Source organism: Nicotiana tabacum, chromosome 3 (assembly GCF_000715075.1).
Source record: "Nicotiana tabacum cultivar K326 chromosome 3, ASM71507v2, whole genome shotgun sequence".
Classification (NCBI taxonomy): Eukaryota; Viridiplantae; Streptophyta; class Magnoliopsida; order Solanales; family Solanaceae; genus Nicotiana; species Nicotiana tabacum.
Genome location: NC_134082.1, coordinates 203,893,114 through 203,964,783, shown reverse-complemented (window position 1 = coordinate 203,964,783; position 71,670 = coordinate 203,893,114). Strand labels below are relative to the sequence as shown.

Genomic DNA, 71,670 nt, shown 5'->3' with positions numbered 1-71,670 from the left:
TGAATGTGATGACCTCCTGCTCACGTATCTAAGTGTATGCACCTGCTTCCACCCATTTAGAAAAGTAATCAGTTAAAACCAAAAGGAAGCGTACCTTACCTCGTCCTGCTAGGAGGGGGCCGACTATGTCCATTCCGCACTTTATGGATGTCTATGGCGAAGTGACGGAGTGAAGGAGTTCCCCTGCTTGATGTATCATACGTGCGTACTTTTAGCATTATTCACATCTCCTGACATAGTCCGCGACTTCTTTTTCATGGTGGGCCAGTAGTATCTGGCTTGGATGATGCATCAGACGAGGGCGCGGTTTCCCATGTGGGCGCCGCAGTGCCTTTCGTGTACTTCTTCTAGTACTCGCCTTGTTTTATTTGGCCCAAGACATTTGGCTAGGGGGCCGCCGAACGTTCTTTTGTAGAGATCACCATTTACGAGGCTGTATCGGGCTGCTTGTACTCAGAGTTTTTTGGCTTCTTTTTTATCTTGCGAGAGCGTTCCCTCGTGCAAATATGCTACGAGGCAGTTACGCCAGTCCCAAGTTAAGTTTATAGAATATACCTCGACGTGATCTATTTCAGAATGGAGGAGGGTGACCACGTTTTCCTTGTTGATATTTTTGGTAGTTTGGCGAGGACATCTGCTTCGATATTCCGCGCCATGGGTATTTGGTCGAGGAGGCATTCATCGAATTCTGGCAGTAGTTTATGAATTTTCGACTGGTACTTTTGTAGTCTCTGTTCTTTGATTTGGAAAGTCCTGGTGACTTGGTTCACCACGAGTTGAGAGTCGCAATGGAGGACGAGTCGTCGGGCGCCATATTTGAGGGCTATCTTCAAACCTGCGATCACAGCCTCATACTCGACCTCGTTGTTAGTCATCTCAGGGCATTGTATGGACTGGCGAATTACTTTGCCTATAGGGACTTTGAAGATGAATCCCAGTCCTGATCCCGAGGTATTGGAGGCATTGTCGGTGTAGAGGACCCAGAGGTCGTTGTATGTGAAAACGCGTAGCGCTTCCTGTTCTACCTCGGGCAATATTTCTGTGCTGAAATCAGCGATGAAGTCGGCGAGCACCTGCGACTTAATAGCAGTTCGCGGTTGGTAGTTATGTCGTGATCAATTAGTTCTATGGCCTACTTGGCCAGTATACCCGATAGTTCGGGTTTGTGTAGGATACCTCTCAGGGGGAGGTTGTCACCACCTTTATGGGGTGACATTGAAAGTACGGTCTAAGCTTTCGTGAAGCTACGACCAATGCCAGAGCTAGTTTTTCAATATGAGGGTACCTTGTTTCGACATCGATTAAGGTTTTGCTGATATAGTAAATCGGAGATTGCATACCTTTATTTTCACGTACCAAGACTGCGCTTACCGCAACTTTGGAAATTGCTAGATACACAAGTAGACATTCACCCGGGTCCACTTTGACGAGTAGTGGTGGCGAAGATAGATATGCTTTCAATTTTCTCAGGGCGTCGATGCATTCTTTATTCCATTGCAGCCCATGGTCTTTTCTTAGCACATTGAAGAACTTGTAACATCTATCCGAGGATCGTGAAATGAACCTTGATAGGGCGGCTATTCGCCCTGTTAATTTTTGCACCTGCTTTTTGTTGGTCAGTATCTCCGGTATTGCATCAATGGCCCTGATCTGATCTGGATTGACCTCGATGCCCCTTTGTGAGACTAGGAAATCGAGGAACTTTCCTGAAGTTACACCGAAGGCGCATTTTTCGGGATTCAATTTCATCTTGTACTGCCTTAATATCTCGAAGGCTTCCTTTAGATGGCCAATGTGATCCTCTTTCTTTGTCGACTTTACCAGCATGTCGTCGATGTAAACCTCCATGGTCTTACCGAGCTGTTCTTTGAAAATTTTGGTGACTAACCTCTGATACGTGGCCCCTGCATTCTTAGCCCGAACAGTATCACTTTATAGCAGTACGTTCCTTGGTGAGTGATGAAAATTGTTTTTTCTTGATCTTCTTCAGTCATTAGAATTTGGATATAATCGGAGTAGGCGTCCAAGAAGCTCAACAGTTCATGCCTCGTTGTTGCATCGATAAGTTGGTCGATGTGAGGTAATGGAAAGGAGTCCTTTGGGCATGCTTTGTTTAGATAAGTGAAATCGACACACATCCGCCATTTTCTGTTCTTCTTTTTGACCATAACCATATTGGCGACCCACTGGGGGTATCTTTATTCTATGACGGAACCGTTGGCGAGTAGTTTATCGACCTCCTCGCTGACCGCCTCATTGATTTACGACATTGAACTTTCTCCCCATTTGCCTTACAAGCAAGTAAAGCGTATCGACATTCAGCTTGTGTGTGGCGATATCCCTCGGGATTCCTGGCATATCTGAGTGGTAAAAGGCAAACAAATCGGCGTTGTTAGTTAAGAACTCACGATACTTACCTGGCTCCGAGAGGTTATGTCCAATATAAGCCTTTTTTGTGCTATCAATGTTATTTAATTGGACGGGATCAAGATCTTCTACGGTGGCTTGGCAAGCTTCTACGATATCCGGGTCTTTGATGGCCTCTACTTGTATGTTAGGTTTGGTTCCCGACATGGTTGATTGTTATCCCTCCGCACTTGCCCCTTTTAGTTATTTGGTGTGTGTGCAATCTTGGGCAATCCGGTAGCATTCTTGGGCGGTGCGTGGCTCGCCTCGGATGCTGAATATCCCCTATGGGATAAGAAATTTGATTACTTGATAGAAACTTGACGGGATGTCTCGCATGGCGTGTATCCATGGTCGTCCTATGATGGCATTATAGGTTGTTTCCTGGTTCATGACATGGAATGTCGTTTCTAGGGTAACCCCTCCTGCCAGGACAGATAGCACTATTTCTCCAGATGTCCGCTCTACTGCATTATTAAAACCCGTTAGTGTTATGCAATGCGGTATTATTTTATCCTCGAACCTCATTTGCATGAGAACTTGTGGGTGAACAATACACGCACCACTTCCGTCATCCACCATTACTCTTTTTACATCTGTATCTACGATGCGTAAAGTTATAACCAAAGCATCATAGTGAGGGAAAGACAAATCGTCGGTATCTGACTTATCGAAGATGATACTATCTTCGAGGTCGTCATACTGTTCGTGGACGACGGTTCGTTTGAGTTTATTTGTGGTGGTGAGTTTCACATGGTTGATTACCGTATCGTCGTTGCCGCCAATGATCATTTGTATGGTACGAGCTAGTAATGGTGGCTTTGGAGGTCCTTGAGGTTGATCGCGCCCTCGAGCGAAGTTGGCTCGTCCTTTGTCGCTCAGCAATTCTTTCAGATATCTCTGGTTTAAGATCCTTACTACTTCTTGCCTCAGACCTATGCAGTCATCGGTCTTGTGTCCTCTTTCCTGGTGGAACTCACACAGGACATTTGACCTCCTTGTGTTTGGGTTCGACTTCATCTTTTGTGGCCACTGCACCTTCGTGCCGAACTTCTCCAGTGCGTACACTATTTCTGAGGGGGAAACACAAAAGTTATGAGCAGATAGTAGTGGAGGCATACCTCTTTTATTTCTGGAGGGTGCGGTATGTCGTGGCGCGACATCTGCATGTCGTGGAGGTGGAGGATTGGATGTTCGGATATAAGGCTGGTGTCTTTCTCGATTGAAATGTAGTAGTTTTTCCCTTCGCCCGTCATGGTGGCGATCTCTCCTTGTCTCGGTCTTGACTGATGTTAATTGGTGAAGCGGGCCATTTAGGTCATCCTCGTCTTCCCTCACTTCGGCGCAATTAGCATTGTGGATCTCTTCCCACGTGGTAGGGGGTACTTCATGAGTCTACTGAGTAGCTTTTTGGTTGCTTTTAACCCATTTCTGTTTAGCCCGTTTTGAAAGGATGCTATTGTCATCCCTTCTGACACGTTTGGTAGGCTCATCTTTACTCTGTTGAATCGGGCTAGGAAATATCGAAGTCCCTCGCATGTCGTTTGCCTGACGGCGAAGATATCATTAACCCTAGCTTCTGCCTTTTTTGCTCTCGTGTGCGCGGTGACGAACTTGTCTGCCATCTCTTCGAACGTGGATATCGACCATGCTGGTAGTTGGGAATACCATGTCAGCGCTCCCCTTGTCAGAGTTTTGCCGAACTTTTTCAGCAATACAGATGGCACATGTTCCTTTGATAAATCGTTACCCTTTACTGCGGTAACGTAATGGATTTGGTGGTCTTCCGGGTCCGTGGTGCCATCATATATTTTCAAATATGGCGGCATTTTGAAGGTCTTTGGAATAGAATGGGGAGCTGCCCCTTCGCTATATGGTTGTTCGACGAATCGGCCCACATCGCATTTTGGTAGTAGCTTCGGAGTGCCTGGTATTTTATCGACCCCTTCCAGGTGTTCCTTCATCTGGTCGCGGAGTGTTTTGTTCTCATTTTCCATCTCTTCTATTTTCTTTAAGATGGCCATAAGTGCATCGTCACCTGCATCAGTAACAGTGCGGGTGTTACCTGTTTGTGTAGCGCTTGGCTCATCGGCAGCAGTTGCGGTTTCTGTGGGTAGCGTGTCTTCGACACCTCCCTGAATGGGTTTCTCGAGCATGTTGCTCAAGGTACTCGTTAACCATTCTTCTAGTAGCCTTTTGACAATTGGTGGTGCTTCTCCTGTTGAGAATGTTGAGGTTCCTTTCTCGCGCAAGATCGTTAGATCCCCGTGCGGAGGAGGTGAGATCTCACCCTCAGGTGTAGCGCTTAGTGTTGCATTTTCATTGTCTTCTCCACTAGCCTCGTTGAGGGAATTCAGGAAGTTATTTGTGACACCCTCTACTGCTTTTAGCCTCGCTTCTCCCTTTCCCGCCATCGTTGGATTTTATGGAGCTGTTATTTCTTTCAAGAATCTAGATGAATACTACGATTTCAGCTATAGAAATCCCCACACACGGCGCCAAATTGTTTGACTCAAAAGATATTAAAACCTTTTTGAACAAATCAATCAAAGATGAGGGAGTAAATCTTAGCTGAATATAATAATCTCTAGAAAGAACAATAGATAAAGAGAAGATGGTCACTAAGTTTCTTTTCATTCAAGAATAGTAATCTCTCCAAAAGTCTGGATCCCTTGTTAGAGGGTTATTGTCTCCCTTTTATACTAAGAGAGGAACTCTTCTAAATTGTAAAAGACAAAATACAAGGAATATTCGACGTAATATTCCTAATGTCCCCTAATGTGCTTATGCTATTACAAGGGTCGTACAGTCTCTTCTTGGCCTTAAGGTCGTCTCCATCGGACATCGACTCAAGGAGACTCTGTCGTTTGTCGTACTCGTCGTTGGTCGTGATCGGTCAAATTTGGACCCATACAGCACTAAAATTAATTTAAGAAATACAAACATTTTACATCAAATCAAACATAACACATGGATATTTTGGTCAATAAAACGTGAATACAAGAGATTCTTCTGAAAGGTGGGCTCTAATGGCGACATTAGGAAAAAAATAAAAAGAAGAAAATTGGAATGTGCCATTCAACCCAACCACCAGCTAGTAACTGTAAATGAGTTGATCTTGGATTATAGCCTCAATAATTAGCCGTACAATGAAAAGAAAAGGCTTGCCTACTAGCTGTTCGAAGAAACAGCTAAATGAATGCTGAAACGAATAGACGGACGATATGGTAGTTGATAAAATCGCTTTAAACAGAAAGAATCATGTTTAGTACTACCACGGGAAGATGGTTTATTACTTTATTGCGCTTTCATTGTTTTCAGTAAATGCTGACATCTGAACAGAGACCTGGAATCAACAGCGTCAGTTTTGCCGGCCAGAACCTAGTTGCCTGCCTCCTCCCTTTGCACTTCAGTCTTTATTTCTTTGATTTAGGGACGCGTTGCTTTCAGTTTTGCTGCTAGATTTATTTAGTCTTTAGATTTTAGTAACTAACATCAGTAGTACTTAGTATATTGACCTAAAGACATAATACTAGTACTAGACTAATTAAGCAAGTTTAGATCAAGGGCAGAGAGAAAAAGCAAGAATAAATTAAGTAAAATGAGATGTAAAGAGCCGTGCTGAGAAAAGAAGAAAAGCTTTTGAGGTGTGTTGGTTAGAACAGGGAAAAGGTGCTTTTTTGAGGTCACACGAGCTAGTTAGTGGGAAAAAGCAGGAGCGTATACTTGGATTAGCAAATTCCTACTTTAAAACGTTACGTCTCTCTCCCTAAAAAAGCAATTTCTTCACATTTCAATTTAAATTAATGAGACCTTCTCGCAACTAAAATTGTTATCGATTTGTTCATATATTCCTTAGCATTTACTCCTAATATTTACGGGAGATAGCAATATGATAGATTTTGTACTTATTTTAGATGATTTATTGTCAGAAGAACGAAATTTTTTGTAGGTTATCGAATACAATAAAATAGAATGAAATGATATCAACGAACTGCAAGCACAATATAAATTTAAAGGAGTTATATGCAAATACTTATATGCAGTTAAATATTAAGGCAAAATTATATGTCACTTAATTATGTATGATTAAATATATGTACGAATGACAAATGTATAACTTCCACGCCCATGATCATCCTTAAATCCAACTGCCTCCCTTGAAATCCTACACACGTTCCGTTTTATTTCTCCTTTTCTGTTTTCCTTTGCCCTTGATGGAAACTTTTGGTACATAAGAGGAAAATATTAGTAAGAAATGTGGTTGTTAAACCGAGGTTATTTTAGTAATAAAAATCAAAATCATGGCCATCTTCATATCCATTCCACGCTTTTGATCAGCTTTACAAACAAAAACAGTTCTAAGCAAATAAAGCAATAGTGGAACTGGTAACCATCTTCTTCTCGCTCAACTCTCAACTGCTTTGCGCAAGCATCAGATACTTGTACGTAAACGCATTCCTTATTGTACGTATTCCTGTATTAATCATTTGCATGTGAACATCAATCAATCAGAAATGGGTTTATGTTTCTCACGGAATTCCACCGGGAAGAAGCGGCCAACGTCCAGGCGTTTAACGAATCAATCGGCGGCTGCTGCCGTTAGTGGCGGCGCCGTCAACGGAAGCAACAGGTGGTCTAGGAATCGATCGACGAAGAGAGACGATTCCCTTATTCAGGAACGAGCTCTCGCCGCCGCGATTCTGTTTCAGCAGCAGCTGCAAAACGGCGGAGGCGGAGGCGGCGCTGTTCCTTTTGATCGTTCGACTTCGCTTCGGTATCCGAATTCGAACTCCAAGAAGAATCAACCGCTGCCGCGTAGCTCTAGCTCTAGGGCGCGGTCACTTACTGATCCTCTTCTTCAGCCTCACCAGCTTGTTAGTAACCAGGTGTGTATATGCTTTTTCATATGTTTGCCCACTTTTTACTTTCCACTTCTGGCATTTGCTTGATTTCCTTTTCTTTGTTCGCTTTTACTATTCCTTTTTCGATCGGCGATTAAATCGTAGCTTTTGAGCGGTTGCTGTATTCCATTATAGATTAGATTCAGTGCACCTTGCGATAAAAAAATTGCTATATTCGACTAATATATTCAGGATTTTTTATTGTGCTATTCAGAATTGCCCTTATAGGTAATTGAACTGAAGTACACTGTGAAATTTAAGTATGAAGGGGATTCACCGAAAAATAAAAAACTAACATTGATTTGAATCAACACTAACTTACAATTACCTAAATTAGATGTTGCATCATGTAACTCGAGAATTTTACTCTGCTTGAAAGTACAAACTATATTAATATTCAGAAGAAAATGGAGTTCACACCCTTGAGGTGGGTGCAAACCTTGGAGAACTAAGCCTCATTTGGGCAGAATTACACAGAATTACCTGATGCCTATGTTGGTGTGATGTAGCTGAGTACCCAGTGGAATAGTCAAGAACGACATTGTTTAAGTTATTGTTTAGAAGAAAAGAAAAAAACCTATTTGGTATATTAAGTTTTTAAAAGGAAAAAAAAACAGCACAACCAAGTGATGCTAATGTGATTTGATTGTTAAACCTCATAGATTGTTATTACCTGCAATCTGAAACATAAATGAAAGAATTGAGCCACTTTCTAGGTTTAGATTAGACTTGTTCAAGAACATATTTTCACTTGTAGTGGTTCGATCCCTTTAAAGTCATTAAAACTTCAATAAAGTAGTAGTTCCTGATAACTCATCAAGAAAGTGTAAACGATAGACAACCTCATTTTTGAATTTAGCTTCTTTCTATTTTCTTGTTTGTGTGTTATCATACATACAGCAGTTGGGTTATTGTTGCTATAGGAAAATTAAAAAGACAACCTTTCTGCTATTTATTCCAAAGGAAAAAAATTCTTGTTGCTTGCTACTATGGTGTCATGATGTTAGTTTGTGTTTGTCTATATTCAGTCTTCTGGATGTCTATCTTTGCAGGAATTAAAAGTCGATGATTTAGAGACAAACCATTTTGTCCTTGTTCATGGTGGTGGATTTGGGGCCTGGTGTTGGTATAAAACCATTGCACTCTTAGAAGAAGCTGGATTTAAAGTTACTGCAGTTGATTTAACTGGTTCAGGCATTCATTCCTTTGACACAAATAGCATTGCAAGTCTGTCACAATATGTGCAGCCACTCACTGATTTCCTTGAAAAGCTTGCTGATGGAGAGAAGGTTAGTTCTGCACCATTTCTAGCTATCGAATTCTGACACCCATTATTATATCTTGCATTCGTTTGGAAACTCAGAGCTTCAAAGAAAAATGATCTGCTTCCTAATTCGGGGCCACTTCTGGAGATTTACTGGTAAAAGCGTTTATAAGGACTTAGCATACTTGAAAGCATTATATCTATACACTTTTATGCTTTGCCAAGTTTTCTGTTCCAAAATTCTTGTGCCCGAATGCAAATTCATGCGCTTCTCCATTGTTTGTTGTCATTGAAGGAAGATCTTGCTCATTCTTGCTGTAATAGACGTTGTTCACTAACTGCAACCTTCTCCCATCCCTCCTCCTCAAATGAAGACCTACAAAAGGATAAACAGTCACATCTCTGATAAGCAAAACCTCAAGCTGTTTCAACACAATTCGTCTGAAAGTCGAGACAAGTGACCCAAAGAGTTGCATCTAAATCAGAAAACATAGGAACAAGACGGAAAAGGTCATATCAGCAGTTGTTATATGAACTAGCTGTATATATAAATCAAAAGGTCTTACCCCCTCCCCCCTTCCTAGCCAAGCCCTTGTTGCAGTAGGTAGGTGAAGATAAAAAATTGATGATAAAATGAAGGAAAAGTTTTCTAGTTTTACGTTAGACTAATCTATTTTCTTACGCTGATTGAACGTGTTAATTAGTCATAGAATGGGGCTTGGATATATTGCTTCGTGATATTGAAGATATGCATACTGAGATTTGTGAAATCTCCAAATCCCACCTAATCACAGAGGAAAATCCTTATCCCCCTTCTTAGTAACTATGTTTGCTCAGCCATTGTTTATTAAAAATTGGAATCATATCTTTAACAATGTAGGTGATTTTGGTGGGACATGATTTTGGCGGTGCATGTATATCTTTTGCAATGGAGCTCTATTCCTTTAAAGTTTCGAAAGCTGTCTTCATTGCTGCTGCAATGCTCACTAGTGGACAGAGTGCCCTTGATATTTTCTCACAAAAGGTAAAAGTTGATTATTTTGATTAACTTCTTTCAATTGGTTCATTAAGTAAATCTACCTTGTGTACCCAATTGGACCATTGTTCTAGTAAGTTTACTTGTCTCCCTTGATTGAACACATAGTTTGATTATTTAGGAAACCCACACTTTATCCCTTATCTTAGCTTTTATGCGTGGATCATCTGTGCTAGACTTTTAAAGTAGTTTTTCTTGTGGATATTTAGGGCATGTACCTTAACATGGGGGCTATAACAATTAAACTACATGATAAGAATATTGATCTCTCTGAAACTGTAGACACCAAGTTAGCTGGGTCTTTGAGTTCTTGCTCTTTAGTCAATCTCATATTTTCATGGTTTACCATGTTCATGAACGAAGACATGGATTCCTAGATATACACATGAAAAATTTAAACTTCACTTTTGAAACTTAGGGATCTCATTGATCTGCATTTTTTCTGTGACATGCTTCAAGGATCTACTGTTCATCAGGATAACCCACAGAATGTGTGCTCTATGTTTTTGGTGAAGGAGTGAAACTTTATGCTCATCTATATAAGTTTCTCCATGCACTAGCTATAGCTTTGAGGAAAAAGTTGTGAACTCTTTGGTTTCGAGAACAGTGAGTAAATTCCCCCAAAGTCCTCTTTGGTAAGAGGGAGGGGGGTGGGGGTGATATTGAGAAGGTGACTCACCTTGCGCGCCAGTCCCTCTCAAAACAGAGGATGTCGAGTTGAGGATAAGTTGACCTGACAAAATGCCCGAAACTTCATTTTCTATTCTAATTCTAGAATGAAGTGAATTAAGTAGAATCGATAGAATCTCTTGCCCCTTTCCCCCCCTTTCCTTCTACGTATTGAATAACATGATCAATGGCATAATATTATTGAAGGATTACAGATTTCACATCCATAGGTACCTTGAACTGTTGAGATTGAAGATTTTTGGCTGCTTGTTTGACTAATAGAGTTTTAAGTATACCTGTTATTAACAAAAGCTCATACTCATTGCAGACAGATTCAAATGACCTAACGAGACAGTCTCAAATATTTATCTATGCCAATGGGAACGACAAACCACCGACCGCTATTGATTTGGACAAGTCACTCCTGAGGGACTTGTTATTCAACCATAGTCCTGCTAAGGTATGTTGTCTATGAGTTATAGATGGTGAAGCGTTTTTACGTTCATAAAATGGCAAAACCTACCGTTTCCTGCAAATTTTAAAAATTGGACTCTTCTATGCAATACTTTTACTTTCTATCCATGTACCGAGCTCTAAAAGATAACTTTTGAAATCTTTGTAATTTCCATTACTGGTCAAGACCACTATAATTGGGAGTTGTGACAAGGGTTTGGGAGTAAAGCTATCAATATGAATTAGTAACATATCGCTCTTTGGGAAAATGTCAATGACCCTGAAAAGTTAAATATATGGGCACCGGGGAGTGGTATATGTGATTCAACATTCGGAGGTTTGCTAATCCTCTGTCTGACAAAGTAAACATTGCCTGAGAGCAGAGTATAATTGGGCGTCTTATCTAATTTGTAATTCAGTGGCACCTATATCTTGGTATGAATTGATCAGTGGATGCCTAAACCTGTGATTTGAATTTGCAGAGGATCAGTTTTACTCAAGGAAGTGAAATGGAAATTATAACTTTTCCATTTTTGATAACTGAAAAATCTCCGAGGACCAGCTAGCACATAGTTCAAAACGTTGTGGATAATGGGCCCGCCTCTCTACCCTTTTCCACTTAAATATTAGGCTTTGTCCACTGCAATGTTTGAACTTGTGATATGTGCTTAATCCATGCATTGTGCATTGTGCTCTTACCACTGAACTAGAGCCCTGGAGGCAAAACTTGAACGTTTGCCAGAGTTGAACCCAGGCATGGAAATCCTTTTTTTTCCCTTTCTGAGAATGGTTAGATAAAAGCATTTTTTTTTTCTCTCTGTTGTCTTAACTTAGCAAATCAATCTGTGTACTACATGTATACCTGTGCGGGCTTTGGCATTAGTAGATATTCCAAGCTTTCTTTTCTTACCATTTACATTTTGTACAGGATGTTGCATTAGCTTCCGTCTCAATGAGGTCAATTCCCTTTTCCCCAGTTTTGGAGAAGCTTTGTCTGTCTGACTCAAAGTATGGTTCCGTCAGGCGGTTTTATATAGAAACAGCAGAAGATAATGCGATACCAATAGCCTTACAGCAAAGCATGATTAGTAATAATCCTCCAGAACGAGTTTTTCATCTTAAGGGTGCTGATCACTCGCCTTTTTTCTCCAAGCCTCAAGCCCTACATAGATTGTTGGTAGAAATCTCAAGGATTCAATCGACTTGAAGTTGGTTTGCTGAATTTGTGCTAAGCATTCCTGAAGTTGCACTGAGGTACCCAATTCATTGCTGGGTAGCTGCTCGTGTACATATGCTGTTTATCCAATTACATTTTCTTTGGTAATTTATCCAAATACATTGATTGATTAAAAGTACTTGTGATGGTAAGAATTTCCTTATGGAAGTGACACTTAGGAATAGGATGTTTTTAATATTTGAAATTAAGATGATAAGGGAAATAAACTTATTTTTTAACTCTTAAGTGGTGTTTCACCAGTAAAGCTAAGTTATGCCTGGGTATCATATTTAATCATGTGATGCTGGAGCATTTTCAAATCAAAACTGCTTTGTGATTTGACCTTTATAGGTTTGTTTTAATATTTGCCATTATTTGTTACGCGGACAAGTGTAATATTAGCTTGCTGACTTTTACATATACAGCTTTTACGGAGAGGAAAACCAAGTTTCACTGTATTTTATGTTCTAAGCTGCACTCGGAGGGCGTGAAACAAGCATGAAACTGCAGCTGATATTAATAGTATTGCGCAGTGCTGATGCTAATCAGTGCTCTTTTATTGAGAATTATTGTTTCTTAACAAATGATCCAAATCGTTTTAGATATCTCAATATTGGGGTTCATTAATGTTTATTTGTAGAATAGACGAAAGAAATTAAAAAGAAAACAGTTGTTTTATCCTTGCCAACACATCTTGTTTTCTTCAATTTTTGAAAACGAAAAGAGACAAACTGTGAGTGTATAAAACAAATTCTTCTCTAGTAATTCTAAAAATCTTCTAGAAATCAAATCCAAATGTACTTCCCAAGAGGGAAACCAAATAAATGAAGAATTACTACTATGTCCGTTAAATTTGGCGGTTTTATATATACAATTACAAAATAAAGAAACGGGAAAGACTCAACAATTGGGGCAACCAAAAGTGAAGATGTAGCAGCTCATCCAACGGACCGACACCGACACCCATTATCCATGTGACTGTAAGTAGCTGTTTCCCTAATTTCATATCTGTCTCGAATTTATTTTATATCCATCGAAGGCCCGGGCAGTAGCCAGTTGCGACAAAAAGCAATTAAAAGAAACTGCCAACATGTGTTGTTTCAGTACAGTACTATTTTTCCATACATTTACAAGCACCGAATCAGCAATTACTACTTCTGTATTCGTTACAGCTCATAAATAGGTCCTTTTTCTTCTGCTTATGGAAAAAAGAATGTCTCCAAACTTTAAGTAATTAGAACATGAGAATAACATAATATAGTCCTAAATAGCTTGAAGCATTAAGCTTTTATCAGTCTGAGACTTTGGTGCCAACCGACAAAATTTATGGTAAATGAATTCTTAAGCCCAACAGATTTTGATAAGACGTTTTAGTGTCTTACTTTGCAAAAATGAATACCCCCGCAGGTAGTTTACTACAACAACAGCACAATGGGATCCCACAACGAGGGTAATGTGTACGCAGACATTACTCCTACTCTGAAGAATAGAAAGGCTATTTTTGAAAGACCCTCAGCTCGAAAGAAAGAATAGGAACAAGTAAATAACAACAACAAAGTCAGGAAAAAGATATCAACAATGTAAGGACCAGAGAAAAAATAAATGGAAGAAAGCAGTAGCAATAGCAAAAGTAATAGCCACAAGCAGTAACACGACATGGTACTAGAAAATCGATGTGAAAGATAGTACTAAAACAACCTTAGAATGGAAGATAATGTACTAGTCAGCTAGCCATAATAAACCTGGAACAAATCAGAAAAATACACGACGACCTATTATCCTTCAACCCTAATCTTCGACATTCATACTCTCCTATCAAGTGTCATGTCCTCGGTAAGCTGAACTCGCGCCATGTCCTGCCTGATCACCTCTCCTCAGTACTTCTTAGGTCGTCCTATACCACTTATCCTACCGGCTAGTGTCAGCCGTTCACAATCACACCTCCTCATTAGGGCATCTAGGCTTCTCCTTCTCACATGCCCGAACCATCTAAGCCTCGCTTCACGCATCTAATCTTCCATAGGGGCCACACCCACTTTCTACCGAATATTTTCATTCCTTATCTCGGCCAACCTAATATGCCCGCACATCCGCAACATACTCATTTTGGCTACGTTCACCTTCTGGATATGAAAGTTCTTGATTGGCCAGCATTCTACCTCATACAGCATAGCTGGTCTAACCACCGCCTTGTAAAACTAACCCTTAAGTTTTGGTGGCATATTCTTGTCATACCGGACACAAGATGCTAGCCTTCATTTCATCTACCCCGCCTATATACGGTGTGTGACATCCTCGTCAATCTCCCTGTCCCCTGGGATAACTGACTCGAGATACTTGAAATTTCCTCTCTTAGGGATGACTTGTGAATCAAGTCTCGCGTCTATATCTGCTCCCCCTGACACTACGCTGAACTTGCACTCTAGGTACTCCATCTTTGTCCTGCTTATCTTGAAACCCTTAGACTCTAAGGTATGTCTCCAAACCTCCAACTTCTCGTTGACACTGCCTCACGTCTCATCAATCAATATTATGTCGTCAGTGAATAACATACATCATAGCACATCCCCTTAAATATGACTCATTACTGTATCCATCGCCAAAGTAAATAAGAACGGGCTGAGCGCAGATCTTTAGTGTACCCCCATCTCAACCGGAAAATGTTCCAAGTCTCCTCTCATTGTCATCACCCGATTCTTAGCTCTATCATACATGTCCTTAATCACTCTAATGTTTGTTATAGGAACACCTCTAGTCTACAAACATCTCCAAATGACCTCCCTAGGGACATTGTCGTACGCTTTCTCTAGGTCAATAAACACCATAGGCAAATTTTTCTTCTTATCGATGTACTGTTTATTTGAAGTACAAAATTACCGTTTCGAATTTCAATGATTTTCGATTAATGATTGGTCTAATTGACATTTACTCTCATAATTGTGTGACTAAAAATACTTCAAACTTTAATTATCTTTAACATGGTTAATGGTGTTTATTTAAAAATAGAGAAAAAGTCGCGACCTGATAAGAATGGACATTGAGCCTAACTTAACTTCAAAAGTTAGCTCAAGAGGTAAAGATTGCACAAGTCATATGAAGGCTCCAAGGAACTTATTCATCTCTAATAGTTGATGTATGTATTCGCTATTAAGGGGAGGTGCCATGATGTATTCACACATGTTCATTTGAGCTTGAATAGTTGATGCGATTCCTTACACGTTTGGTCTACTCACTACCTTTTCTATACTCTCTCTGTTTCAATTTATGTGAACCTATTTAACTGGATACACAGTTTAAGAAATGAATTTGTGGTCCTAAACAAGTCAAAAAGGGGTCAGAGTATTTGTGTGGTTATAAAAGCTTCTCATTAAGGATAGAATTGGAAGTTTAAGTTAAATTGTTTTCAAATTTAGAAAGCGGTCATTCTTTTTGGAACGGACCAAAAAGAAAATCGATTCACATAAATTGGATCGGAGAGAGTAGTAAACTCAATATAACTTATACCAGCATAATTTATACCGGTATAAATCGTATTCCAACCAAACGACCTCTAAGACCATCTCCAAGGCTGCACCATTTCTTGCACCAAATCCAAATTTGGTGCAAGAAATGGTGTTTTTTTGCTCCAATGCAATACTAAATCTTGCACCATTATAGAGCATGAATAGTGTTGCACCAAATTTGGTGCAACACTATTCATCACTCCAAATTTGGTTTATTATTATTTTATTCAATCTTTTTATTTTTTGGACTTTTAATTTATCATATATTGTGTATATAATTAATTTTTATATTAAGATCTTTATAATTTTAATTTTATATCCTATTTTTTGATATATTAATTTTTGTATATATTATATTTATATAAAATTATAAGTTAATTTTATTATTATTATAATTGTATAAAAAGAAATATAACCATTATTTAAAAATAAAAAATGCAAATGTAAGATATCTAATGTTGCTAAAATTGAAAAGTGAAAACTAAAATTTAAAAAAGAAAATTAACAATACATAAAATAAAAATACATTATAATTAAGTACATAAAAGGAGGATACATTAAAATTGAAATTACATTAAAAACATAAAACATAAGTTTAGTAATCCCCTATGTCATTTCGAGATGCACCAAAATTACCAAAATACTGAAAGAACGGGGTAAAAGATTGTTGTAGTTGTGATTGTTGAAATTGTTGACTTCTTTTATCGATTATTCGTTTTTGTTCTTGTCGCAAAAATTCACAAAAATTTGGATTGTCAATGGAACTCAAGTTCGTCAATAATTATCTTTTATCAATGATTTCACTTTTAGTTGATTTATCATTTAAAATAATTTTGTAATAAATGATTATATAAGTGGTGAATGTGAATTATATATAATGAATATGGAAAAAAGAAAAAAGATAGTATTAGTTTGAAGAAAATAAAAAATGAAAAGTAAATAGAAGATAATAATATAATATAGAAGAGAGAGAAGATTTGGTGTAAAAAATAGTGTAATGGTTGGAGTAAATTGGGTGTTACACCATTTTGGTTTGAAATTTGGTGTTAGGGTTGGAGATAGCCTTAGAGCCTGGTTGGCCAAGTTTATGGGAAGCCAAAAGTACTTCTTCTTCTTTTTTTGTCAAAAAAGTACTTTTCAGAAAATGTGGGGTGTTTACCAAGACGGAAAAGTAATTTTGAGGCAACAGCAAAAGCAGTTTTTCTGTTTTTAGGGAAAAACTATAAATTCTAGCTTATTCCAAGAAGCAGAAACGGAAGCAAAAAATTAATTTATCCAAGACAAAAATAACCTTACAATAAATTGATATTTTCTAAATTATTCCTCACTAATTTAACATTGTCCTTTTCCTTTTCCTTTTTATTTCTACCTTACATTTTATTTTTATTTCAATCATATTTTTATTCTCTTCCTAAGAATAGATTTTTAATTTATATTAAATAATATATTTTGATATATTTAAATTATCATGTAAACAATAAGTAATACTAGAAACTCAATGTTATTACTTTGGAATAATTATATTTTATACTGATTATAGTTTTTAATTTATATTTTTACTTTATGTTTTATATTTTAATTAATTATTTTATAAAAAAATATTTAAATTTATTTTTTTAAAATAATACTAATTGAAAATTGAATTTTTATTGTCCTTTTTCATAATTTGATACTTAAAAGTAATTTTTTAAAAAATTGGTCGAATACAATGAGCTTGCAAAAAGCACTACTCAAATGAATTGGCCAAACACAAACTGCTATTTTTGCATAAAAGCATTTTTTTAAAAAGCAGTTTTTGACAGCTTCGCCAAACGGGCTTTTAATTTATTCTTTCATTTTTGACTACGGTTAAAATTACTTTCAAGTTAGAGATTTAATAGACGTCAAGTGAAAAAATGAGATATTTTCCTAACCGTAATATTACATACAAAATCTAAAGAATAATAGAGTTGTTCAAAATATTACAGAAGGAAATTTGACCCTTTTTTCTAAAAAATATACCTCCCATTCATTTTGGAACCAGAGGGTCTCTTTTTTTTAATTTTTAATTTTCTCATTGAACAAGCAGGCCTCTTCTTTCAACCCTTTCGCCAAAAGAAATATATACACACAGCAAAACAAAATGTGGATATTATCGTCGGTAGGCCTAATGGAACGTGGTAGCCGCTCCTTTTTGTCCGTTTCTTTCAAATTTCATAATTTTCTTTTGAGAAATTTACACATTTAGTCCCTCAAAAATATCAATAAATTTTAATTTTTACCTTCTGATGCCTATCAAAATTTAACCTTCAATTAATTGAAAATAAATTTTTTATCCTTCTCCTTGTAAATCTTCACAAATTTAAATAATGATATATCATTATATTTTTTGACTACCAATGATTATGTAAATGTTAAGTTTTTAGTTTTTACTGTTGTAATTTTTAAAAATGGTCAAAATATAAAATATTTTCTATACAAAGGGACCAAAACACTCCTTAATAAACGTTAAGTTAAATATCTTTAGTCGTATATCATGAGGACAAAAAGTAATAATTTATCAATAATTAAAGGGCCAAAAGTGTTATTATCCCTTTTATTTTTAAACATTCAAACTCACAAACTAAAAACCCTTTATTTATACGAAGCTTTCTCCCAACCGGTTCCTCTCTCCGTCTCTCGCTTCTGTAACTGATTCGGCATTGATAACAAAGGTATGATTTCCATCTTAGAATTGTTAAAATTTACTCAGAAATGTCAATCATCTCGAATTGCTCTTCCCATTCTCTAATAATCTTATAGCATTTCCTCTTTTTTTTTGTATCATTGAAATGTTTTATCTCCGTGGCAGGATAATTGTAGTTGCTGTATGTGTGGATCGTGTTAATAGATATTAACTTTCATTTTATCTGTCCAATCTGAATTTTCCTTTATTAATTTTATTTTAGTTCTAATCCTACTGTTGTTCTCTTAAAAATGCCATTGTGGGTTGTGTTCTAGATCTTGTGCTCTTTTTATGGGAAAATGGTTAGCTTAAGAAAATTGGAATTTTGATTTTAAAAAATTATCTGTTTATCTAAATTTGACATATAGACCCTGTTTCCAGAGGCTGATTTTTCCTTTGATCTGATGAATCTATAAGTATTTTGGGTTGAATGATTTCCAATTTCTTTTCTCAATGGATCTTTGCCTTGAATTTTTGCTGGTGAAGCAAATTCTGTTTTACTTTCATATTCGACAAGTTCTATGGATCATAACTTGTTTGATCTATGTACAGTTGATCTTCTCAGAGAGAGAGAGAGAATATTTTGATCAATTTCCATCTTAAATAACTTTCTTAAAAACATATATTTGATGATTATGCAGTACTTGGGGTTTTTTGTTGAGAAATCAGTCGATTAAAGATGGGTCGCGGAGTAAGTGCTGGAGGTGGCCAGAGTTCTTTGGGATACCTGTTTGGAAGTGGAGAGCCTGGTAACAATTCTCAACCTACTCGCAGCCAGGAAAAAGCTCCAACTAATGAACCTGCCTCAAAGCCAGCTGCTGTTTCACCACCTGTGGATAACACCAAGAATGTTCCAGCAGGCATTCAGAGTAGCACAAACAACTACTTTCGTGCTGATGGCCAGAACTGCGGCAACTTTCTAACAGTATGTTAGCCATCAACTTCTTATAATTCCTGGTGCCATTTTTCTTTAACTTTGAGTGCTCTTTACAGTGTCTTAACTTGTATCTGTGTTAAATTGTACGACTATTTCATCTAAAATTTTAAGCTGTTTTGAGAGTATATGAAATTATTTTTTGAGAATTGAACCTAGGACCTTTGCCTGCTTTGATATCACATTGAATAGTGTGATTATCTCATTTAAAAGCTTAAACTGTTAAAAGAGTCCCTTTCATTTATCTTCAACAATCTGCTATGCTATGCTATCCAGACGGTTTTTCTTATTTGAACCCATTCAACTATAATTGGTGCATGTATACGCATACTTTTTCTTTCTTTTTGACCGGTCTCTTCAACACTTTGTATACTGTAAGATGTTATAAGATGTGGCTAACTGGTTCGATAGGCATGACCAGTCTGCATATTTAGGCTTTGATTTCCTTGTCTATCCGATGAAATGAATGTTATAAATATCAGCACCTTCTAGGCTTGCTTGAAGATTTAAGTGTTATCAATCTTTGTATTGCAGGAAAGGCGTTCAACCAAGGTCCAAGCAGCACCTGGTGGTGGATCTTCCCTAGGGTACTTATTTGGTGGTGGCAGTGCTGATGGCAGCAAATGATGCCATTTAACATCAACATTTGGTTTCAATAGTTTGCTCCAAGTTATGGTCGAACTAGAAATGAATTTCATTTACTGCAAATCTGGAACTTTTTTCACAATTGTAATAGTGTTTAATTGAAACAGGAGTCAAACGGCTATGCAAGTGCTGAATGCATTCCATTATTTCTATATTGTTGGAGTAAAAACATCTCCTCTTTAGTTTAATCTGTTGAATGTGATAGTTAGTGGATTAAACAAAATGGTTATCCGTCCATATTATCCACTTAAAAAATAGATAACCAATGAGTTTAACTTACATTTGAAAAGACTCAAATTTAGGGTATGGGAAAGTAGGAATTCTCCCAAAAATGATCATATTCAAGAAGCTATAGAATCTACCGGTTAACTCATTTTTGTCCGTATTAAATATTTGGGTCGGATAATTTATCCGGTTTTGCATTACCCGTTTTCACCTATATCCGACCCGACGAGCCCGTTTGCCACCCCTATTGATAATGATAATCGAATATGGAGGAGTTCTGTTAGATTAAGTTGAACATGCCCCGCCGTATGTAAACAGCAGTAAGGAACCTATGATGAATATCAACACATTCGTCTGCCGTTTCATGAGGAAATTGATCTCCTTAATTGCTGAGATCCAGAATTATCACTCAATATAGTGAAAAAACATGTTATTGTTATCAGCAGCATGTACCTTTCAAAATTGTTCTTCTAGTACACCGTATATCACCAAACTAAACTTTTGCAGTAGAAGTCCTCTTGACTGAAATTTTTTACTGAATTCAGCAGAGAACATAACCTGTAGCGGCATAACTAACCAAATTTGAACCGACTAACCAGCAACCACAACATTTACATTCATTTTCATAAAGGTAGCAAAATTACTACTAGTGTTTTGGGCAAACACCCGGTTTTTCCTACTTTTCTTTGATGAGACCAAGGACTATGAAAACTGTACAAGACAGTTTCATAAACCACAAATGAAATTAAAAACTGACAGTTCAAGTAGCAAACAATGTTGAGATCTAACTGCAACATTCTGCTGCTGTCATTTGACGACTTTGAAATTGAACAAACGGTAAATTGAAAGCAGCTGATGCATCAAAACGATACACCTGCAGTTCTGATGATTTAACAAATGTTTAACAAGCTCACAGGGCACTCTTAAAAAGAGGTGGAAGCACCAAGATGATATGGTGTTTGGTTAGTTTCCTTTATCTCCAAAAAGTTGTTAAATTTCAATACATTACAGCACATAAACATTGTTGTTGGCTTTTAACATGCAGAATCATCAGCAAAATATTAGCCATTGCAATTTTCTCCACTGTCTAACACCTCTTCACCCAACTCCCTGTTGGAGTGGAAGTGATAACCCATATACATCGGGAAGGCAACTCTATGGTTGACAGTCTGGCAAAGTATGGAAGCTCCAAGCAACCAACAACAACGGAGGGAGATAACACTATGTTTTGGGAAACACCTCCGGACTTTATTTTACATGTTTTTAATAAAGACAAATTGGGAAAAATCGGTCTATCCCTATGTTATGTACAGTAACTAAACCTTCTATGCTTTTACTATAAAGTCTCTCCTTTCATTAGCAAAACAAAAACAAAACAAAAAAAGAGCCCCAACACCAAGAGCTATGAACCATCAAGCAAACCTTTTGCAAATTTCAAATTAGCTTTCACGGGAAACATTTCCTTCATACCAATAGCACCAAACAAGAAGGGGAAAAACCAAAAATATAGCTTTGGGCATGCTTCTCTGTTTATCAAAAAATCCCCTGGAACTCAAGTAGGAAAGCTAAGTAGGCAAGTACCCCATGAATCAAGCAGAAGGTTACATCCTCCTTCTCTCCTCAAATTAAAGAAAATGTGCAAAACATGTTGCAAATAATCATATATAATTCCTAGTTCCCAGTTAATAATCGACTAGCTGTTCACTAGCACAATAACACAATGCCGTATCACAAAAGCAAAACTGGAACCACAAGAAAAATGAGGTAAACTAAATTTGATTTCAGCTTATAATTAAGTAGCAAACATCACAGTAAAACTTTGTGCACACCTTCGCACAGGAATCATAGTTATAACAACTTCAAATTTAAAGAACTAATTCTGAAAATTAAAGCTAAAGAGTAAACGCTAACAGAACTCCGCAGCTCATGGCCCAGAGATAATGAGGGAAAAAAGAGATGGATCCTTAGAATCCGAGCTTGGTGCGGCGCCAGTGCCTGCGCTTGGCGTTGTAACGGATGGTGTTGTCAGTGCGCATGCGGATCCAGTAAGGAATAGGCCTGTTCTGCCTCTGCTTCTTCGCCAGCTTCTTCTTTATCATGAATGTCTTGTGCGAAGGCTGAAATTGCAACAAACACATAAATCAAACAATCGTCACCGTAAACGAAGGGCAAAGGGAAACAAAGCAGCGGCGTACCATTTTCGGTTCTGCTCAACGCGGGATGATGGGACTGAGTCGGGAGCGGCGGATACAGAAACCCTAAGCACAAATTTATTTATACGTTCGTCGGTTACCTTGTTTCGTTTTACAAAGCATAATCACAATTAAGTATAGTTAAAAGTATTTCAATAACAAGAAGAAAAACAAAAAAAGGTGTTTCACAGTTATTTGTGAAATTAACATTTCAGGTCATCCATAAACTATACTTAAGTTACACTGTGATTACAAATTTATTAGATCAAACAAAGTTGTACAAAAGCACAACTTTATTTATTATTAGTCATTAAGTTAATATGTTAAAATTAGTTTATTGAATATTTTATAAATTTAGTTCATGGGTTTTAGGAAGTAATTTAATTTTTAAAATACATCAATCAAGTTATCCCAGTTGAGTCGGGCTAGTCTTGTCCAATCTTTAATTAAATAAAGGGAGTGGGGTTATTCGACACTTTGCCCAGCCTATAAGCTATAAATTCTTTAATTTCTTCTCAAGTCAATTGGTTGTTGATTTTATATAATATTCGTCATGTTAAATGCTTTATGTTCTTGAATTTATATTTTAATTAAAAAAAATTAGGACATGCTTCTCCGAACTCATTTCTCCCAATTTATACCTTAGGAAAAAATCCCTAACCATAAAATTCAACAACAAAGGGTGCTATTGAAGCTTCAAAAGAAAAATAAACATCAATTCATTCTTTAATTTATGTAAGGGAAAGTCGAAGAAGTCAAATGATGCATTGAATTGGCATGCATATGATTCTTTGAAGTTATGAATTGAGGAAAATAGTCTAAGACGAGTTCAGTTCATCCTATCGTTTTCTTTAGAGCCCGTTTGGTCTATTAGGATTTTTTCAACTTTTTTTCGATTTTTTTTTTTACTTTTTTTGGAAATTAGTGCTTGGCCAAAAAAATTTCAAATTTCATTTTAAGAAAAATTTGGGATAATACATAATCACCCCATTGGGATTTTACCAAAGTGCCAGTTGCACCCCTTAAAAATACGGTTGTCCTATGACCCCCCTAAATTTGTCAGAAATGTAATAAGTAACACCTTTTAAAGTCAATCCCAGTTTCAAAAAAGATGGGTAGAACACGCATCAATCTTTACTTGCCACATGTAGAATAAATTAATTTATTTATTTTTCATTTATCCTTTCTATTTATCTTTCCTTCTTATTCTTTTCATTATCTTTCTTTTCTTTTCGATTTCACTTTCTTTCTTCAATATTTTTATCCATGTAACCCACTTATTCTTTTTGCTCCTAGATCGATGCAGACTCACCGAAAATTGTTGACCGGCGAGAATGGAGACTAGCACCAGATTATTAGTGATGCTTGAATCTAAAATGAAGGGAATCATGAAGACAAAAGACTTTCACCTCACCTCTCCACCCCCTCCCCCTCCCCCCCCCCCAAAAAATTAGAGCTCTCCAACAATGGCAGAAGCCATTGAAGCCCGAGACTAAGACTCTTAAACTTCTCTCATCTTTGCCAAACAAGATTCAAACTTTTCTGGCAAGTTGAAATTCTAACCTGGTAGTGCAAAAACTGAAATCGCCTTCTTCTTTTTTTGTCATTTTGTGAAATTTTTGATCAGTTCATAAATTTTTCATACTTTATTGAAGAACAGAACCCCCATGATAATTTAATGGATGATGAAGATATAAGAAAGAAGAAGAAGATGCAATGAAGAAGAAAGCATAAAAGTCTTCGGAGTTTACAAAGAAAGCTTAGGGATTATGTCTGAAGACTTTTGATTATGTGACGTGTCAGCATCTTAGCCTTTGATATTAAATTCCTAATATCTAATATTGAACGTTGGATTGAAAGGAGAAGGCAAATCTGAGCCATTCATTTAATACAGCTAATGAAAGAATATTAGAAGTTTCTACACGTGAATAAGCACATGCATATATTGTAAAGAATAATTGTTTGATAATTTGTTATACAATTAGCCAATAGGAGATAGTACAAGTGTATAGAAATATTTTATTTATATTTTTTGTATCTATAACATAGACTTGTATATAAGGAACAAATTACTGTGAATGAAACAACAAGAGAAAATTTTCACAAATCTCAGTCTTTCTTTCATAGTATCAGAGCGGATTTAGCTCGATCCATTCACAAATTTTCTCAAATCTCTGTCAACTTTCCCAAATCAGCTCTATCTTCATCTGTACGTCAAATCATGCATGGTACAGAAGCTGCAACTGATATTATTGTCTCTGGATCAACAAGTAGTGGAGTAACCAATGATTCCAATCACCCTATTCACTTACACTATTCTGATACTCCAGGGATGGCTTTGGTAAGCTCACCATTTGATGGAAGAGGATTTCTAGGATGAAAATATATGTCCTCATTGCAATCTCAGCCAAGAATAAACTTGGTTTTATCAATGGATCTTATGTTGAACCAGCAATGGATGACAAGGATTATCCATTGTGGAGTAGATGCAATGACATGGTCACCTCCTGGTTGCTGAACTCTTTGACAAAAGAGATAGGTGACAATGTCACTTTACTCAAGAACAACTAAGGACCTTTGGAGCAGCCTAGAACATATATTTGGTCAGTCAAGTGGAGCCAAGTTGTACCATATGCAGAAGGAAATTTCAAAGACAATCCAAGAAAACAACAACATATCAGGTTATTTCACCACTCTTAAGAGACTATGGGATGAGTTGGACTCCCTTAATTCACACTTAGGGTGCACTTGTGCATGTAACTGTGATGGTAAAAAGAAGATGGCTAAATTCATGGAAGATCGAAGGGGTCATTTAATTCATAATGGGGCTGAATAGTGCTTATGTACAAGCAAGGGGAAACATACTCGTGCTTTGTCCTACCTCTAGCATGGATCAAACTTACTCATTGTTGCTACAAGATGAGAGCCAAAGGGAGATCTACATGAGCCCACAGTATTCTACTAATGGGGCTTCTTTCATGGTATGCACATAGAACAAGTTTTCACAAAAAAAAATAACCAAGCACAAAAAGGGTGGAATCCTCAATAAAAGTCAGCTAACACACAGTATAAATCCAATCCAAGGAAGTTCAAATTCAATCCTAATGTTAGTTGCGGTCATTGCTAAAAAATAAGACATGTAAGGGCTGATTGCTATAGACTTATAGGATTCCCTAATGAATCTCAGTTTAACAAGAGCGGAAACTTTCAAGAAACAATAAAAGTAAATGTTACAATAGCATATCAGCAGGGTGATGAAAACAATGGAGGACATTCAAACAATCTGACACAGTTTTTCAGTAAAGAACAGGTTTCTGAAGTAGTAAACTTAATCAAACAGGTGCAAGTTGGAAGTATAGGAAGTGCAAACTCATAGATTAGTGCCAATGTTGTTGCTGGTATTATTCTTAAATATTCAAGGACATGTCTTGTTGTTTTTAATACTAAAACCTGGATTATTGATTCGGGTGCCTCAGAACATGTGTTTTGATTCCAAATCTTTCCTAACTTTGTCACCTTTGCATGTGCCTCTACATATAAGTTTGCCTAACTCTTTTTAGCTCTTTGTCACACACATAGGACAGGTTTGCATTTAGCCTGATATAGTTTTATAAAGGGTGCTATATGTTTCATTTTTTAAGTATAACTTGTTATCTGTTCATAAGTTATGCACTCAATTCAAATGCTTCATCAATCTTACTTCTAGTCAATGTTTATTGCAGGTCCTTTTAATGAGGAGGGGACAAGTTTGTGGTGAAGTAAGAGATGAATTATATCTACTCCAGCCTAGAAGTTTTGAGTCTAGAATTCAATTCAGGCAAAATGTAATTTCCATTCCAAAAGGAAATGATTCCAGTCTAGTACCTAGTAAAGCTTCTCGTTTATTTCCAGTCTTTGCTAATGCTCTTTCAGATGTAATTCAATGACATGTCGGGTTGGGGCATTTGCCTTTTTCAGTAATGAAGAAATTCAATTTTGTTCATTTTCCTTCAAATTTTAATGATATGTGTAAAATTTGTGCTAAGTCAAGGCAAACTAGGCTCCCTTTTCCCATTAGCCAAATCAGGACAACATCTCCATTTGATCTCATTCATATAGATACTTGAGGACCTTTTAGGACTACTACATACAATAGTTACAATTACTTCTTGACCATAGTTGATAATTTTAGTAGGGCCACTTGGACCTTTTTACTAAGTACCAAAAGTAATGCCTTTCTAGTCCTGAAGTCTTTTCTCTACATGGTAGAGAGGCAATTCAACAAGAAAACAAGAAGAGTAAGATTAGACAATGCTTGGGAATTGGGAAAGGGAACACAAAAATCTAAATTCTTTCAAGAACAAGGGATTATTCATGAAACATCTTGTGTAGCTATACCTCAACAGAATAAGATAGTTGAGAAGAAACATAGACACCTTCTGGAAATTGCAATAGGATTACTATTTCAGTCCAATATTCCTCTTCAATATTGGGGAGAATATGTTTTAACTGCAATATTTTTAATCAACAAGTTCCCTTCCAAATTGTTGAAAGGGAAGACACCTTATGCAATTTTGTTTGGGAAGGAACTTGCATATGAGGTTCTAACAAGTTTTGAGTGTTTATGCTATGTATCAACTCTATCTTAAAACAGAGGAAAGTTTGAGCCAAGAGCTAAGTCTTGTATCTTCTTAGGCTATGCACAAGGTCAAAAGGGATACAAAGTAATGGACAAATATACAAAAATAGTATTTGTTTCCAAGGACATCAAATTCCATGAAGATTTCTTCCCTTTTTATTCACCACATTCCAACACCTACTTTACTTCTTATTCTAATTCCACTAACCATACTCACGTACCAGCTATGCCACCAACCTATACCCCATCTTCAGTTCCTAGTACTGACTCTCCTTCACACAATCTACTACTAGATTCGTCACCACATTCTTCTATTTCAGACATAGCTTCTATACCTGTTTCTAGCCCTATCTCACTCAGAGTTCCACGCTCTTCACTTCATCCTGAAACTAACCTTACACCAATCTTAGAAGAGTCCTACACTCCTTCCTATTTACCTGTTCAACCAATATCCAAAAATGTGATTCCTACACCTCCACCACCTATCAGGAAATCTGACAGAATTTCTCAAAGACCTACTTATTTGAAGGATTATGTGTGCAATGCTATTATTCTTTCTGATCTCACTGGTTCTTGTTTCACACGGCCTACTGCACCTAATGTTTTCTTTTTTAGGGCTCTTTCTGCTACAAAACAACATCTTGTTCACTCACTTTCTACCATATTTGAACCTAACAACTATGCCCAAGCTTCCATACACCCAGGATGGAAAGCAGCTATGTAAGCATATATTGCAGCTTTACAATTAAACCACACTTTGGATGTGGTAGATTTACATATAGGGAAGAAAGCTTTACCCTGTAAATGGGTGTACAAGGTCAAGCACTTCTCAAATGGGACTGTGGAAAGATTGAAAGTTAGACTAGTAGTCAGGGGGCACATTCAAAAGGAAGGAATTGACTATTTTGAAACCTTTTCACCAGTGGTCAAAATGACAACTATAAGATGTCTTTTGACTGTCACTGTGAAGAAAGGTTGGGGAGTGTCACAACTTGATGTGAATAATGCATTCCTCCATGGGGAATTGCAGGAAGAGGTTTATATGAAATTCCCTGCGGGTGTTCTTCAGCCTAAACCAAATCAAGTATGTCTACTGAAGAAATCTCTTTATGGGTTAAAACAGGCACCCAGACAGTGGTATGCCAGACTTGTAGGTGCTTTGAGCTTTAAAGGCTATTCTACTTCACTCAATGATTATTCTCTTTTCTACAAAGAGAATGAAGGTCTTGTTTCTATCCTAGCAGTATATGTAGATGATATCCTACTCACAGGAGATGATGCAACAGAGATTGAACATATTACTGATTTTCTCAATTCAGAATTTAAGGTGAAACACTTAGGGGATATTCACTATTTCCTAGGCATAAAAATACTCGTAGAAAAATAGGGGTTCATTGTCAACAAAAGGAAATTTACCTTTGAGTTACTGCAGGAGTTCCATTGTTCATGAGCTCGGATTACTTCACCACTTGATCCTTCCACTAAGCTTCAGGCAGATTTGGGGCCACCATTGGATGACCCAAGTCTTTATCGCCATTTAGTTGGTAAGCTTAACTATCTGACGAACACCATACCCGACCTCTCCTTTGTTGTTTTGTCTTTGAGCCAATACATGCAAAAACCTTGTCTTTCTCATCTCTCTGCTGCTCAACGTGTGTTAAGATATCTTCGCACAGTTCCCTCACAAGGAATTCTATTATCTTCACACCCTTCTTTTGATTTGATGGCCTTTTGCGATGCTGATTGGGCAGCCTGTCACGATTCTAGACGATCAGTAAATGAGTTCTTCATTACCCTCGGGGGTGACTCTATTTCCTGGAAGTCCAAGAAACAGGCCTCCATTTCTTTGTCATCTGCCGAAGCCGAATATCATTCAATGCGTCGAGTAACTGCATAATTCACTTAGCTTGTTTGCCTTTTGGGAGATCTCACAATCCAACCTACTTTACCCGTGCCTATTTACTCTAATAGCCAAGCCGCGATTCATATAGCTCAAAACCTCGTCTTTCATGAACGCACCAAACATGTGGAACTGGACTGCCAATTTGTTCGTCAACAATTTCTCTCTGGCTTGATATCTCTTTCTTTTGTTCCATCGGATTCTCAGCTTGCCGATTTATTTACCAAACCCTTATCTGGGGGTTCTCATCGGAGTATTTTGTGCAAGATAGGGTTCCATTCTCTCCCTTTCACCTTGAGAGGGGGGGGAGGGGGATGTTGAAGAACAGAACCCCCATGATAATTTAATGGATGATGAAGATACAAGAAAGAAGAAAAAGAGAGAAGAAGAAGATGCAGTGAAGAAGAAAGCATAAAAGTCTTCGGAGTTTACAAAGAAAGCTTTGGGCTTATTTTTGAAGACTTTTGATTATGTGACGTGTTAGCATCTTAGCCTTTGATATTAAATTCCTAAGATCTAATATTGAATGTTTGATTTAAAGGAGAAGGAAAATCTGAGCCATTCATTTAATACAGTCGATGAAGGAATATTAGAAGCTTCTACACGTGAATAAGCACATGTACATATTGTAAAGAATAATTGCTTGATAGTTAGTTATACATTTAGCCAATATGAGATAGTACAAGTGTATAGGAATATTTTATTTATATTCTTTGTATCTATAACATAGACTTGTATATAAGGAACAAATTACTGTGAATGAAACAACAAGAGAAAATTTTCACAAATCTCAGTATTTCTTTCATACCCAAAGAGTAATTTTGATGGAAAATATTAGTGCAAAACTGCAAATGTGTTAGACATTACTGAGAGTGTTGATGAATTCAAACTCATTAAAGATAAAGATTGATTAATTGACTGATTTTATCTTTGACAAATAAGCATGTTCATGGTGATAATGAAGGAATATATGGTGTTGGTAAAGAAAACTTATGATAATGGATATGCTGGTTGTAATTATGGTGGTGTGGCAGTGGAAAAGTGTCGGTGAGAGATGCGGCTATGGAGAAGACAAGAAATAGAAAGAAAAAAATGTTATGTAAAAGAAAAGAGGGCCCACAAATTCTTACATAACTTAAAAAGTGAAAAATAATTAATATTTAATAAAAGAAGCTAATAAAAATGAATGTTTAATATTTATTTTTGTCTCTCGATTGATTTACACTCTCTACACCACATGGGCTTAAAAGGTGTTACTTATTACACTTCTAACAAATTCAGGGGGATTGGACATCCGTATTTTTAAGGGGCGCAACTGACACTTTGGTACAATTATAATGGAAAAATTATGTATTATCCTAGAAAAATTTCGGAATTCTTCGAAAATTTAAAAAACTCCAAAAGCTGCTTTTCAAAATTTTCACTTAGATCAATCACAAAACTTCAAAAACAATCCAAAATTATATTCATGTCTGAACACAACCCTAATTTTTAAATACCATTTTTACTTGAAAAAAAAATACTATTTTTTTGTTTGGAATTTTAGAATTGTTATGTCCAAACGCCTACTTAGTTTAACTGGCTCATCTACCTCTAACGATCAATTCTATCAAAGATAATGCTATGTTCATACTCTAATAGTGATTGTAATAATAGAAATCAAAAGTGCTCAATTTTAGTAAAAATAAGGGGCTAAAACTGCACAAATGTATGTTTTAAGGACCATTTTAGACTAACCCAAACCATATGGGGTTATTTTTGTCATTGTGTCATCTAATTGGCAACTCTCGAACTTTATCCCTATCGAGCTAGGGTTTTTCTCCTCCTGACCAAGAGAGGTCTCTGCTGCGCTGCTTGCTGCACTCTCTCTCTCTTGGAAAATTTGCAACAAAGAAAAATGACGACGGTGGTCCCTACTTCAGAGGAAGATCCCGTGCTCTCCGTCGTCCGGTTTACGGCGGAGATGTCATGGTCTGACGCCGGCGCCGATGTAATCTCTGCCCCTTGCTTTTAACCTTCTATTTATTCTATTAAATGTATTTATTTTCTCAAGAGTTTGATGTCTTCGCGGAAATGGTGTTCGACCTCTACTTTTATTAGATGGAATCGTTTTTTGTGGTTTTGTCAATCCTCTGCATTATTTTAGATATGGAATAAAATTGTGCTGAATTGATATAGAGGATTCATATAGCCGACCAGGAGTTGTTTGGGAATGAGGTGGCAATTTATTTATTATTCTCCCAATCCCTAGCTATATGTAGTGGACATCGAGGGCTCATAGGAAATTTAATCTAGGAGTTTATATATGGATGTACAATTTGATTATCCTGCCGGGAGGTAGTAGATGGAATAGTCCAGGTGCGCACAAGAAGTCTTAAAAGAAGCATGGATATAAAATTTGCTTGTCCCTATCGGCATATCCCAAACTCAATTGACCAATCATATATGGAATGGTTATAGTGGATTCATAAGAAAGCATATATGTATAGTTTCTGGTTAGGATGCATAATAACCACTTTTGGCTTTTTAAAAAGAAAAAAAAAAGCTGGAATCTGATTGATCTATTGTTGTATTGTGACATCCCTTCTCATTTGCGCAGCAGTTTTTTGCTTCTGCTATTCTCTCCAATATCACATGCTTATCAGGAGTTTACATTCATATTTTCCTCCCTTCTCATTAGAGTTACTGGAAAGGGGATCATTAGTCTGGTAAATATAGTTGGAAGACTCAATAACAAATTCAGCTCCCAGGAATTTGGTCTAGTGGTAAAAGTGCCGCACGTGATGTGTGGGTTAAGCGCATGTCACGAGTTTGAACCTTGTTGTAGACAAAATGCATGGTATTTAAGTGGAGAAGGGTACAGGATTAACCACCGGTTTCGAATCGTATGCCACTAGCCCTCGGGGATTTTACTGTTATAAAAAAAGACTCAATAACAAGTCAAGAGGCACATCTGGGACTTGGAAGAACTCTGAGTGAAAAGACATATAGTCTCTTGCTGACATATGCTGACCAACAAATAAGAAAAGGGAAAATTTGATAAATATAAAAGAAAAGAACCCCTCGAAGTCCATCCGAAATCACAGTATCATCATATAAAGCTTTCTATGGCAACACCCCAAGCTGACGCCAAATGCAGAGTCATGGTTCAATAAATTCCATAGAGTTCTATACAAACTGATTGGTGAAAGATTATTTTGATTGGACCTTTCTGGTTGTTGTACAAGTTTTAATTGGGTGATCCATTTATAGATTGCAGAGCCTCAAGTTAATAGATTGTGTGTCGAGGCCCAGGAATGCATTATTGAAGGAAGGTGGTTGGATTTGGCTTCGTTGATGCTCACTTCCGCAGATTTAATATTTTCTAAAGCTTCTGAAAAAGGTAAAACTGCATTTGTGCCTCATTCTATTCAACTGTTGTTAAATGATATGTCCTGGACCTTTCTGAACTCAGGGGCTTTGATTGTCTGACATTTTAGCCTGCTGTTGTCAATTGTCATCTTATGTTTTCCTCCTTGTTTTCTCTTTTCCCCCTTTTTTGCTTCGGTTGTTACCTAATATGCATTAATTGGCTTCTGCTTCAGATCTTGAGTGCATTTTCACTATCATTTGCAACCTTGTCAAGAAGCCTGAGAGCTTGGACCAAGTACATGAGATGGCAGACCTCATATCTACTAAAATCATTCAGCAACCAAATGATAAACCCGCTTTGCGCTTGAAAATGTAGCTCACTTTGTGATAATCACTTTCATCTGAATTTTTTCTGTTGTCTAATAACATTTTTCTCTCTTTTCAGCTTGTTCAATCTCTATAACCTGTTGGAGAATCCATACAGCCGTTTCTTTGTTTACTTGAAGTCCCTCAATTTGGCCATTCATGGAAAGGTCACTGAACATATTTTGCCATCGGTAAAAAAGATGGATAACTTCTTGAAGGAATGGAATCTTGGAGTCAAAGATCAGAGAGAGCTCTTCCTTGCAATCTCCAACGTTTTGAAGGAAAACAAGGGGTAAGAGGGGAAAGACTTCTGATTTTGAACCATTTATGCTGATGATGATGCCTTTTTCTCATTCTCGTGCACATTTGCAGCTCTACAAAAGATTCTTTCATGTTTCTAACAAAGTATCTGGAAACCTTTTCGGCTGAAGATGCTTATACGATGAATGAGGCTAAGGAAGAAGCTGCCCGCGCAATTATCGATTTTGTCAGGTCACCTGATATGTTCAAGGTATTTCAATAGTGAAGTGAACTCTGACAACAAATTACTGAAATGCACAATAGTTTTGTGACTTGCTCTTAAATTGCATAAACAGCACACATAGACTTATCCAAAAAATAAAAACACAAAAGGACAGCAGCCAACAGTATTCCATGCAATTATATTCTGTGGTCTTAGTAGTCTTACCATTCCACATGTCACGGTTGACCAGAGTGCTTGACAGTATTAGCAGAATGCATGGTTAGTATGTTACAGTGTTAAATGTTTTGGCTATTGTGGATTACAACAACAACAACAATGACCCAGTAATTGTGGATTAGTTGATTTGAATTTGCTATTTCCTGGCTGCTGTGAGTGGAATTGAAGCTTATAGAGAAAAATTTAGATACTGGTATTGTAGAGTAGACCACTATATGATCAGATCGAAGACCTATCAGAAAAGAAACAATGAAGGATTGTGCCTTATGTATACTTGTTTTCCATAGTTGAACTTTGTCTTTTCTTTGGCAGTGTGACTTGCTGGATATGCCTGCTATATCCCAGTTGGAGAAAGATGCTAGATATGCTCCAGTATATCAGCTTCTGAAGATCTTTCTCACTCAGAGGCTGGACGCTTACTTGGATTTCGAGGCTGCAAATTCAGCATTATTAAAAAGCTATGGTAATTTACTTGTCATTATGCTACTTTGAACTTTGGGCTATTGTATGAATCAAGCCTTTAATTTGGAGTGGGCTATGCGGCCTGAGACTTCTGCCTAATGATGTAGGACTAGTCCATGAAGACTGTATATCAAAAATGAGGTTAATGTCGTTGGTAGATCTTGGCTTGAATGGATCTAGTCAAATTCCTTATTCTATCATCAAGGACGCATTGCGGGTATATTTCTCGTCTTATTTTGTTTGTTGATGTTTCTACGCTGCATTTAGCTCATTTGGTCTTTTGCTCTTTTCAGATTGACGACACTGAGGTAGAATCTTGGGTTGTTAAGGCAATTACAGCTAAGTTACTTGACTGCAAGATTGACCAGATGAATCAAGTAGTAATAGTGAGGTGTGCTTTCTGTAGTCAGCCTCCCTTTACTGTCTCTTCTGCTTCAGCTTGAAAATTCTGTTAACCATTTTCCTGTGATTCGTTGTGTGTGACAATTGTTCCTTTGTTGTGTCATTGTGCAGCCGATGTACAGAGCGTGTATTTGGGTTGTATCAGTGGCAAGAGCTCCGCACAAAGCTTACTACTTGGAGGGTAAATAAGATATTCTTTCCCAAACTAACACGAATAACAATCTGGTTTGTACAAGCTTTTATTGGTGTTACACCCCCACCCGCCTTCTCAAATACCTCCGAGGCTTGGTCTTACCTTACTTCTGCCCCAAAACACAAATTAGTACAACATATTGCTTCCACACTAACGCTTCATCTATTTAGATGTTCATTTTCATTCTTATTTGTAATGGATCATATGCTGTGTATGGTTTGAATCTTTTCAACTCTTTGCAGGGTAACATTGCGGGTGTTATCAGCACGATTCAAACCAACAAGATAACAGAAGATAGCGCACAACAAATGCAAGGATTAGCGATCCGCTGAATTTAGCTATTATTTTTTGTCATCTTTTTTGTTCGGGGCAAAGATATGCTTAGAAGAAGCACTTTTATTTTGTCTGTCAAGGTTTAAGAGCTGTAGTTCTATGTGATGATTGTTTTCATTTTGTACTATCAAGCTGATTCCAGTATTTGGAAATAGTTAACTTCATCCTATAGTTTCACTTGTTAGGATATTCTCATAAGCAGAAGGAACTTCTTCTAGGGTCTATGTTGCCATTCCCTGGCTGCAAAACTGTTATCAAGGTTCGCTATGGCATGTTTGCAAAACTGCTACTCTATTCGACTCGTTTTTCTGATTTTATTTGTTTCAGTCTTTGCATATGCCCTTGATGACAAAGGTTAGATTCAGAGGGAAAAAAAACCACAATAAATTGAAGTAGGAAATAGTATGTCACAAAGTCGTTGAGTCTAAAAGAAGAAAGAATAGGTAGGAACATTCATTTATTACCCCTGCGTCAATAGCGGTGGGGAATTCACTGTAGCAGGTTGCATCTACATTATTTAATATACTAACACCTAATAGAGAAATGTGAGTACTTCATATCAAATCTTGTAAACAGATTGAATTAATTCAGTTGTTTGTTTTACTTTCAACTTCCAAGCAATAGTCAATTACTGTCACTAATAGACCGAGTTAATTGCGTAACTTCTCTCTTCTTGAATCAACTACTTGTGGTACATTTTGTGCTATATACAGTGGTTTTACTATGGTTTTTATTTTGTCAATGTGTCTCTTAAGTAGTAGATGCTTGCTTTTTAGCAAACTAACGGTGATGCATCTCATTCGAATGTTTATGCGCCCCATTTCAAGTGTCTATTTTGCTATATACTATGTTATACCCTTGATGCCAAAAGATTGGATTCAGAGAGGAAAATGCAAGATACAAAGTTTATGTCAAAAAGAGTATAAGACGTGTTTAAGTAATTATACATGTTTTTAATTCATGAATGAGTAATAGTTCTAATAATTAAGGAGTAAATTACTCATTTTTTTCAATTAGTTGTCAAGTGTCGTAGGCGTAGCAGTTGTGATTGGGCATAAATTTCATCACCTTTCGGAGTGAGTCCCCCGAATCCGTCATCATTATCCTGCAAGTTCAATTGTGAAACTGAATTAACCGACACACAATTATAATTTTTTTTTTAATTTTTATATTGCATATAAACTAGTAAATGAGTCAAAAACATTGAGTTTAGTTAAACTTGGAGTAATTAATACCCACTCTAGATCCAAATCTAACTGTCTATACTTTTAATTAGATTAGACAGCACCCTAGGTAGGTGAGGGTGACCACTGAGCTGGTGGATGCTGAGGTTTTCACTATTGAAGTAGGACATATATAGGAGATATTAGCAAAGAAAGACCTCTAGTCAACTTTAGAAGAAAAAGGGTATCCATTCATTTCTTATCCCAGCGTCAATAGCAGTAGGAAAATTAATTGTAGGCAGTTTGAATGATCTATTACTCCTATTTAAGTAAACACAAAAGAGAGAAGAAGTTACTTAAGTTATATAGTATAGTATATCATCAATTATTGAAACCATCGGAGAGAGATGGGAAGAGAAGCGACGCTACTTGTGGTGCTAACGCTATTCCTCTTATTCCTGCAAAAAATTGCGGGTGGTGGCCAATTAGAATGCAATGGGACGAGCATAGGCGATTGCCTTGTAGATGGCGATGAATTCCTAATGGAATCAGAAACAAGCACTATGCTTCTAGCTAACGGAAAAGATCCACTAGCCTTTAAAGGCCTTCAGAAACCACAGATATGTGATGCAAAGATTATCGGTAATTGCATCGGAGCGCAGCTGAATGGTATACAGCGACCCTGCACCTTTGATAATCGCTGCAAACATATGCCAAACCCTAAGTAATGTCAGCTAGCTGTGAAATGATGGACAAGTTTCCAAGGGAATCAAATTGATGTTTCGCTCGTTATATAGATCGAGTTTAATTTGTTATGGTTTATCTTCTTGAACCAATCAACTACTTATTGTACATTTCGTGCTAAGTGTATTTGTTTATCTTCCTCTCCAGACCTCACAATGTGGAATAATACTGGTATAGTTGTTTACTGTGGTATTCTGTTGTGTCAATGTCTCTAAGTACTAATCGCACGCTTGATTTTACCTAAATTGAGATGCTGTTGTATCATGTACTATTATTTTTTGTTGAACATCTTGTATCAACAACTTCTTCATGTTTTTTTTTTAATATTTTTTGGGTGTGCTTTCTTAGTAAAACGTTTTAGGGGATGATTGGTAGGAGAAAGGATCAGTGCACAAGGTAGAATAGAATCTTTCTTGTGATATTGCTCCATTCTATTCATCGAAATTTCAAAAAAAAATTATACATTAATTAGCAAGAAGAAATATGACTATGCTTATTATAATTTAGAACCGCTGGAAATCAATTGTAGACGAGATACAATCAACACTCTCACGACTCGTTGGAAAACTTTTTAATCCTCATAGAAATCATCATAAACAACATAGTTACATAGCAGAATCTCTCTCTTGCACATGGTTTCTATTTTGTTATTCTGGTATAAGCAAAAGCTTAAAGAAGACTAAGCTAAGAATTAAGCAATTATGACTCACTGTGGAGTATATGTCTACGTTAAATCATTTGAGTGTGAAGCATTATGTCATTAATCATTAAAGGTGTTTGTTGTTGTGTAATACCTTGATTTTCACTGAAATATCTTATCATTTGATCCAATCTAACTTACGTGTATGGAGAAACTAGAAAGGACCTTCTCCTGGGAGAAACAAAACTGGAAAAAAATTATCCGCACTCTGTATTTGCACCAAGCCCCATGATTAAGTAATATATATTCTCTAAGGGTCGTTTGGCATGAGGTATAAGAAGTTATAGGAGTGGTATAGAAATTTAATATCACTTTAATATTTTGTTTGGTTAGCAAACTGTAATGAATCCATATTTACTGAAGAAGATAGAGATTGATTCCAAGGACAAACAATATTGGATACAAGGAAAAGGAACTAAAAAGGAAAACAAGAATGGAGGGAGGTTCCAGAGTGCTCCAACAAGAGCTAAATCAAATTAAAGAAAAGACTCAGTATTTCCATACTCTACTCCGTACACCCTCCTGCTATATATAAGCCTTGTATTCTCTTCAGCTCACCAGTCTTGTCTCAACCTGGATCCCACATCACACATTGGGTTTTGCTCAATTCAACAGTTGGCCCGAATATCTTAGCTTCTAACCCAATAACACAATCAGTAATGGGCCTATTCATAACACAAACTAGGTATAAGTTATCCCGGTATTAATTTTAACACCGGGATAACTTATACCTTATAGAGGGTGGGGTAATTAGCACCTGTATAACTTATACATTCTTCTTAGAAATTATGCAATTGTCATTCTTAATACAACATACCAAACAGTGAATAAACAACAATCCCAGCATAACTTATACCGGCATAACTTACTAATTTTTAACGCCGGTAATAAATTTAGTAATTTAGCGTAATTCCTAGTTTGCAGAAAAGTATGTTGTAACCCCTGTACAACCAAATGTCTAAAAGAGAAACGTTTTGGGGTTAAATAATCGAACTATGCATGAAATTTGAATTTGCCAATTAAACCACTTAGACCAAATTAACTAACTAATTACATGTAAAAGATATTTACTTTATATCATCTGACATCTAACTACATCACCAAAAAAGAAAAAGCAAAAAATAAAAATCAGAGAAAGAAGAGTCAAGATTATACACCTAGCTATTACAATCTAAAAGTGCAACTTGAGTATAGGCCAAACTAATTTTTGGTCCAAGACATGCATCATTAATGCGCGATACTTTTTATCCATGTTTTCTGAAAGAATAGACCACCACGATGATTAAAAGCCAAAAAAAGAAAATGAGAGATAAATTAGTTAATGTTATGAATAGTTTGTAAATTGGATACTACATTGGATGCTCATGTTGTGAATAACTTAAAGATTAAATCTCCTACTTTATGTCCATCATCTTTGCTTTTTATGCCTATAAAAGGCTATGTAATTACAATGGAAAGACACACACAATTGAAGAAGAAATCTCTTCCTTCTCTCTATCTCCATTTCTTGTTCATGTTTTACTAAATTACTTTTATTTTCTTGTTCCATATTGTTACTTTGAGTTATATTTCATAACACGTTATCAACACGAAGTCTTTAACCTTAAGGTTGAATTCCACTTCTGGTAAGGTATATCTGGATGATCTATTGTCATAATATAAACTCGAGCATCTTGTTCATGAATATAGTATAGTTAAATTTTCGTGAACTAATAATAGGTGGCATGCGTTAGACTACATAATTTACAAAATTACAATTATACTTTATTATGTATGCTTATGGTTTTACCTTATAATACAATTTAGTATGCCTAGTATAATGATTATACATTAGTTTACTGTCACATATAATTAATATAATAATAATAATAATAATAATAATAATAATAATAATATTCGTAACTATTTTATTTTGATAAGATAAAATATTAGTATAAGAGGTATGTACTACACCAATTTTTTCATTAATGATAGTTCTTATCAAATTAACGTGTTCAATCATTTCTATATGGAAATATATGTCTTTATTTGCTACATCTCTTATCGGACAACGATAATATTCCAAGTAAGCCGCATTCTATCATTTCTACTCCATCTTGTGGTATGAAAATTCGGTACAATTTTTTTTCTTTAACTAACTTTGGAGCTTAGTTCCATTAGAAACAGTGAAATAATTTATACTTTGGTACAATTCTCATGGCCTTTTAGTGGACAGATATATGTTTGATCGGAATAGTTATTAAACTAATCAATTCTTTTCTTGTTATTGTTTACTGCCTTCATTGAATTGTTCATCTAATTATATGAACTAATGACTTTAAAAGCAAAGTAACATGATTTTGCTTGTACTTGGCAATAGTGATATCATTATGTTTTATAGCTAGCTAGCCTATTAGAATATGTAAACTGTCTAGCAAAATATTATTACTTTCTTATTAACTTTCTGAAAACTGAATTGTGATATATAATAAAGTAACAATACTAGTTATGTAGCATGTCAAATCACTTAACCAAATTATTACTGGAATTGCTTGATAAAGACCTTAGTGCAATAAGGTATTCATATTAACTAGTATTGTTCCTACATGTATTTAGTACATTTTAAGTCATGCGAATTAAGTCATATAATTTAATAATGTATACCATGCACTAACTAGACATACGGTTTAGACATATTTTGGTATTATCTAATTTACGATTTTTGTCAAATTATTATGATATTTTTATATCATATTTATGTACCACTTAATTCATTTTATTCAAATTAGCGGACGTGATATTTGCTTTGGGTTATTGAGATATCGATGTCCAATTTTTAATCAATACCTCAATAATTAGTTATTTAGTGTAGAATAAATATTTTTATAGTGTTAGTTCATATGAACTTACAAATATGATATCACTAGAGCACTAATTGGTTTTATGCATGTAATCATTATAAATTGGCATTATTTTTAAAGCTTGGGGTAAAACATGGATTTGAATCCTGATAGAGTTTCAAGTCATTATGGTCAAACATGTCTTTACATGGGTAATACATTGGATTCGAGTCCCAATGCATCATATTGATGGTATAATAATGACTAAAGAAAAATAATATATTTTTCATTAAAGGCATGAAGATTGTCCCACTTGATTTGCTTCATTCTTGAAGTGAATGTGGTAGCAGTACATAATAAGTTTAAATGAAGACATGTGGTTGAACAATGAACATGGACGTTCCAAAGATCAAAATAATAAAAATCATCACTATGATTTTAAAGGAAAACAATAAGGGTTCTCAAAATAGTCCTTCAAAATGTGAAGGCAATGTTTACCATAAAATTGGTATGAAAATAATAAAGCACGTCGCTGATTATGATCCATTCCTTGAAGAGAATGTAACTTGTGATAAGCATTGAGAATGCAAACTCATTCCTAAAGTTGAATGTGACAATATGTGATAAAAGCAATGAATAAAGACATGCAATTCATGATTATATGAATACCACACAACTCACCTCTAAGGGAGGTTTGAATGAAATAAAGAGAATAAATATTATTGTGTGGTTACATAAATATGTCATTGGTCGCGTACATGTGATACGCCAAATATTATTTTGCCATGCCTTATAAAAGTTATTAAAGTCAAAATTAAAGCAATAAATGATTTTGCTTATGATGATTTTGACCATGACAATTTATTATAATATAAGTTTCTCCGTGAAGGAGACATTTACCATATGAATGGTTTGATAAAAGATCGTGTAGTACAAAAGTTGTTGAGAGCTCCGGATGAATAAAATTATTCATGACATTGATATTGTAAAGTCTCAGAAGAAACTTTTTGAGTTTCAAATGTACAAGTCAAAGTGATTATCATATTGAGACAATAAATGAAAGAAAAATTGAATATATTCATATTTCTATAATCATATCGGGTAAATATGAAAGGTTACCCAGTTTTATTTCTATTTGTACTACACAAATATAAGCATGATGCTTGAATCATATGCCACAAGTAAACTAGAGGTTTACTAAAATAAATATTAGTTGGCATAACCGGTTGACCATCCCGGTTCAATTATGATGCGAAAAAAATTAATTGAGAATTACATTGGCATATATTGAAGAATAGAAGATTCTTCAAGAATTCTCTTATGCTGCTTATTCTCATGATATATCAGTTAAGGTAGGGATTGCATCCTTTGATTTTTGGAATAAATAAAAGGTGATAAATATATGTGCCCAGTCACCTGCCATGTGGACCATTTACTATTATATGATTTTAATAGATGCATCTATTATATGGTCACATGTGCATTTGTTATCAACTTGCAGTTTGGCTTTTGCAAGATTTCTTGCTCAAATTATTAGAGCACAATTCCAGAATATAAATTATGATAATTTATCTTAATAATACTGGTTTAAATCCAAGTTGGTTTAGCAGAAATTGTATGCCTTCAGTTATAGCTAAATCATTGGTTATGAGAACAAAACTCTAAAAAAAAAAAACGAAATTTTGTATGAGATGTATTATTTAATATACAGCAGCACTTGTACGCATCTAGCCAAGTTATGAAAAATCTTCCTATCACAATCGGTTTAGGGTCAGGAACCAAATAATTACTATATAGAAATATGGATGTGTTATATGATTTAATTATTCCACCACAATGCACAAATATGTGTTCCCAAAGAAGGTTGGGAAATGTGTTGGTGATCCCAACATTAGGGGGAGAAAATGAGCAGCTGAGAAAGTGATCCGTGAAATGAATTATTATGAATACATATAGATCCTCGTACAAGAAAATATGAACTTGAAGTTCAAGTGATAATTTAGTTACAAATTATTGCCAGACGCATTTGCTGACCCAAAGCTAAATGTCATATTTCAGCTGCTAATGCTCCAAATAGAATAAAGTCCATGAGGGACAGAGTCTATGCCACACATAAAGCGTAACAGACCAATCGGTTCCAAAGATAAAACTCCTTGAAGAAGGAGAGGGGCAAATATTCAAAATGGTCATAAAAAGGAGGCAAATGCTCTAGAAGAGCACCGCGACATAATATTTCATAAGACCTCATGGGAGAGGCTCAGGTACCTGAAATAATGAGATAAAGAGATCTCAATAAGTTATGTCTTTATTAGGTAATAATTGAACCAATATAAAATGATCGTCGACGATATTGTTAACATAATGTAGCGCTCAATATTATTAATATTGACGAGGATCTTGAGCTCAAATCTGTCATGAAATTTGGACAGATAAATTATTGGCCAAATGAAAAATACGCAATGAAAGTTGACTTCACTTAAAAAATATAAAATTGGACGGAGTCCCAACACCTGAAAGTATAAATCCAGTGGAGGTAAATGTATTCTTGTGCGAAAAAGGTCAAGTCGATAGACATAAAGATGACTTGTGTCACAAGAATATTTGTAAATATCCTGACATTGATTATATAGAGACATGTTCTCTTGTGGTGGATGTAGTCATTTAAGATTTTAATCTGGCAATACATGAAAAACTTGATATGCGTATAATGGAAATCATTGAAGGATTTAAATTGTTCAGAAGCATATAAAAGTTTTCGAGAAACTTGTTCAATAAAGCTTCAAAAATCTTTATACATATTGAAACAATCAGGTCGTATGTGGTACAATCGCCTGAGTGAATACCTGTTGAAAGAAGGGTACGAGAATGATCCAATTTGTCCTTGTGTCTTTATAAAAATATCTGGATCTGAATTTGTTATAATCGTCGTATATGTTGATGATTTAAATATCATTGGAACTCCTGGGGAGATTTCAAAAACAGTTGACTGTTTGAAGAAAGAATTTGAAATGAAAGATCTTGGAAAGACAAAATTTTGTCTTGGTCTACAAATTGAGTATATGAAAGATGGAATATTTGTCCATAAATCAAGATATACCGAAAAGTTTTAAAGCGATTCTATATGGATAAAGCACATCCATTGAGTACCCCGATGGTTGTGAGATCACTTGATATAAAGAAAGATCCATTCTGACCTCATGAAAATGACGAAGAGCTTCTTGGTGCCGAAGTACCATATCTTAGTGCAATTGGGGCATTAATGTATCTTGCCAATAATTCCTGACCAGATATAACTTTCTCAGTAAGCTTATTGGCAAGATTTTGTTCTTCGCCAACACAAAGACACTAGAATGGTATTAAAAATATATTCAGATACCTCCAAGGGACCATTGATATGAGTTTATTTTATTCAAATGAATCCAAGCCATCATTGATTGGTTATGCAGATGCAGGATGTTTTTCTAATCCACACAAAGGTCGATCTCAGACAAACTATTTATTTACAAATGGAGGTACAACCATATCATGGCGTTCAACAAAACAAACTATGGTTGCTACTTCTTCAAATCATGCAGAGATAATAGCCATTCACGAAGCAAGTCAAGAATGCGTTTGGTTGAGATCGATAACTCAACACATTCAGCAAATATGTGGTCTTTCTTCGAAAGAGAATATTCCAACAATATTGCATGAAGACAATGCTGCATGCATAGCTCAATTGAAAGGAGGATATATCAAAGGAGATAGAACAAAACACATTTCACCGAATTTTTTTCCACTCATGATCTTCAGAAGAATGGTGAAATAGATGTACAACAAGTTCGTTCAAGTGATAATTTGACTGATCTGTTCACTAAGGCATTACCAACCTCAATATTTGAAAAGCTGATATATAAGATTGGAATGCATCGTCTTCGAGACATTAAGTGATTTTTCATCAGGGGGAGTAACTACACACTGCACTCTTTCCTTAACCAAAGTTTTGTCCCACTGGGTTTTCCTGGTAAGGTTTTTAATGAGGCAGCAAGCAATGCATATTATAAATAACTATGTACATCCCAATATTTTTTTTGTAAGTTCTTAATGAGGCACATTATCTTACATGGACATCCAAGTGGGAGTGTTATGAATAGTTTGTACATTGGATACTACATTGGATGCCCATGTTGTGAATAACTTAAAGATTAAATATCCTACTTTATGTCCATCATTTTTACTTTTTATGCCTATAAAAGGCTATGTAATTGCAATGGAAAGACACACACAATTGAAGAAGAAATCTCTTCCTTCTCTGTATCTCCATTTCTTGTTCATATTTTACTAAATTACTTTTATTTTTTTGTTCCATATTGTTACTTTGAATTATATTTCATAACAGTTAACGAATACTTTAAACTTCTCTTAATATGATAAATAGAAAGGGGTTTAATTAATAGTAGAGACAATAGCCCAATACCATATCAATACAATTTAAAGCTACTTTCTTTTTGTACATAACTAGTAGCACTATAATAAAGTAAATAAAACGACCAATGACTAAGGCGTCGGTCTCGCTCAACGTCGGCTTTCAACCATAGAAAATTAGAAATTAAACAGAAATAACTTAAGAGTCAACACACAAGTCTTGGCCATTGCTCTCTAGTCTCTCTAACTGTTCGACTCTGAACATATAATATCTCTATACACAAACACAAAAATTCAATTCATAACACCACCATGGCAACCACCATTTCTTTCGTTTCCTTTCTGCTATTATTAAGTTTCGTGGCTGCTACTGTTTCTGTTACATCATCACAGTACAATGCCACAGTCCATTTCTTGCTCAACTGTGGCGCATCATCAGACGCCACAGACGAAGATGACCGTCTATGGAATACTGATATCCACTTCACAAATCTCTTACCTTCCAACTTTACAACCATATCCACACCGGCCATAGCTTCTGAACAAGGCTCTGTCACTACAGTCCCTTATATGAATGCTCGTATTTTCAAATCTCAATTCACCTACACTTTCCCTGTTTCCCCTGGCACCAAATTCCTTCGTCTCTATTTTCACCCAGCCGATTACTCTGGCGGCCGCTTCAATAAATCTGAATCCTTTTTCTCTGTTACTGCTAATCATGTCACTCTCTTGAGTAACTTCAGCGCTTTCCTCACTGTCTCTGCTAGTGCTGATGAGTCAAATAAAGCAATTCGAAAAGAATACGTCGTCAATGTTGATGAAAGTCAGAGACTAAATATTACTTTTTCTCCTTCACCAAACTCTTATGCTTTTGTTAATGGGATTGAGATTGTTTCCATACCAACTGATCTTTACATACGCGGAGACGAATATGGCATCAAATTGGTACAGGGGCAGAATAATTTTTATTACATCAATAGTAGCACTGCTCTTGAAACTTTGTACAGACTGAACGTGGGAGGCAATTTGGTTTCCAGCAAAGAGGATACAGGGATGTATCGCGAATGGGCTGCAGATCAGAATTTTGTTGTTGCACTTGGTTTTCAAACTCCACATTTAGATGTCCCCATTACTTACACTTCTCAAACCCCGGCTTATACTGCGCCAACAATAGTTTACACAACCTCTAGGACAATGGCCAATTACAGCCAACGCCTGGATTGGACATTCCCATTAGATTCTGGGTTCTACTATCTGTTCAGGCTCCATTTTTGTGAGTTTCAGCTGGAAATTAAGGATGCGAATTATCGGGTTTTTGATATATCCATTGGAAACCAAACGGCAGAGGAATTGGCTGATGTAATACAATGGAGCGGCGGCTGGAGAATCCCGGTTTACAGAGACTACGTGGTGTATGTGAGAGACACAGATGGCCGGCGAAGCAAGGAAGATGAAGTGCTTGAATTGCGCCCTAACATGGAAACAAAAGCTGTGTATGCTAATGCTATCTTAAATGGCTTAGAAATTTTCAAATTGAATGACACACATGGAAATCTGGCCGTGCCAAATCCTGAATCGCACTTACAAGTTCCGATTAATTCACCACCAATCAACAAAGATAAAAAATCATCGCATACCGTTATTTATGTCATTGCAGGTGTGATTAGCGCATTAGCTGTTCTCTCAATTCTGGGGTTTTTTATTTTCCGTCGACGGAAAAGTGGGAAAGATTCCGGTGGAAGCGTTACAAAGACATCGTGGATGTCAATTAAGTCGGAGTCAACTCAAAAGACCGGCCGCTCAGGCTCATCAACGCTACCGTCCGATTTGTGCAGACACTTTTTATTAGATGAGATTAAAGCCGCAACAGGCAATTTTGATGACAATTTTGTGATTGGCTATGGAGGTTTTGGTAATGTGTATAAAGGGTGCATAGACAATGGTACAACCATTGTTGCAGTCAAGAGACTGAATCCTTCGTCAAAGCAAGGAGCTCGCGAGTTCCAAACAGAGATTGAGATGCTATCGAAGCTAAGGCATTTGCATCTGGTGTCCTTGATTGGTTATTGTGATGATAACTATGAGATGATCTTGGTTTATGATTACATGACTCATGGAACCCTACGCGATCACTTGTACAGATCTAATAATGTTCCTCTTCCATGGAAGAAACGCCTTGAGATTTGTATTGGCGCAGCAAAAGGATTGTGTTATCTCCATACAGGTATATGGTTAATTTCAACTATCGTCACTAAACTTTACAATGATAAAAGTCTATTATTTTTCATGTTGAAGTAATTTAATCCACTTTAAGCTTAAAGTTGCCATGATGATTGGTAGGTTTTGTGGTTTATAGCGGGTAAAATTAGTGACTTTATTGTTATACTATTTGATAAAGTATAGTTGTTATGATTCTGAAATTAATTTAATAGGTACAAAGCACACCATCATTCACCGAGATGTCAAGTCGACTAACATTTTATTGGACGATAAATGGGTCGCTAAGGTGTCAGATTTTGGATTGTCCAAAGTTGGTCCGCTTGGTGGGACAGATATTACTCACGTTAGCACGGCGGTGAAAGGAAGTTTTGGGTACTTAGACCCTGAATACTACAAGCGACAACAATTGACAGAAAAATCAGATGTGTATTCCTTTGGAGTGGTACTATTTGAAGTGTTGTGCGCTAGGCCAGCAATAATTCAAAACTTGCCAAAAGGCCAAGTGAATTTGGCTGATTGGGCTTGTAGGTGCTGTAGAAAAGGGAATCTTGATCAGATAATTGATCCTTGTTTGGAAGGACAAATTGCACCAGAGTGTTTAAGCAAGTTTGCAGAAGTAGCATCTAGTTGTTTGAAGGATCAAGGGGTCCAAAGGCCACCAATGAGTGATGTTGTGTGGACTTTAGAATTTGCATTACAACTTCAAGAAGCTGCAGATAATAGAGGTCACACAGTGGAAGGGTACAGCTACCCGGCTAGCCCTTCTCTCCCCATGATTTTGAATGATCAAACCAATATATCGACAGATGAAAGTGAGGCTTTTTCAGGTTCAGGTGAAGTTGGAGGCAAGTGGACAAGCAGTGGTAGCTCCATGACCAGTAGTGACAAATTGAAGAGTGGCACTATTTTCTCTGAGATTCGAAATCCATTAGGCAGATGAAATTGTTATGGGTAGCACGATAAGTTACATATTAGCGCGCTCTTCTGGAAAATGACGGGGTTTTCCGCTTCAAGTTAGTTTCCAACTCGAAAAGTAGTGCTACATCCATGACATGTTGTTATAGTGATAAATTGAATAGCGTGCGACACCATTTTCTCTGAGATCCTGAATCCATCTGGTCAATGAGATTGTTACAAACTGATGAATTAAATATTAGATCTTCTCTTTTTTCTTTTTCCTTTGTTGAGTAAATTTCCTTATAATATCAATGAATTGTAGCGAATATTTTGGAATTATATAGCTATTATAAAGTTTTACTATTTTTTCTTGGGTAGAATAAAGTTCCATTAATTATTGGATAAACGACTAATGTCGAGTTAATAAGGTTAGGTGGTTTGAGAATTTATTCTAAAGTATATGTCTGGCATACTGCCATACGGAGAAGACTTTTAAGCAGAAGAAAATAAATCATATCAAGAAAAGGAAACAACATAAAATGAATAGGAACAAGAAAAGGTTGCTATATCATGTTCATGGCCCAGTAATAAATGAGTGACTTCTACTTTTCTTCTTCGTTTTGTTTGTTTGTCTTAGACCCAATAAACATGGCACTATAGGGGTGGAAGTAGTAATTACGGGTAATTAATTTTTTTCCCTACCTGAAATTTATGACTCTTAATTATTTGATGTGTCGTTACACGTATTTAAATATGAACATGTAGGGCTCCGCAACTTTTTTCACAAAATTATCAAAAGAAAAAGTTAATGTCTTACAACTCATTAAGTGTTGAAAAGTCTGATCAAAATATGAGTAACAAAGAATCATCCAAATTCTGAAGAAAAATCACCCAATATATGCCTTTCATTTCACGTGTATGTGAAATATGTCTATATCTGGCCGATGGCTCCACTGGAATTATTGAACGGAAAATAACAGACTATGAAAATGAAAGGCAACTTAGTACTGTTAGGAAGTAAAAATCAAGTGTCATACGGAAGCTAACAAAGCAAACCTTGAACGACGATAAATCATACAACAAAGGAGAAATATAACAAAAGAGACACAAACATTTAACGTGGTTCCGTCAACTGACCTACGTCCACCACTGAAATGAGCAATCCACTATATAAAAAGAGAGTACAAAATATCGAGAGAACAACCTTACGAAGAGGCAAACACAAGTGACACACTAACACTTGTCCCGTAAAGTTCTCCCTCTAAACAAGACTCTCAAGCCCCCTATGGCTACATTGTGGATGCTACTGAATGAGAAGCACGAATCTTCAATTTATAGAACTCCAAACCTTTTCCTACAAGAAAAAGGACTAGCCAAGTATATGAGAATTATAATTTCCTTCTACAAAAAGAAAAACCTAATTAAGTTAATTATATTGTCATTTCCTTCAACAAATAGAAAAACCAAATAGGGTAAGAAAATTATGTCAAACGCCTAATACGTGTTAAGACAAGTCGTTTCCATGGCCTACAAGAAAAGATAGACTATCCAATTAACAAGTTTTCCTCGCCTTTTTTTTCCATGTCTTTTTCTTGGGTTTATGGTCCCCATTTTTAATTCATAACTTTGCATCTTTCTTCATCATTCGTTGACTAGTTCAACTCTTGGATCATTAATTAATATCTCAATCCTTCAATGAGTTAAACCATTTATTTGAGGACGTAGATGAAAAGCATATCACCAACAACTAAGAGTTGCCAGTTGCCACAGTAATTAACTTCATGACATCTCCCTCAAGTCCTCCTCAAAAACACTTCATATATTGTATTCTACTTACTGCACTTAATCTGCTACTTGATAGTTGGCAACTTAAATAGCTCTAAATGCATTGAATGATTTGAGTAATGGAACAAAAGCAACTGAGCCTCGCAGTGGTAGAATCTAATGAACCCGGCATATTATCAATTTCCCTTGCTATAAGCTACCTACCTTTTGTGAGAATGTTAGTTTATAGACATCGAGATAGAGTTCTTAAATATGTCATGATATTTTTATGGCTATAAGAGCATGTCATTAATATGTTATTTTTGTTGAGATAAATCAAAAAAAAAAAAAATAGTGTTATCATACGTGGATTCGTATAAAATGTAAGAGTGGAAGTAGTAGACATTAGACGAGACGAGGAACATGAGTTGTCGCCTTCTTGCTAATAGATTTTAGGCCCTTTTGTGACTCGTTAGTCCGTGGGCAACATTCAAAAACTAGCCCAAAACAGTAAATAAGGTTATAGATCAGCCCAACAGGTTGTTTCGACAGTCCAGTTAGTAGATCTTCTTAGTAAAAATGGTACTGAGTGTCCACTTTAGGGGAAAGTGCACAAACATCCATTCTTAAGGCTGCTATTTAGGGATTAACCAATATTTATTTTGTCCTGAAAATTTGCATTAAAAATCTTAGTTTCAGAGTAATTCAGGATTGTGTCTTGAAAATTTAAAATTCAAGACATATTTGCTAATTCCTAAGTAGAAGCCCTTTAGAATTTCAGACATATATTGAAAAACAATCACAAATTCAAATGTAGACTCTTAACTAAAATATGGAAAAACTTCAGCACATAATGCCAGAGTTCAAGCTTCTCCAAGTAATCAACTCCGGCATATATAACGTGTTGGAGATTTTATCTTTAAAACCCAACATATAGAACCAAACTTGGTTATGTTCGACAAGAGAAGGTTGCTCAAGTGGTAAGCATTCTCCATCGCTAATTGTGAGATTGCGGGTTCGAGTCACCAAGAAAGCAAAGTGGATAGCTCCTGGGAGGCATAAAAAAAGGTTTATAAAAGAAAATTGATTGTGTTCTATTCTCTTTCCTTCCGTTTGTTTGGTGAAGATTTGGCGAGAAATATGTTTCTGAATATTCACTCACTATAATATTCTAATGATAATTAGAGTGAAGTGATAATTAAAAAGATGTGATGCTTTATAATTAAAGAAAAAGAAATTAAGCAACAAGAATATTCTGTGTAAACTGGCTATTTGCTACTTTTACCTTCTTTTTTGTTCTCCATCAAGAAATTTAGCGGGTGTTGATTTTTAATTTAGGCCATACTCAGACATAACAGGAGTATTCCCTCGTTGTAAATATCAAATTGAATGGAAATGCAAAGTATAAACTACTTACTGAACCTGCTAAGTGGTACACTTAATTCCTACTTCTCTCCATTTCATAGATATTCATTTTTTCTGGTTGAATTAGTGTCCAACATATATATATGGTAATAGTAGTGAGCAATGATACTTTGCATTCACTGATCGACTTTATTTTTTCTTGATTTATGATAGTCAGAAGTATTCGAACAGAAACATATTTCGCCAATCTTACCACAATCTCTGCACTAGTTAGTTTTTTGGCTCACTCTTACCCCTCACACTAACAGACCTCCAACTTGGACTGAAATAACTTAAAAATAATATACTTGATAATATTAAAGAAATTTTACACCATCAATTCAATTGAACTGATTACAACAAGTTATTAAGATATTTCTTCTTAACAAAACTTAAACAATAAAGTAAATAAAACGACCAATGACTAAGGAAATAGTCTCGGAACGGCAGCTTTCAACCAAATGGAAAATTAGAAATAACTCAAGTGAATTGAGAGTCAACAATCAAGTCTTGGCAATTGTGCAGTATAATTGTTGATTGTCAAAGAAGTCATAAAAATGCCATGGTAGCCAAATACAGAAATTTTACTAGCAACACCATGGTAGCCATTGCTTTGCTTTCCTTTGTCCTATTACATCTCACGACAGTCACTATGGCTCTCAGGCCACAGTACAATGCCACAGTCCATTTCTTGCTCAACTGTGGCGCATCATCAGACGCTATAGACGAAGACCGTCTATGGAGTACTGATGCCAACTATCCAGATTCCTTACCTTCAGATTTTTCAAGCATATCTACAACAGCCAACGCTTCTGGACAGGTCACTAGAGTCTATTATATGAGTGCCCGTATTTTCCAATCTCAATTCACCTACAATTTCATTGTTTCCCCTGGCACTAAATTCCTCCGTCTCTATTTTTATCCGACCGACTACTCTGGATTCAATAAATCTGAATCCTTTTTCTCTGTTACTGCTAATCATGTCACTCTCTTGAGTAACTTCAGCGCTTTCCTCACTGTCTCTGCTAGTGATGATGATGAGTCTAGTAAAGCAATTCGAAAAGAATACGTCATCCATGTTGATGAAAGTCAAATACTCAATATAACTTTTTCTCCTTCACCAAACTCTTATGCTTTTGTTAACGGGATTGAGATTGTTTCCATGCCAACTGATCTTTATATCCGCGGAGACGAATATGGCATCAAATTGGTACAGGGGCGGAATAATTTTTATTACATCAATAACAGCACTGCTCTTGAAACTTTATACAGGCTGAACGTCGGAGGCAATCTGGTTAGTAGCACAGAGGATACGGGGATGTATCGTGAATGGGCTGCAGATCAGAATTTTGTTGTTGGACTTGGTTTTAGAACTCTACATTTAGATGTCCCCATCACTTACACTTCTCAAACCCCCGCTTATACTACGCCAACCGTAGTTTACACAACCTCTAGGACAATGGCCAATTACAGCCAACGCCTGGATTGGACATTCCCATTAGATTCTGGGTTCTACTATCTGTTCAGGCTCCATTTTTGTGAGTTTCAGCTGGAAATTAAGGATGCGAATTATCGGGTTTTTGATATATCCATTGGAAACCAAACGGCAGAGGAATTGGCTGATGTAATACAATGGAGCGGCGGCAGGAGAATCCCGGTTTACAGAGACTATGTGGTGTATGTGAGAGACACAGATGGCCGGCGAAGCAAGGAAGATGTGTTGCTTGAATTGCGCCCTAACATGGAAACAAAAGCTGTGTATGCTAATGCAATCTTAAATGGCTTAGAAATTTTCAAATTGAATGACACAATTGGAAATTTGGCCGTGCCAAATCCTGAATCACTCTTACAAGTTCCGATCAATTCACCACCAATCAACAAAAAGAAAAAATCATCGCATATCATCGTTGCTATCATCCCAGGTGTGATTGGCGGAATTTTTGTTTTCTCAATTCTGGGTCTCTTAATTTTACGGCGATGGAATGGGGGAAAAGAATCTGCTACAAGTGTTCCCAAGTCATCAAAGTGCACGCAAATGACTGGCGGCTCAGGCTTATCATCCGATCTGTGCCGACACTTTTTACTAAAAGAGATAAAAAATGCAACAGACAATTTTGATGACAACTTTGTGATTGGCTATGGAGGCTTTGGTAATGTTTATAAAGGATTCCTCGATAATGGTACAACCATAGTTGCAGTGAAGAGATTGAATCCTTCATCAAGGCAAGGGGTTCGCGAGTTCCAGGCAGAGATTGAGATGCTATCATCGAAGCTAAGGCACCGACATCTGGTGTCCTTAATTGGTTATTGTGATGATAACAATGAGATGATATTGGTTTATGATTACATGGCTCATGGAACCCTCCGTGATCACTTGTACAATACAGATAATATTCCTCTTCCATGGAAGAAACGCCTTGACATTTGCATTGGTGCAGCAAAAGGATTGTATTACCTCCATTCGGGTAAGTTGTTAAATCCAGATGAGTCAAAATAGGTTACATTTGCAAAACAGGTCATGATACAGCCCGTTCAATATCTGTTGGCTTGGCTCAGAACAGGTCAATGTCAGTTCGCACAACATGACTCAATCTCCGTTTTTGTTTTGTTTTCTTAAAATATGAAAGCTAATTTATTTTTCTTAAATTATTAGATTATTTTTCCAAATTTACATAATCGTAATTCTAGATCTCCAAATTGGGTTTTGTATGTTTGAGTTGCATTTTGACCTGTTGTGTTTCACTAATTGATATGTTTTAATCCATTAGTTTGATGAGTCATTTCGAATTTACCTAATTAATTGGGTCAAATCATAACCCAATACATTTACACTTGAGTGGATTACTTGAAAAATGAGTTGATTTTGCTGCTACAGGTACCAAAAACATGATCATCCACCGTGATGTCAAGTCAACTAACATCTTATTGGACGATAAATGGTTGGCCAAGGTATCAGATTTTGGATTGTCCAAAGTAGGTCCACTTGGTGGGACAGATATTACTCACATTAGCACGGCTGTGAAAGGAAGTTTTGGGTACGTAGACCCTGAATACTACAAGCGACAACAATTGACAGAAAAATCAGACGTGTATTCTTTTGGGGTAGTTCTGTTTGAAGTGTTGTGTGCTAGGCCAGCAATAATTCCTAACTTGCCAAAAGGCCAAGTGAATTTGGCAGAGTGGGCTTGCAGGGGCTGTAGAAAAAGGAATCTTGAACAAATCATTGATCCTAACTTGCAAGGTCAAATTGCCCCAGAATGTTTAAGCAAGTTTGCAGAATTGGCATACCGTTGCTTGAGGGATCAAGGGGTCCAAAGGCCATCAATGGATGATGTTGTAAGGACTCTAGAATTTGCATTACAACTTCAAGAGGCTGCAGATAATAGAGGTCACGAGTTAGAAGGATACATATACGCGCCTAGCTCGTCTTTTTGCCTGATTACTAATGGTGATGCCAATATGTCGAGCGATGAAGATGAGGTTTTTTCAGGTTCCGGTGAAGTTGAAAGAAAGTTGGCAAGCAGTGGTACATCTGTGTCAAAAAGAATGAAGAACGTCGCCATTTTCTCTGAGATCGTGAATCCCTTGGGCCGATGAGATTGTTAAGATCGGTATGCTAAAGTTTCATGTATGAGTTTTTTTTTTTTTTTTTCCAGGTTTTGGTGATCAAGTTTAAGGTCCTATTCGAAAAGTAATAGTGCTACCATGACCAATTGTAGGATCAAGCTAAGGTCATATACACAAGTTTGATAAGATACATATTGTCAGCCTTTTCCTCTCTTCTTCTTTCCCTTTGTCGAGTTAATTTCCTTAGAATAACGATGAATTGTAGTGAATATTTGAAAGTATATAGCTATAATAAAGTTTCATTAAATTTTTTTCTTATTTGATTAATCGTTATGGTAGACACATATGAAATGTAGGGATCTACAACTTTTTCAAAAAATTAAGAGAGAAAGTTGATGTCGTAAAAAGAATTTAAGATTAATGTTTATATTCTGTGGAGGTACATGCCTCTTTTGTTTAATAATTTGCAAACTTTTCTTTCTTCTCAAGGGATAGCTTGCGGAGGCAAATTTAAGATTAATGTTTATGAGTTAGTACAATAAAAAATAGCACAAGCTAGTCAATTTTCGGATTGGTAATTAAAAAATAGTCAGCATTTGTAAAGTCATTAAAAAATAATCATTATTTTGCTGAAACATGAAAAGTTCCAACATAATAATATGCTGGATTATGGAGCTCCTGCACATAAACTTCCAGCATATTATGTTGGAACTCCAGCACACGAAATGTTCCGGCGTAATTTACTGAACATTGAAGCTTCTGCGTATGAATTTCCAGCATATTATGTTGGAACTCTAGTACATCATGAAATTCCATCACATTATGCTAGAATCTCATATGTTAAATTTCGAACTCCAACATATTATGCTAAATTGTTTTCCGAATTTTTAAGGGTGTTTTTGTTCAGATTTTATCTTTACATGAAAAAGTTGTTAAATTTTAATTACTTTTAAAACTGTGACTATTTTTCAATTACCAGTTGTAAATCTAGCTCTGGAGATCATCTTGAATATCCCATAAACTCACGGGATACTCACAAATAGATCAAGATGTGGCTGGATAATTATTAATATCCACAACATATTTTCATGGATATCAGATACATCCAAGAAAGTCCGCATCATCCTACGTTCGAGAAACGCACGAATCACGAAGATAATCAGAAGAGATTAATCAAGGGAGAACAAAATTGTACTCACAATTGATTGATAAAATTACTTTATTCTTTTGTAATGACACCTATTTTTCGTGTCAAAAATTTGTTATGAACACCCATGTTTGAGATGAAATAAATATATATTAATTTGACTATTATATATATATATACAAACTTAAATAAAAGTTTGTATAATCCAAACATCTCAGTTTGGTAAAGATATCACATCCATGATAATCCGAACAAAACAATATCATGGATGTGAATTGTGATGTGCTATTCTAAACGATAATCCGAATCGAAAAAAGTGTTACTTGTTTGGAAGTACCATGTTATTGGATTAATGGTTTGGAACGATTTGGAACTATATGACTAACGAGTTATCGGTTTGTCCAATTTCATCATCAGTTTAACCGATAACCCGATATGATATACTTAATTTACCCTTGTATGATGACCCGCCATGTCATCATGCCACATAGGTGCCATTTGGAATATATTAATGCCATGTGGAAGCTTACATAAGAAGAAGGCTAGCATTTGTGAGAAGATTCTAGAGAGGTATGGACATTTCCTTATGAAGAACCTAGATCCTTATGGATTTGCTAAGAAAGTCCTTGGAATCTTCTAGGCTTGTAGAGAATTCTAGAGAAAGCCCTTATCTTGTAAATATCAAGGACTTGTATAATAATTAATAGGGCACTCATTTGTAATTCATCAAGCAAACAATTCAAGTTTTCTCTAATACAAAGCTTCCTTTAACAATTCTCTTGTATTCTTTCATCCATTCTTTTAGCGATCTTGAGTGTAGTAAGGCTGACTTGACATAGCAAGAACGTGAGCAAGTTGTGCAAGATCGTGAGCGAGTTGTCAAGTGATGCACGTGTACTTAGTTAACAACTAAGGACGTGACAACGTGGTATCAGAGCGAAGGTTTCAACTAAGGGAATGGCGAACGACGGAGAAATTAACGCTGCCAACACCCAAGCCAACGTTATCCAGGATGCTGCTGGCAAGACCGGTCGTAGCAAAAAGAGGAATGCCACCAACAAGAACCAGGAGGTTCCACCTGAGGTTGTGTCAAACGAAGTGCTTACATCCCAAGAACCATCTGCCACTGAGGCGAGCGAGGATGAAGTAAAGGTCCCTCCAGAGGATGTCTTGCTCGGTAAGGAGTGGGTGATAAAGATGAACGCAGGTATGGATGCCGTTGAGATCTTTGGCCAACGCTTGGGGAAGGTGGAAGACACCCTTAACGTTCTTGAGGGGCACACTCTTGAAGAGATTGAGAGTATCTGAAATGACTTGGAAGGACATACACGGACTGAGATGGAACTAAGGCAAACCATCACTGCCTTAGAGTGCAGACTCATGGAGGCTTTGAGTACTATCGATGCTATGAAGGCAAATATAGAGTCACTCAAAGAGCATGTCAATGCTGGCGTGACCGAGGTAGCCACCAATGCTGTGGTGACGAGGGAGGCCAAGATCGAGGCTCCAAACCCCCGGTGTTCATGATGCACAAGAAGTGGAAAACTTCCTTTAGCACTTGGAGAACCACTTCAGGCATGGGAAAGTGAGGGACGACGAGGCCAAGATCAACACTGTGGTATTGTAGCTCTCAGAGACTGCCATGCTATGATGGAGAAGGAATATGGTCGACGTGGATAAAGGTCTATGTACTATTAGCACATAGGATTAGTTCAAAGCGAAGTTCAAGCGACAGTTCTTTCCAAACAATGTCTTGTACGAGGCAAGGCGCAAGCTTAGGGAATTGAAGCAAACAGGGAGCATACGTAACTATGTCAAGGAGTTCAGTACCCTTATGCTTCAGATCCCTAACCTGACCAATGATGACTTGTTGTTCCACTTCATGGACGGGTTGCAAAATTGGGCTAAGCAGGAGTTGCAATGCCGGCAAGTCACTGATATAGACCAAGCCATAGTGGAGGCCGAATCATTAATGGATTTCAGGCATGACAAGCACGACAAAGGCAATGGCAAGGAGTCAAAGGTTAACAATGTCAAAGGTGGGGGAGACCATGGCAAAGGCAAGGAGATACAAAAACAATACTCCAAGACTCAAGATTTCAAAAAGTCAAGTGGCCGTCAGGGCTACGTCGAGAAGAAGGCCCAGGTCGAGAAGAAGGGATGCTATATATGCGGAGGGCCACATGGCTTCAGGAATTGTCCTGACCTCAAGAGCCTCAGTGCCATGGTACGTGAGCGAAAGGAGCAGCCACAAGGAAAAAGTTCGGGAACCGCACAATTGGATATGATCAGATTATTTGGTGTTGTCACGAAGTAAGTTATCCAACCTACCAAGAATGGCAATCAGTACGTGGATCTCACCATCAACAACAAGCCCGCTCGTGCAATGGTGGATACTGGAGCAACTCATAATTTCGTGACTGAGGCTGCCGCAAAGAGACTAGAATTGAAGCTTGCTCCAACCAACTCTCGCGTCAAAACCGTGAATACCGAGATACAGAATGCTCGTGGGGTAGCTGAGGGAGTTGGTGTCAAATTGAGAACTTGGAAAGGTATGACAAACTTTACCGTAACCACTATGGATATCTTTGACATCATATTGGGGCAAGAGTTCTTTAGACATTGTCATAATTTAATCGACCCCTACCTCCAACGTCTCTTGCATACATGGTACCTACAATGACTATGCCACATGGACAGATCCAAGCACAACTCTTAGCTATGCAGGTTGTCAAGGGGATCAAGAAGGGGGAGCCGACGTTCGTGGAAACCATTGCAAGTCTAGAGGAAGATAACAATTTTCAAGAGATAGTGCCGCCTTGCATAGAGAAATTGCTTGAGGAGAACAAAGATGTCATGCCCGAGGAGTTACCTAAGCACTTGCTGCCTAGGCGAGAGGTGGATCAGAAGATTGAGTTGGAGCCAGGGGCTAAGCCACCCGCATTTTCCCCATATCGTATGGCACCGCCCGAGCTGGAGGAGCTCAAAAAACAATTGAAAGAGTTGCTGGATACTGGTCACATTCGCCCATCAAAGGCACCTTTCGGTGCACCAATGTTGTTCCAGAAGAATAAGGATGGATCGTTGCGCTTGTGCATAGACTACCGAGCACTTAATAAGGTTACAATGAAGAATAAGTACCAGATCTCGCTCATTGTTGATTTGTTCGATAGACTTGGGCAAGCCAAGTACTTTACCAAGGTGGATCTTCGAAAGGGCTACTACCAGGTTCGCATTACGGAAGGGGATGAGCCAAAGACAGCATGTGTGACGAGATATGGAGCCTTTGAGTGGTTGGCGATGCCCTTCGGCTTAACCAATGCACCGACTACATTTTGCACCCTTATGAACAAGTTTCATCCCTACCTTGATCAGTTCGTGGTAGTCTACCTGGATGACATAGTCATCTCAAACAACACCTTGGAGGAACACATGGAGCACTTAACGAAGGTTTTCCAAGTCTTGCGGGAGAACGAGCTATACATCAAGAGAGAGAAGTGCGAGTTTGCACAATCAAAGGTGCACTTCTTGGGCCATGTCATTAGCAATGGCGAGCTACGCATGGACGAATCTAAGGTACATGTTATCCAGGAGTGGGAGGCACCCATAAAGGTAACTGAGTTGAGATCCTTCCTTGGCCTTGTTAACTACTATCGTCAGTTCATCAGTGGATACTCAGCAAAGGCCGCACCATTGACTGAGTTGCTAAAGAAGAACAAGCCATGGGTTTGGACGGAGCATTGTCAAAAGGCGTTTGAATGCCTTAAGGCAGCTGTAACAGAGGAGCCAGTCTTGGCATTACCTGACTTTGCCAAAGACATTTGAGGTGCACACAGATGCCTCAAACTTCTCCATTGGGGGTGTCCTGATGCAGGATAAGCATCTCATAGCATTTGAGAGCCGCAAGTTAAATGAGACGGAGCGGCATTACACGGTGCAAGAGAAGGAAATGACTGCCATTGTGCATTGCCTTCGTACATGGAAACATTATCTGCTCGGGTCGAGGTTCGTGGTCAAGACTGATAATGTGGCTACTATCTACTTTCAGACACAGAAGAAGATCACACTAAAGCAGGCTAGGTGGCATGATTTCTTAGACGAGTTTGATTATGCGCTGGAGTATAAGCCGGGAAAAGGTAATATTGTAGCCGATGTATTGAGGCGGAAAGCCGAGCTTACTGCAATCACTTCAACGAGATGGGACATTCGGGAGGCTATAAAAGAAGGCATGCAACATGATCCAGCAGCCAGACAGCTTATCGAGTTAGCTAACAAAGGCAAGACGAGGCGGTTTTGGATAGAAGACGGCCTACTACTTACCACATGTCGTCGGGTCTACGTTCCTAAGTTTGGAGACATTAGACGATGGATCATAAGGGAGAGTCATGACATAATGTGGGTTGGTCATCCAGGTCAACATCGCACTAGGGCCTTGGTTGAGTCAGTGTACTATTGGCCACGCATGCGAGATGACATAGAGTGCTATGTGTAGACTTGTCTTGTCTGTCAACAGGACAAGGTTGAACAACAACAACCTGGAGGACTTTTGGAGCCACTACCAGTTGCAGAGCGTCCATGGGAGAGCGTGACTATGGACTTTATCACTTGCCTACCGAAGTTTGACGGTTATGGTACTATTATAGTGGTCGTGGATAGATTTTCCAAATATTCCACCTTCATGCCTGCCTTACCGGGTTGCACAGCTAAGGAAGCCTCCAAGCTATTCTTTAAGAATGTGGTAAAGTATTGGGGCTTACCAAGGCATATCATCAGTGATCGAGACCCCCGATTCACTGGAAACTTTTGGAGAGTTGTTCGACATACTTGGCACGGAACTGCATTTTTCTACTAGTTTCCACCCATAGACGGATGGACAAACGGAATGGGTCAATGCCTTACTAGAATGCTACTTGAGGCATTATGTAAGCGTGCATCAGAAAGATTGGGCAAAGCTCCTAGACATCACCCAATTCTCTTATAACTTGCAGCGGAGTGAGTCCACTTGGCGGACACCATTTGAGCTAGCCACAGGACAACAACCACAAACTTCACATTCATTACCAGTCGCGTTCGAGGGAAAGAGTTTGGGGGCTTATCATATGGCCAAAAGATGAGAGGAGCAGCTCGACACTGCTAAGTCCTACTTGGATAAGGCAGCTAAGAAGATGAAGAAGTTTGCGGACCGTAAGCGGCGTCCCACATACTATAGAGTTGGGTACATGGTCATGGTGAAGTTTAACCCAAGACAGTTCAAGGCACTATGGGGCATGCATCAGAATCTGATTCACAAGTATGAGGGTCTATTTAAGATCGTTGCCAAGGTAGGCAAGATCTCATACAAGCTTGACATGCCATCGTATCTTAAGATCTACCCTGTCTTCCATGCCAGCATGCTTAAGCCATATCATGAAGATAAGGATGTTCCAAGTAGGGGCCAATCAAGTCGAGCGCCAATGACTATCACCGCCTCGCATGATCGGGAGATTGAGGCTATCATAGATTACCAGGCTATGCGAAAACAAGGGCAAAAAGCCACCGCTATGTTTCTCGTCCATTGGAAAGGGCAATCACCGGAGGAGGCCACGTGGGAATGATATGAAGACTTGTAGCAATTCAAAGATAAGATCCGAGAGTTTATGCAGCAGCATTGCGCCGCGGACGTCGCAATATTGGGTGGGGGAGAGTGTGATGACCCGCCATGTCATCATGCCATATAGGCACTATTTAGCATATATTAATGCCATATGGAAGCTTACATAAGAAGAATGCTAGCATTTGTGAGAAGATTCTAGAGAGGTATGAACATTTCCTTAGGAAGAACCTAGATCCTTATGGATTTGCTAAGAAAGTCATTGGAATCTTCTAGGCTTGTAGAGAGTTCTAGAGAAAGCCCTTATCTTGTAAATATCAAGGACTTGTATAATAATTAATATTTACATACTAGCCCCTAGGAGACTAGTATAAAAAGGGGGTCACTCATTTGTAATTCACCAAGCAAACAATTCAAGTTCTCTCTAATACAAAGCTTCCTTTAACAGTTCTCTTGTGTTCTTTCTTCCATTCTCTTAGCGATCTTGAGTGAAGTAAGGTTGACTTGACATAGCAAGAACATGAGCAAGTTGTGCAAGATCGTGAGCGAGTTATCAAGTATCGCACGTGTACTTAGTTAACAACTAAGGACGTGACACTTGGCTATATAAAGTAATGTTTACTCTTTTTAGGGCTTAAGGAATTCCATGCTTTCAATTCGGTTTAACATATTTAAAAATTGAAAACCGACTACTCGAACCGATAATTACAAAAACCGAACCGAACCATGAACAACCCTACTTGAGTTGTCTTCACTTCCCTTAGTCGTAAGCTTGTTTTTGAAAGATCTGTTCCTAGATCCTTACTATTGAAATGAATTTGATTTGTCAAAATTAAACTAATTATTTTGTCTAACAATAAACCAAAGGAACTTTATTAAACATGATGCAAAATGGTGGAATAAAATGTGTTGTCTTATAGCTTGATCTAAAACCTTGCAACCAACAAAAAAATTCACTTATATAGCCCTTTATCTTTCAGAGTGTGAGCACGTGATTTTTACTCTCACGACAATTACTCCAAAAGAAATCAAAAAATAAAACAAATTTTCTTTGTGCGTAATTTTTAAAATCTGCGTGGCATTTCGGATAGTTATTTGTAGTTTTGTCTGTGATTGTTTAAATACAAAAAAAAATATGTCGTATGAATTTAGGATTTTATTCTGCTATTAGGAATTAATTAAATCATATTTGGAATGAAAATCACAAAAAAATATTATTTTGGTAAGTTTATCATCTCTATTGTTTAATGGTTGATTTTGTTTAATTAATATTTGATGTTGTTGTTAATTATTGTTAAGAATCAATTAATGTCTTGGTAATATAATTGTTGTTTTATAATTTATTTTAGGATTTTGGTAAATTCGGAATTAAACTAGAAATTAAAAAGGAAAAGAACAAAAATATAGAAAGAAATTGGAATGGGCCATTTCATTTTTGGGCTAAAATCAGGCCCAAACGAGACCTATACCCGGTCCAAACCACTCAGCTCTCAAAGACGCATCAGACGACGTCGTTTCGAGACCAGTAAATCTCGACCGTTCATCCATCCTCATCCAACGGTCCAAGACCTCACCCCATAACCAACCCGTTTTTTCCTGGATCGACCCAGTTCCCCCACTGAGACCAAAACGACCCCATTTTATATAAGTGAAGTGATCCAAATCGTTGATCTCATCAGATCTAACGGCTGGGATACACTCACCCATCACGTACATATACTTTCAAACGTACCCCACCCCACCCCCTAAGCTACCCCCTCTCTTCGTCTCTCTCAATAAACCAGACGACCCCAAGAACCCTAGCGCCGCCCTTCCACCCCCTCACCATAAACCCGCGGCAACAACGCCGGTGACCACCAAAAGGACACCCCTGAGCCATCTCCCCATCCACAACACGAATCCATGAACCATTTGCCTCGAATCACCCCACATATTCTCGAATCTTCAATCGAAGTTTCGAGCTGACCATGAAACCACCCCAATCCACCCCTAATCAACACCACACCACCACTAGGCTTCCCTCATCCCTAAACCATCAACAGATTCCTTCGAATCCCGTTGGATCTCCTCGAATCTTCAATCAAAGATCTCCCCTCCAAGCCCTAGCTGTCCCCTTGACCCCAGACTAACACCCAATAATCCCATTTACCTCCTCGTCCTTAATCCCTAACCAAATTGGCTCGAACATGAGTAAAAAATGTCGAATGACGGATCTAGGGTTTCAACATTTCAAGACGTGTCAAAGCTTCAGGGTCAATTGGTTTCTATTCGGTATTGTAGGCCTATTTCTCACGAAATAGACGTATAATATTGACTAGGACTCAAGTTCGAAAGGGCATACTGTTGTAATCCGAGAAAAGAACAGTAAATTCTTCTTAATTCCTTTTGTTTCCTTCTATAGTTTTGTTTGTCTGTTTTATATTGTATCTTTGTTTTGATTTGTTTCTGGGCATTTGTTCAATACTTCTCTCCTTCTCATCAGACCGTTTATTGGGTCCAGTTTTCTTTAATTGTTGTTTATATGCTGTAAACTGTTTGGTCAATTTATTAGTTCGTTATGTGTGAGTTAGTTTAACCTGATAGTAGTTTTAATCCTGGCTTTGATTTCATAGTCCATTTCAGTAGGTTTCTTTTGTTGTTTTTGTTTAAATAATGTATGGCATTGGTTCAGGTTGTCCCATATATGTGATGTGTGGCTTCTTTGTTCTTTGATATTCATCAATCTTCGTTAAGTTCAGTATACTCGCAGGATTTCCTTCACTCTATTTAGCTTAATTTGGAATTATGAATTAATCATTCCCATAATGTGCCACTGGTGATTGGAATTTTGACCTGGAGGGATCAATAGGTTTGTGTTCTAATTCATGGTAATGTTGTTATTGGGTTTTCTGTTAAGCATCAATGGATTTTGATTTCAGTTTTAGCTTCAACTTCAATGTTCTGCTAAGCTCTTTTGTTTGTTGATGTGATTTTGGTTTGAATTTCAATCCAGAATTTAGGAGTTTGAATTAGTTATAGCTGCAGTTTTAATATAGATTTCAGAGTTTAGTTTGGGATTTGAAAACCTAAAAAAAAGGGTTTAGAGTGAGTGGACTGCCAGTTGAGTATGTAGTGAATCATTAAATTAATCAAAAGAGGGAATCTTAGTGCAAATACATCCTGGCTGACATCTTTAAAGGTGGGAAGTCAGATGTAGGATGACTTAAAATAATAAAAGCTGAGATTGCACATGGAAATAGGTAGTGAAACCTGTTGTACAGTAGGATAGGCATTATTTTTGAACTTCAGGAGATTTTTAAATAAGAAAACCCATGCCTAGACAACAAAAGGTAGAAAGGACAGATTAGGAAATACTTTAAGTCTGGGCAGCCTGTTTATTTTGAGGAGGAGGGCTATAAAATGAAGGGGAGGAAAAACTGGACTGGGGGGTTGGACTGAAAATTAAGAGGAAAAAGGTTCAGACTGAATTCCTTTTTTAGGGGTCAAAAAATACAGAATATTTAGTGATTTTAATCAGTTTGTTGAGAGTTTTTGAGTTTGAAGTTTGTTCTTTGAAATCAAATTCAGGAATCAAACTAAAAAGGGTTTATTCTTAGACATATAAGAGTTCACTTTTAGTTTTTTTTGGGGTCAGTGTATGAGATTGCTGCTGGTTTTCAACTGGGATCCATTTGGTTGATGTTCAGTTGATTTTGGGTTTATTGAGTAGTGTTGTTCGATTTTCAAAATACTTCTGGTTCCTATATTTGTTTCTGGGTTCAAGCTTGACGTAATTTGGGACTGTTGAGTTCAACTTGTTGTTGTTAATCTTGCCTGCCTCGACTGACTCTTTTTCTTCATTGTAATCTCGAATCCAGGTACACTCTTGTCTCCAGTTGAATGTGGAATCTTGGTTCAAGTGTATAAATGATCCAGAAAGTCAATGATAAGGAACTTTTGTTAATCTGAACCTATTAAGAATTGTTGTAGTTTTAATACTCCAATTAGATTACTTATGTTGTCAAGAACTATATTGAACTACTAGACTGATTTTGGTTGTGTTTTTTTTTTTTGGCTGATTTTGGGTTAAGTTAACAATTAGCTTGGTTTAGTTTCACATTGATAGTGTAATGCATGATTTTAGTAGGCTCCTGGGTGTATTCGAATGAACTGTATGAGATTGTATTTGGACTGAAAAAATGAATTTCGAGTTAGCTAGATCATGTGAATTATTGGATTGTTTAAGTATTAGATCCTCTTTTGTAGTTCGTCATTAAACGATTGTATGGTTAGTAATAAATTAGCAGGCAGTTAGAACAACGTGAAGTAATTGATTATGTTATCATACGTCAAGCCCAAGTTAAGTATTAGACTAGTAAGTATAGTTCGAGCTAGTATCAAACTAGTTAGCCTGTGCTGAGTAATCAATCTCCAGTAGGAATAAATAGATACATATCATTATTCCATACGTTCAATTATCAAGTGCATATTGCAATAGCGTGAAATAACTGAGCATGCCATTCATTTTCTTTTAATTTGAAATTTGTTTGGTAAGAATCAAGGATCAGTAGCTAATTAAAAGTCTTGAAGTGGGCCTATTAAATACCTTTCTCGTTTGGGCAAATTTTAAGGCCCGCGCTCGAACAGTCTTCGTTAATGGATCGTTGTTTCAATTCATATTCTTCGGGTTTACTTTTGAGCCCAATGGTGCGTTTATTTTAAAACTATTGCTTGACCCGTATTAGACCTGAAACATTTTAATTAGGATATTTTCTTTTTTTTTAGAGACAAAAAAAAATCATAGTTGCTTTAAGGCTTGCCCTTTTAAAAAATAAAATGAGACGAGCCTCGCCAAAAAAAATGCACAAACTGTGGGGCTCTCATAAATGTATATATTAAAAATACTTAGAATACGGGATGAGCCGTCTAGCGAACTTCACGGCTTTCCCCAAAGATAATAACGCGTTAGACTCTTTAGGCGCGATTTTAATTAAATTACATTCTTAAATTCGGGTGCGCATTTATGTGACCTAAATCCAAATCTCAACGGAGTCGGAATATATTAACAACCACGGGTGCATTGATTGCGACGTGGTTCGAGATGCATTTTCACGACGTTGCAATTCTATTAAAAATAATAATAAAAGCGGTTTAAACTTAATAAAAGCACACAAGTTATAACATGTATTAAAATCAGATATTTAGCCATTATAACAATTTAAGCGACCGTGCTAGAACCACGGGATCCGTGGGTGCCTAACATCTTCCCTCGGGTCAACAAAATTCCTTACTTAGAATTTCTGGTTCGCAGACTTTATTTGGAAAGTCGAAAATTTCCTCGATTTGGGATTCAAGATAAACCGGTGACTTGGGACACCAAAAGCTAAACCTTTCCCAAGTTTCGACTCTGAAATAAATAAATAATCTCATTTTCGAATAATGTCACTTAAAATGGAAAAACTCCCTCACGCATTTTTCCTTCAGGGTAGGTACAAAAAAAGGAGGTGTGACACAGAGTACCCTTAAAAACAAGAAACTGAACACACTCATACTAAGGAAAAGAGAGAAAATGTAGAGCAAGCTAGAGTTTCATCTTTTATTCTTCCAAGAAGTCAATTTAGAGCTACTCTTGCTCCTTGTGATTTGTTGGAAACAAGTAGAGGTCATCTTTGCTTGCTGCAAAAACTCTACTACACTATTAGCCTGTTTGAATTGGCTTAAAAGCTGGTCAAACTAGCATTTAAGCCATTTTTAGATGTTGGGAATGTTTGGCAAAAAAGAAAATAGCTTAAAAAAAGTTAAACTGGCTTAAAAAAAGCCACAAGTTGGTTGATCCCAACTTTCTTTTTCCAGCTTAAAAGCCAACTATCTTTGACCAAGTATTTTATCCTCTTGTCCCTAATAATATTTATTATTCCAAAAATATCCTTCACAAACTTTTGAAATAATTATAATATCCAACTCAAACTTTTAAAATTTGTTAAAACGTGAACTTACTTTGAAGTTTAGCTTTGCTTTGAAACGTGAATACGACATTTACCTAATGAAGTTTTCTTACTAAATAATTAAAACATGAGATAGGAAATAGGACTCCTAAACCTAAAAGGAAGGAAAAAATAGTCCTAAATATTAGTATAAAATGATTAAACATTTATTAGAATGTGATAGTCATTTCATATGTTTCCCAGTAAGTTTGGAATTTCAAGAAATAAATAAAAAATTTACATGGTTGAAAGAAGTGAAAAATAAGAGTTCAACAATTATATTTATAAAAATTATCTTAGGTGATCAGTTCAAATATCAATTATTTCGTATTTATATTAATAAGTTTAAAATAAAATATTATAGTAATAAGCTTCTTTATAGTATTAACGGCTTTAAGGATATTTCAGTCATTTTAATAGAAAAAGTGCTTACCAGCACTTGTTTACCAAATATTTCAACCGCTTTTTTCCAGCTCCAGCACTTTTATCCAAACGCATAACTGTTTATTTATAAAATCAGCTCCAGCACTTAAAAAAAGTAACTTTTAAGCACAAGTGCTTAAAAGTACTTTTTTTAAGTCAATCCAAACGGGCATTATGCCTATGGTCAAAATTACACACGCCCCTGATAGCTCGGCCCATTTAGGAGTAAGAAGATATTAGAAAGGTCAGGTCAAAATTACAAAGTTGAATCATCTAATGCTTGAAGAAAATCACCCAAAACCTTTCATTTCACGTCGTATATGCCTATGGTCTACTGCTCCGTTCGGAGGAATTATTGAGAGGAAGAAAACAAAGACATGAAAATGAAAGGAATCAGTAAGAGAAGTCTTTTGCATGGCCTGCAAGAAAATATAGACAACCCAATGAACAAGTTTTCCTCGTCTTTTATTTCTTTTTGTATTTTCCTGGGTGATTGGTCCCCATTTTTAATGCAATAATAATTCATCACTTTGCACCTTTCTTTGCTATTGTTTGACAAGGTCAACTCTTTTATTTTTCACCCCACCTTTTGTGAGCGTGTTAGTTTAAAGACATCGAGACGGAGGACTTTTTATAAAAGTTAGCAAGCTGAAAAAATTGTGTTAAATTTTGTGGCCGACAAATGTGTATAATTTTCCAACAATATCAGTTGAAAAATAGAGTAAATAACTGCAATAATAAATTAAATTATATTGGCAGCGTAAAAATATATAATGTCAAATGAGTGTATATATTAGATTTGTCAACCCGAATTCAGAAATATGGAAATTTTTCTTATATGTGCTATTTTTCAAACTTATTTACCTGGATCGTATAAAGTTTCCTATTTACTAGAGCTAAGTGATTTTTTTCCAAATTATATACATTCTCCTTAAAAGGCTCCAAAGTTATAATTAGTTCCTTCGATTAAGAGATTCAATTATACCTTTTTTTTTCTTTGTTCTTCCTTCTCCTCTCTCCTTCTTCTACTACCGCCTCCTTCCCTCTTTTTCACGTGCGATATTGAGATTAAATTTTGGAATTTTGTATTAACATATTGGAACATCAAAAGAGGATCCACCTTTCATATTAAAGTTTCTTCATAAGCTCATTTAGGAATAGACATTAATACACTTTGATTTAATTTTGAGAAACAAAAGTCGCGTCTTTAGTCCAGATATGCATGTGAAATCACTCTTGGAGAATATATTTAAGTTTTAAGTCACCGAAAACTTTACCAAAAGAGAGAAGTTTTTATTTCTGAATATCTATGGCGAAATTGGGGAATAATCAATACAATGGCACAACCTGATAGGACAAGTTTAATATAACTTTCATATAACATTCATACACAAATAATAACACTACAACAGAGTACAACTAAAAAATAATTTTCATACAACTTTAATACAATTTTGATACGTATCAATAACTTTATGTAAAAAGAAAGTATTTATAACTTAAATATAAATTTCATACAGTATACAACTTCTTTCCAACTTTTATACAACGTTCAAATAAGAAAATACAACTACAATAAAATACAACTTAAATAAAATTTGCATACAAATTTCATACAACTGCAATATAACCCCAATACGATTTTGTATGCACATTATATGTCATGTGTTCTTTTTAATCTGAAAATTCAACCAAAATCAACTCTAATCTTCATGAAACATCTTCAAAATTGAGATATAAACTCAAAGAATATTCTCAAACGCTCGTAACAACCCCAATCCAAATAAATAATATATTTTTTAAAATTCGAATTCGAATTTAAAGCTTCAAAGCTTTTTAATAATTGTCAATGATGGAAAGTCAATCACCTTCAAAATTTATTGGTTGATAAATTTTAATTTGAACACCAACTGTGGAACATGAAAAGAAATATTGCTAAGTTAAAACTTCTTAGTAAACGATTGAAATTCATTGATGAATTTTCTGGAAAAAAAAAGGGAAGGAGATGAGAAAAGAGAGAGAAGCAGAGGAGATTGAAGTTGAGGAAAGAAGAGAGATGGAGAGAGAGAGAGAAATTTAAACTGATATTCCTTATTAAATTCCTAATATTGAGGGATACTCATTTGGTATTAGTTTGTATATAATTGATAATTATATATTAATTTGTAATTAAATTAAAATTTCAATAGTGAGAGTAAATAAGTTTTAAAAGTAGTATAGCTAAGTAAAAAGTTTCAGAAATATCCTGGTTCCTGAGAGTATAGAAGATGAAGAAATGTTGCGTTCTTGCTGTACGGACCCGTCCGTAGATGTTGGGCCGATTGTGTTACCCAAGTCCATGGGCTACATTCAAAATTAGCTTAAAACAATAAATAATGTCATATTACTGGTCAGCCCAATAGTAGTTCTACTACATCAATACATTGAAGTGAGTTAACGTTTTAGAAGGAAAAAAAATGAGCAGCGTGAGGAAAGGGCCGCCGAAGCACCAGAACAAAGTCGCCTGGAAACCTAACGCCGGCGTCAAAATCAATGAAACCGTACGCTCACCTTTTACTCTCCGGCCATTAAACATTTGAATTGAGTGTCAACCATTGATCGGTTTTGCTTTTTTATTTTGCAGGAAGTGGGTGGAAAGTTTAGGCCTTTCTCAGACATAACAGGAGTATGCCTTCGTTGTAAAGATCAAATTGAATGGAAGCGCAAATATGGAAAATACAAACCCCTTACTGAACCTGCTAAGTGGTACACCTTCTACTTCTCTCCTTGTTCAAAAAATTTAATTTTTGCTAAATTGGATATAAAAATGCCAATATTTAGGTTGTTAAATTATAGAAGATACAATTGGACACATCTACTAGGTTAGCAAAACCCATATATATAACTGGTTAAAATTTCTATAGTATGTATTTATATGTTCATTGAAACTAGTGAACTGTGGTACTCCACAGCAATTGACTTAATATCCTGTTTTTATTTTAAAATTATGATAGTCAGAAGTGTTCGAAAAGAAACGTGCGTCAAGCTTACCACAATCTCTGCACTGGTTAGTTTTCATTTCTGTTTTCATTTGTTTTGTTTTGTTTTATGCATATTTGTTACAGCATAATGAAAATCCTATATTGCGTTATGAAATCTGTCAAGTGTTTGGTTTGATGATTTTGCATTTATTTGAAAATTCAACAGGCTGTGCAAAGGAGCATAATGTATGTGCTAAGTGCTCATGTCGTGTTGGTCAAGTGGTTGGAAGGTTTAAAGATTCCTCCTTTTCCCCATTCCCTTCCCAATTTGTTGAATCTCTGTTCTGCGCGTTTAATATGGTTTTGCTTCAATTTAAATGAACACTGTTTGTGGAAGACTCATATGGTTATTATTGGTTTCTTGTAGAGATGTTTCAGAAGTGGAGGCTGAGAAAAAGGCTCTTGAGGAGGTCTGGTTTCAATTTTCGTAGCCTTATCCTTTGGCTTTTTTGTCAGCTGCAAGATCAGCGGGTTATTTGTCAACCTATGAAGCTGATGGTTTTGTTATTGGTTACAGGCTATCAAGAATGCTCGAGAACGGGATAGGCGGTCACTTCTACGTGCTGTAAGAGAAATTTCTGCTGAATTAACTTTATGATAAATGTTTTCTGGTAGATGTCTGCCTTGTTCTTGTTCCTAGCGCACCCCCCCCCCCCCACTCCCAAAACAACACACACACACCAGGCAACATAATTGGGTGCCTACACATATTATCTTTTCACATTAGATATCTAATATACTCGGTTTGGCATCTCATAATGAATAGAATGGTTTAACCTAAGTTGCTCGGACACAGATGCGGGTGCCCGACACGGGTGCGGATCGAGAAGTCGGATCCTTCGAGATGTAAATTCTAAGATTCAGGGATATGGATTCTAGTACGGGTGCAGGTGCAGGTGCAGGGATCCTGCTAAAAATAATTAATAAATAAAAATATAGAACTATCTCTAAATTATGAGAAATATTTTTGGAATACTTATGTATCGCTTGTGAAATATGTATTTCTTTTTTATTCTCAAGTTGTAGATAAGTAAATGATTGATTTCCTAGATAAAATATGCTATTTTCTTCAAATTTATCCTAGTTTTGGTTCTTATTTTGATAATCAAATTGTATCTTGTCTCGATTTTTTCCGTCCGTCGTGGTCAAAGTACCCAAAATTATTTGACCAGATCCGGTACAGATCCCATACCCACACCCATACTAGTTTCATGTCGACATGGGCGCGGCACCTAAACTACCGTGTCGGAGAAACTTAGGATTTAACTACAGTGACTTATCATAAACCCCATCTTTTTCAATTTAGATGTAATCGATATAATTCAACAATGTGTCAATAGTATCAAGCTATACCATTTGACTAGTGCTT

General features: G+C 36.7%; 7 protein-coding genes across 7 annotated transcripts in view; all 7 read left to right on the top strand.

Moving 5' to 3' along the window:
* The first annotated feature begins 6,771 nt into the window (after positions 1-6,771).
* LOC107781595 (putative methylesterase 11, chloroplastic) lies at positions 6,772-12,190 on the top strand. The gene is made up of 5 exons (XM_016602330.2): positions 6,772-7,295; positions 8,363-8,599; positions 9,455-9,598; positions 10,608-10,739; positions 11,661-12,190. The coding sequence occupies exons 1-5, from the start codon at positions 6,924-6,926 to the stop codon at positions 11,937-11,939; spliced, it is 1,164 nt and encodes a 387-aa protein (XP_016457816.2). The 5' UTR covers positions 6,772-6,923; the 3' UTR covers positions 11,940-12,190.
* Positions 12,191-18,013: 5,823 nt separating this feature from the next.
* On the top strand, positions 18,014-19,957 carry LOC107781596 (protein SPIRAL1-like 3). The gene is made up of 3 exons (XM_016602331.2): positions 18,014-18,144; positions 18,797-19,080; positions 19,624-19,957. The coding sequence occupies exons 2-3, from the start codon at positions 18,835-18,837 to the stop codon at positions 19,714-19,716; spliced, it is 339 nt and encodes a 112-aa protein (XP_016457817.1). The 5' UTR covers positions 18,014-18,144; positions 18,797-18,834; the 3' UTR covers positions 19,717-19,957.
* Positions 19,958-26,392: 6,435 nt separating this feature from the next.
* Positions 26,393-27,493, top strand: LOC142178736 (uncharacterized). Its single transcript, XM_075248519.1, has 2 exons — positions 26,393-26,741; positions 26,826-27,493. The coding sequence occupies exons 1-2, from the start codon at positions 26,393-26,395 to the stop codon at positions 27,491-27,493; spliced, it is 1,017 nt and encodes a 338-aa protein (XP_075104620.1).
* Positions 27,494-30,459: 2,966 nt separating this feature from the next.
* Positions 30,460-34,759, top strand: LOC107781598 (uncharacterized). The gene is made up of 10 exons (XM_016602332.2): positions 30,460-30,659; positions 31,922-32,051; positions 32,254-32,392; positions 32,466-32,678; positions 32,759-32,897; positions 33,399-33,549; positions 33,656-33,765; positions 33,842-33,939; positions 34,062-34,131; positions 34,386-34,759. Exons 1-10 carry the CDS (start codon positions 30,567-30,569, stop codon positions 34,473-34,475), a joined length of 1,233 nt encoding a protein of 410 aa, XP_016457818.1. The 5' UTR covers positions 30,460-30,566; the 3' UTR covers positions 34,476-34,759.
* Positions 34,760-44,454: 9,695 nt separating this feature from the next.
* LOC107781599 (receptor-like protein kinase FERONIA) lies at positions 44,455-47,807 on the top strand. Its single transcript, XM_016602333.2, has 2 exons — positions 44,455-46,530; positions 46,739-47,807. The coding sequence occupies exons 1-2, from the start codon at positions 44,619-44,621 to the stop codon at positions 47,464-47,466; spliced, it is 2,640 nt and encodes an 879-aa protein (XP_016457819.1). The 5' UTR covers positions 44,455-44,618; the 3' UTR covers positions 47,467-47,807.
* A 3,078-nt stretch (positions 47,808-50,885) lies between these two features.
* Positions 50,886-54,476, top strand: LOC107781600 (receptor-like protein kinase FERONIA). Its single transcript, XM_016602334.2, has 2 exons — positions 50,886-53,056; positions 53,467-54,476. Exons 1-2 carry the CDS (start codon positions 51,154-51,156, stop codon positions 54,186-54,188), a joined length of 2,625 nt encoding a protein of 874 aa, XP_016457820.1. The 5' UTR covers positions 50,886-51,153; the 3' UTR covers positions 54,189-54,476.
* Positions 54,477-69,662: 15,186 nt separating this feature from the next.
* LOC107813498 (uncharacterized) overlaps positions 69,663-71,670 on the top strand; it is a 3,771-nt gene continuing 1,763 nt past the window's right edge. Inside the window, exons 1-6 of the mRNA XM_075250421.1 lie at positions 69,663-69,821; positions 69,905-70,026; positions 70,275-70,327; positions 70,468-70,531; positions 70,669-70,711; positions 70,819-70,866. Coding sequence (XP_075106522.1) covers positions 69,738-69,821; positions 69,905-70,026; positions 70,275-70,327; positions 70,468-70,531; positions 70,669-70,711; positions 70,819-70,866 — 414 coding nt within the window. The 5' untranslated portion in view covers positions 69,663-69,737. The remainder of the gene's footprint in view (positions 69,822-69,904; positions 70,027-70,274; positions 70,328-70,467; positions 70,532-70,668; positions 70,712-70,818; positions 70,867-71,670) is intronic.

Coding starts and splice junctions, on each gene's coding strand:
- LOC107781596 (XM_016602331.2), top strand. CDS start 18,835: ATGGGTCGCGGAGTAAGTGCTGGAGGTGGCCAGAGTTCTTTGGGATAC. Junction 19,081..19,623: donor ACTGCGGCAACTTTCTAACA/GTATGTTAGCCA, acceptor TTTGTATTGCAG/GAAAGGCGTTCAACCAAGGT.
- LOC107781598 (XM_016602332.2), top strand. CDS start 30,567: ATGACGACGGTGGTCCCTACTTCAGAGGAAGATCCCGTGCTCTCCGTC. Junction 30,660..31,921: donor GGTCTGACGCCGGCGCCGAT/GTAATCTCTGCC, acceptor ATCCATTTATAG/ATTGCAGAGCCTCAAGTTAA. Junction 33,550..33,655: donor AGCATTATTAAAAAGCTATG/GTAATTTACTTG, acceptor CTAATGATGTAG/GACTAGTCCATGAAGACTGT.
- LOC107781595 (XM_016602330.2), top strand. CDS start 6,924: ATGGGTTTATGTTTCTCACGGAATTCCACCGGGAAGAAGCGGCCAACG. Junction 8,600..9,454: donor AGCTTGCTGATGGAGAGAAG/GTTAGTTCTGCA, acceptor TTAACAATGTAG/GTGATTTTGGTGGGACATGA. Junction 10,740..11,660: donor TCAACCATAGTCCTGCTAAG/GTATGTTGTCTA, acceptor CATTTTGTACAG/GATGTTGCATTAGCTTCCGT.
- LOC107781599 (XM_016602333.2), top strand. CDS start 44,619: ATGGCAACCACCATTTCTTTCGTTTCCTTTCTGCTATTATTAAGTTTC. Junction 46,531..46,738: donor ATTGTGTTATCTCCATACAG/GTATATGGTTAA, acceptor TTAATTTAATAG/GTACAAAGCACACCATCATT.
- LOC107781600 (XM_016602334.2), top strand. CDS start 51,154: ATGGTAGCCAAATACAGAAATTTTACTAGCAACACCATGGTAGCCATT. Junction 53,057..53,466: donor ATTGTATTACCTCCATTCGG/GTAAGTTGTTAA, acceptor TTGCTGCTACAG/GTACCAAAAACATGATCATC.
- LOC142178736 (XM_075248519.1), top strand. CDS start 26,393: ATGGTAGAGAGGCAATTCAACAAGAAAACAAGAAGAGTAAGATTAGAC. Junction 26,742..26,825: donor TGCATATGAGGTTCTAACAA/GTTTTGAGTGTT, acceptor GTATCTTCTTAG/GCTATGCACAAGGTCAAAAG.